Genomic DNA, 56,535 nt, shown 5'->3' with positions numbered 1-56,535 from the left:
ATGTCTTATTTTTTGGAAAGTTGGCTCATTTTAAAGTTCAGTTTGATTACATGGCACCTAGAACTAGTGACTCCATTCTGGTTTGGTTTGCTCTGTTGGGCCTAGTCCAGGAGCTCAGTCGAAAACAATGGCCTCCCACAATTTTTATTTAAGAAGATAATAACAATTGTTAATGCTTACTGGAGGCTATTTCATTTAACTCTCACAGTAGTCTTGAGCGACGTAGTTTCCATAATTAACCCCAGTTTGTACATGGAGAACCTGAGACACCAAGATGTATGTCAATGCACTTTGAAAACTCAAGCCCGAATTAGCTGGGCGTGGTGGCAGGCACCTGTCATCCCAGCTACTTGGGAGGCTGAGGCAGGAGAATCGCTTGAACTTGGGAGGCAGAGGCCGCATTGACCCGAGATCATGCCACTACACTCCAGACTGGGTGACAGAGCAAGATTCCATCTCAAAAAAAAAAAAAAAAAAAAAAGAAAGAAAAAAGAAAAACAAAACTCAAGCCTGGTGGCCAGGCGCAGTGGCTCACGCCTATAATCCCAACACTTTGGGAGGCTGAGGTTGGTGGATCACCTAAGATCAGGAGTTCGAGACCAGCCTGATCTATCTCTACTAAAAATACAAAAATTAGCTGGGCCTGGTGTCATGTGCCTATAGTCTCAGCTACTCAGGAGGCTGAGACAGGAAAATTGCTTGAACCTGGAAGGCAGAGGTTGCAGTGAGCCAAGATCCCACCACTGCACTCCAGCCTGGGTGAAAGAGTGAGACTCTGTCATAAAAAAAAAAAAAGAGAGAGAGAGGGAACTCAAGCCCTATGCAAGTATGGAGATTGATTGGGATGAGGCTGTTGAGGGATAGAAATACAAATGTGACTTTGGGGAAGTCACATCCCCGAACTGGGGTTAATTTTCTCATCTGTGAAATGAAGAAGTTGAACTCTTTGAAAGTACATTCAAAACTCCAAGAGTCTAAATAGAAAAGTTGAATGTGGTTCATTGTCCATACACTATAAATAAGTAATTTCATGAACAAATTCTAATAAATTTACTTGTCAAGCTCTCTACAGCAACTCTATTAAGTTCACATGTTGAAGCCTGCATGGCATTTCACCCATTGCCAAGTTGCCCCTTTCTTTTATGTTTATTTGAAGCGTGAATGCTTCAAAGTGTTCTGAATATTTTCTCCTTACAGTGCAATAAAAGGACCAAGGAACATTCCCAGCAAAGCCTGCTTATAATTTATAATGCCAGATTATAATTTAATAATACATCTGTGGCTCCTTTGGCCTGCTTGACTGAAATTTTTAATGTGCATTTTTTCTGTAAGGCAAACAGAATACATTCGTTTTCCCATGTTTCAGCTGTAAATATATTTTAATACTTTTTAAAATTTTAGAAAGAAGGAAGGAAGGAGGAAAAGAAGGAAGGAAAGGAAGGGAGAAAAGAGAAAAAGGAAAGAAGGAACGAAGGGAGGGAGGGAGAGAGGGGGGGAGGAAGGAAGGAAAAGAGAGTCACATCTCTGCTCTAATCCATTCCCAGTATTTTTCACTCCTAGATGCTTCCTTCTGTCCTTGTTCACCTGCTTTCAAATTTTTCCATAGTTTGTTCATTCCACAGGTATTTATGAAGTCACACCACTTACCAGGCAACAGGCATTTTTCTAAGAACTGGAGATACGGCAATGAGGAAAACAGAGGCCCAACCTTGGTTGTAAGTTCCATGTACACGTACTTTCATTTCCCTTCACCTTTTTTTTTTTTTTTTTTTTTTTTTTGGCTTAACATTATATCTTAAGCATTTTTCCATGTGTTTGCCCTGAAAGAATGTGGACAAAAAGAATAAAATAGGCTTTGTTGTTAGAGGGAATTAGTAAGTTAATAAAACATTTGTTGATTCCACTGAAAGCATTAAAGTAGTAACACAATAATTTTTACAAAAGTAAAGAAGAATGCAACGTTTGTGCAGTCCTGCTGGGAGAGAGATTTGAAGATGATAATAATAATCACTGTTTTTTGGCCAGGTGTGGGGGCTCAGGCTTGTAATCCCAGCACTTTGGGAGACCGAGACAGGAGGATTACCTGAGTCCAGGAGTTCGAGACCAACCTGGCCAAAATAGTGAAACCCTCTCTCTACAAAAAATACAAAAATTAGCCAGGAGTGGTGATGGGCACCTGTAGTCCCAGCTACTTGGGAGGCTGAGGCACGAGAATCACTTGAACCCGAGAGGCGGAGGTTGCAGTGGGCCGAGATCACACCACTGCACTCCAGACTCTGTCTCAAAAAAAAAAAAAAAAAATCACGTTTTTTTGAGTACCTCCTCTGTGATAGGTACCATCTAGATGATATACGAATATGATCTCATTTACGTTAATCTTCACTACAGCTCTATGAGGTTGGAAATAGTATTATCTTATCCCTATTTTGCATGTAAGGAAGCTGAGTCTCCAAGCTTATAAACTGCAAAGCCAGAATTAGAGTCCCAGTCTGAGTTGCTTTAAATGTTTCCCTTTACTCTGGGGATGGAGTGAGGAGCTTTGATTTCATTCCATTTCTTTCTTTTCGGAGAGTAGGGAGTGGGCAATCATTTTGAACCAATTTGCCCAATTTCATCACTACATCCAGGTTTGAAAGGAGCTGAAAATGATATGCAATTTGGAGGAAGTGAAAGAAAATAGAAATTATTCCCTTTTTTCTGTTTCCTCACCTTAAGACCTGCCACTGCATCCTTTTTGTTTGGAGAAACAAATGAGAAAATTGTCTGATCTTTTAGCAACAGCTTAAAACACAAATTTACCAAGATACAGTAACTAGACGGAATAGTCAAGAAACGCCAAAGATGTCTAGTTTTATTGCCTACATGCGCCAGTGGTTTAAGGGAGGTTAGGGTCACCTTAAGTCCTTCAGATATCTCCAAGGTAACAACAGCAACAAAAACAAAATTCTAACAAAAAGAATCCCTGGACAGTCACGCAGCTATTTACGGTTTTCAATGCCCTGTGCAGTAGATTCTCAAATAGCAACAATGGGTGAACACTTTCCATCAGAAAATAATTATTTCAGGTCCTCAGTGTCGATCTTCTATTATAATATTACTTACATATATGATAACATAAAACAGGACATAAACTCCTTATACTCATAGCATTTAAACAACTATAAAACCAGAATGATTTCGCATATTAAATGCAAACAAAACTAAAAAATCAATACAACTCAAATCACTAACACTAGTTTAATATAATGGATGGTGTTGTTTTGCTAAAATGAAATCACTTGCCCCCGCGTGAATATTAGTATGTGCATTATTAAAACAATTCCTCTGAATTAACTTTGATGTTATCTGGCTTCATTTGAAGGAAATACATTACTTATACCTTAGGTCTACTTCTGTTCTTTTCTCTTGGATCCAAAAGAATTAAAGTAGTAATCTTTGGTACTGTTATGATTGTAAACAGAAATGCAAATTTTAGTGCTGAAATTCCATGACAGTATTTGGTTATAAAGTGATCATTCAGGCCGGGCGCGGTGGCTCAAGCCTGTAATCCCAGCACTTTGGGAGGCCGAGACGGGCGGATCACGAGGTCAGGAGATCGAGACCATCCTGGCTAACACGGTGAAACCCCGTCTCTACTAAAAAATACAAAAAACTAGCCGGGCGAGGTGGCGGGCGCCTGTAGTCCCAGCTACTCGGGAGGCTGAGGCAGGAGAATGGCGTGAACCCGGGGGTGGAGCTTGCAGTGAGCTGAGATCTGGCTACTGCACTCCAGCCTGGGCGACAGAGCGAGACTCCATCTCAAAAAAAATAAAAAAAAAAAAAATAAAGTGATCATTCACTTAATACCATTCTGTGGGGCAACTTGAGGACCACAGTGTCAGAAACACTAGTGATTAAGAGCATAAGCTTTGAAATCTGACAGATCTGAGTTTGCCGCTTCCTGGTTGTGTGAGCTTGGACAAGTTATTTAACCTCTCTGTTCCTCAGCTTTCTTCCCCTGTAAAATGGGGATAATAATAGTACTTTAATTTTGCCAGCAGAAACAGGCACCATGACCCACTTTTTAGACATGATGTTTAAGCCTGAAACTGCTGAGAAACTAGAAGTCACTCAGTGTGCCTTCAGAGCGCCTCTGTAACTCCAGAACTACATGAAGGTGGACAGGTTTTAAAAAGCTATTTCTCTGGACTCTCACCCTCCCCTTCCAATATCTGCATTTGCTATCCCGGGTTCATGTTTTAGGGTGGAACTGGAAAATGGGATTGAGCTTTAAACAGGAAACAGCAAAATGGCAATGCCAGTAAATAGACAATAGAGAATCAGTTGAACTCATGCCACAAGACAGCTGTTTCTATATGAAGCCCACCAATGAAAGCCTGCTTTTTTGCTTCCTGACCTGGCACAAATCCCTTGATTCCTGAGGCCCCCAAGGTTGAAAATAGCCCAGCCACCTGCCAAGGGTTGGTATATTTTTAGGACCAACAGGATTGGAAACAGGGCTCTGTATGCCTGGAACTTGAGCCAGGCTGCTGGGTAGGTATCTTACCTTCATTGGGTTGCTGGTTTCTGTGCTGCTGGATCAAATCCAGCAGCCAGTCACAGAAATGGAGAGAGAGCTGTGAGAGAAGCAGATTGGAACAGTGAAAGGAGGTGGGGTTTGTCTGGAGAGGGGGTGAATACAGGGAGAATGGAGTGAGTAGAGGGTCATAACTAGTGGATGTTGGGTTAAAAGATATAGGAAAGGGGCTGGGTGCGGTGGCTCACGCCTGTAATCCCAGCACTTTGGGAGGCAGACGTGGGTGGATCACTTGAGGTTAGGAGTTAGAGACCAGCCTGACCAACATAGTGAAACCCCGTCTCTACTAAAACTACAAAACAAGGCCGGGCGCGGTGGCTCACGCCTGTAATCCCAGCACTTTGGGAGGCCGAGGCAGGTGGATCATGAGGTCAAGAGATCGAGACCATCCTGGCCAACATGGTGAAACCCCGTCTCTACTAAAAATACAAAAAAAAAAAAAAAAATTAGCAGCATGGTGGCGCCTTCCTGTAGTCCCAGCTACTTGGGAGGCTGAGGCAGGAGAATCCCTTGAACCCAGGAGGCGGAGGTTGCAGTGAGCCGAGATCGCGCCACTGCACTCCAGCCTGGCGACAGAGCCAGACTCCGTCTCACATAAATAAATAAATAAATAAATAAATAAATAAAATACAAAAAATATCTGGAAATTGCTTGAACCCGGGAGGCGGAGGTTGCAGTAACCCGAGTTCGTGCCACTGCACTCCAGCCTGGGCAACAGAGCGAGACTCTGTCTCAAAAAAAATACAAAAGATATAAGAAAGTTCCATAAATGATTGGATCCCACAACAAGCAGAAATCACAGCGCTAGACCCTTTCCTTGTTTAGAAAAAAGTGTAGTTAAAATTTATCTCAATATCTTTCATCAGTCTCTTAAACAAACAGCTCAGAAATTGTCCCAATACCAGGTATTTGTCAAATTATAACAGATGAGACTGGGCACCAGTGGGTGCATGGTGGCTCACGCCTGGCTGAGGAGGGCAGATCACTTGAGCCAAGGAGTTTGAGGCCAGCCTAGGCAATGTGCCAAAACCCTGTCTCTACAGAAAATACAAAAATTAGCTGGGTATGGGTAGTCCCAGCTCCTCGGGAAGCTGCGGTGGGAGAATCACTTGAGCCCAAGAGATCGAGGCTGCAGTGAGCCGTGATGGCACCACTGCACTCCAGCCTGGGCGACAGAGCGAGATCCTGTCTCAAAAAAAAAAAAAGTTATAGCAGATGAATCTGAAGCTTTTATTCTCTCCTTCCTTTTATCTGCATCCCACTCAAGAGAAAAATAAATTATTTTCCTTATGTCTCACTGCGGGTCTCACTCCCTCCTCTGAGTAATTTATCAGTCATTCTTCCAAATCAACACAACATTCTTTCTAAGCAATGCACACACAGAGAGGAGATGAATAGATGGGAGAGCAGAACACAAAGGCCTAACTAACCTCATTTGAGAGCCAATTAATCTGCTTGAGAAAATATTTTTTTTGAATTTCATTTGAGACCTGAAGGATAAATTGTGCAAAACTGTGGTGCTGGTGTGGTGGAGGACTGGTGGGATGAGGGGGAGAGCACTCTGTGACAGAGAGCACAGTATGCAAAGTTTCCGAGTCGGGAGAGCAAGTCATGTTTCAGGAGTTCGGAAAAGTCCTGTTTGGATAGAGTTGAGAGATCAAAGGGAAATATTGCGGGGGATGTTGGGAGACGGCAGCAGGGGCCAGATCAAGGAGGGCCTCTGTGGTGTTGTGATGTACATATATATTGGTTTTCGCCCATGGTTCTCGGTTCATAACTCCCATAGCCCTTGTTACACTCTTTTGTTATAATATTGGGTGTGCTAGGCCTCAGAAGCTGGCCTCAGGAAACAGAATCTGTTTCTGTTTCTCCCACCCTCCTTTCACCTGCTGCAAGGCAGAACTCAAATCTTTCCCCCACTTTTCTGATTTTGGGTCTTAAGACCCTCTCCTGACAGAGTCTTGCCACATACCTTAGGGGAAGTAATGCTGACGTAATGACACGTCCATCAAAACCCAAGAAGACTGGGTATGAAGAGCTTCCCGATAGCTGAACACATAAAGGTTCCTAGAGGGTGGTGCACCCAGGGAGATCATAGAAGCTCCATACCCCTTGCCCCATACCTTGCCCTATGCATCTCTTCACCTGTATCTTTTGCAATACGCTTCATAATAAATCAGTAAACATGTTTCCTCAGTTCTCTGAGCTGCTTCAGCAAATTAATGGAAACCAGAGGCGATTGTGGGAATCCCAACTTAAGCCAGTCAGTCAGAAGTTCTGGAGGCTGGGACTTGCACCTATTGTGTATGGCGGGGCAGCCTTGGAGACCGAGCCCTCCCTCTGTGGGATCTGACAGTATCTCCAGGTAGAGAGTGTCGGAATTGAATCGGAGGACTTGGTGTGTGGGGAAAATCCCCCCCCCGTATATTTGGTCATAGAATTCTTCTTCTGTTTTGATGATTGCTGTGGTGGTGTGAGAGCAGAGGAAAAAATCAGTTTGGAAGTTTTCCAAAACAGCCTCACATTTGCCTAGTCTTTTAGCAAATATTTGCTGAGTGCTTACTATGTGCCAGGAGCTGTCCTAGGTGTTTGGGAGTGTATTAGTTTGTCAGGGCTGCCCAGTAACAAGATACCACAGACTAGGTGGCTCAAATAACAGAAATTTATTTTCTCACAGTCCTAGAGTCTGAAGTCTGAGATCAAGGTGTCAGTACAATTGGTTTCTTCTGAGGCCTCTCTCTTTGGCCTGTAGATGGCCACCTTCATCCTGTGTCTTCACATGATCTTCCCTGTATATGTGTCTGTGTCCTCATCTCTCTCTCTCTCTCTCTTTTTTTTTTTTTGAGATGGAGTCTCACTCTGTTGCCCAGGCTGGAGTGCAGTGGCACAATCTCGGCTCACTGCAACCTCTGCCTCCCGGGTTAAAGCAATTCCAGAGTAGCTGGGACTACAAGTGCACACCACCACGCCCGGCTAATTTTTGTATTTTTAGTAGAGACGGGGCTTCACCATATTGGTCAGGCTGGTCTCAAACTCTTGACCTCAGATGATCCACCTGCCTTGGCCTCCCAAAGTGCTGGGATTATAGGCGTGAGCCACCGTCCCCAGCCCTCCTCTCTTCTTATAAGGACACCAGTCAGATTGAATTATGACCTACCCTAATGACTTCATTTTATCTTAATTACCTCCTAAAGACCCTATGTCAAATATAGTCACATTCGGAGATACTGGGCATTAGCACTTAAACATACGAATTTTGGCAGGGGTTGGGGGGGCAGGCTTGAGGGGGCAAATTTGGTGCAAACTAGTGATATAGCTGTGTGCAAAACAAAGATCCATGGACTCACGGAGCTTACATTCTAGAGGAGGGAGACAGATAACAAACAATAGTCTGAATAAAGTATATAGACTGTTAGAAGGTGATTATGGAGGCTGAGTGTGGTGGCTCACACCTGTAATCCCAGCACTTTGGGAGGCGGAAGAGGGCGGATCACTTGAGGCCAAGAGTTCGACAAGATCAGCCTGGACAACATGGCGAAATCGCATCTCTTAAAAAAAAAAAAAAAAAAAAAAAGGAGGAGAAGAAGAAGAAGAAGGTGATTATGGAAAAAAAAAAAGATAACGTAGGGAAGGATGAGGGGTTGGGAATATGAGCCGTGTGACAGAGGGCGGAGGTGCAGACGGAAGGAAAGAGGAAGAGCTACAGATTTTGTTCTTTATCCTAGAGGCAATGAAAAGCTCTTAAAGGGTTTTAAATAGAGGTGTGACATATTTGCTTTTGAAAAAGATCACTCAGACTGCTTATAAGAAAATAAAGGGTGGGAGAGGAAGGTAGGAGGATATAGCAGTAATGCAGATGATGATACCGGTCTGAATTAAAGTGGTAGTAGGGGGAATGAATGATATGGATAGATTTAAGATTTGTGAAGGAAACTGAATTAATAGGACTTGGTAATTGGTTGAATATAGAGGGGGAGGAAAATTGACAAAACAAGGATGACTCCTAGGGTGCTGTCTTGCATAACAGGATGGATGATAGCGTCATTCACTGGCATGAGGAACACTAAGAGAAGACCTGGTTTGGGAGAGAAGATCACGAGTTTGCTTTTGGATGTTGTGAGTGAAATGCTTGTGTGACACCCAAGTGGAGATATCCAATGGTTAGTTAGATGTGAGGTTCTAGAGGTCAGAGTGGGACAGGAATAATATAGGGTGGTCGCAGGAGAATAGAAAATTTCAGGCAGCAGTTTTACATGACTAGCAAAAGGAAACTGTTGAAACAGCTGCATATGTTAAGGGCCCATAAGACCCTGAATAACAGGATGTGGGCCAAGCTGGCTAAGACTGACTGGACCCAACATGGCCCTGGATTTGACCTAGGTTTCACCTAGGATCTCACTATATGCTCATTAACATAATCTCACATCCACTCACATCCCACAGTTCTGGGAACACCCATATTTGGTGTAAAAATGGATGGTGCCACAGTTCTGAGAAATCTTCACCTTTTTCCAGAAGTCTTCATGAACATTTGGTTAAAGAAACCCATAAAAATAGAAGCCCCAAACCCTATTGGGTGCAACTCTCTTGAGTACACCTGCACTCCCCTTCCTTGAGAGTGTGCTTTCACTATTTTCTGACTTGTCCTTGAATTATTTCTCATGACAGTGTCAAGAGCCTGGACAACAGCCAGGGTCAAGGTCCCACCAGTGTTTGGGGATCTCACCCAGCCCACTGGTATCAAGAGGCAGTGAGTGCATGGACTAGAGGTACAGATCTGGAAACCAGCAACTTATAGAGGGAGGGAGAAGCAAGGGGAGAGAATGAGATCAAGATCAACACTGCCTAGCAAGACTACTTTGTTTCTTCAGTCTGTTTGCTCTCCCACTTTCTACAATAAGAATTTACCTTTTCCACCTTTTCTTCAAAACTTCTGCCACCCCTACTCAATCAACACAAAAACACACCATGACCACCACCACTACCATCATCATCAACTGAGCCCCAGATCCCAAACTCTTCTCCTGAATCTTACCCACTATTCCCTCCCTTTTCTGTATCTTTGGTCACTCCCTTTTTATTAGGTTGGTGTAAAAGTTATTGCGATTTTTGCCGTTACTTTTTTTTTTTTTTTATAAGATGGAGTCTCACTCTGTTGCCTGGACTGGAGTACAATGGTGTGATCTCAGCTCACTGCAACCTCCACCTCCCAGGTTCAAGCGATTCTCCCCAGGGTCAAGCGATTCTCCTGCCTCAGCCTCCCGAGTAGTTGGGATTACAGGAGTCCGCCACTATGCCCAACAATTTTTTTTTTTTTTTTTTGAGACGGTGTCTCACTCTGTCACCCAGGCTGAAGTGCAGTGGCGTGATCTTGGCTCACTGCAAGGTCCACCTCCTGGGTTCATGCCATTCTCCTGCCTCAGCCTCCCGAGTAATTGGGACTACAGGCACCCGCCACCACGCCCGGCTATTTTTTTTTTGTATTTTTAGTAGAGACCAGGTTTCACTGTGTTGGCCAGGATGGTCTCGATCTCCTGACCTCATGATCCGCCTGCCTCGGCCTCCCAAAGTGCTGGGATTACAGGCGTGAGCCACCACGTCCAGCCGCCCAGCTAATTTTTTGTATTTTTAGTAGAGACGGGGTTTCACCATGTTGGCCAAGCTGGTCTCGAACTCCTGACCTCGTGATTCGCCTGCCTCGGCCTCCCAAAATGCCGGGATTACAGGCGTGAGCCACAGCGCCCAGCCTGCCATTACTTTTTTTTTTTTTTTTGAGATGGAGTCTCGCTCTGTCACCCAGGCTGGAGTGCAGTGGTGCGATCTCTGCTCACTGCAAGCTCCGCCTCCCGGGTTCATGCCATTCACCTGCCTCAGCCTCCCAAGTAGCTGGGACTATAGGCGCCCACCACCACGCCCAGCTAATTTTTGGTATTTTTAGTAGAAATGGGGTTTCACCATGTTAGCCAGGATGGTCTCGATCTCCTGACCTTGTGATCTGCCCACCTCGGCCTCCCAAAGTGCTGGGATTACAGGCGTGAACCACCGCGCCCTGCTCTGCCATTACTTCTAATTGGAAAAAACCGTAATTACTTTTGCACCAACCTAATACTTTCTCCATCCCATCATCGTTTATACAAGCTCAAGTCTCTCATATCTTTAGGGTATTTTCCTTGATCCCACTCTTCCTTCCAGCTATCATTCTATCCTTTTTCTCTTCATTGTTAAACTTCTTCAAAGAGTTGTGTATTCTTTTTTTCACTTCCCACTCATTTCTCAATCTACCTTACTCTGTATTCCCCCCACACCATTCTACTGAAATCTTTTGAGAAGGTCAGTAGGACCTTCATTTCTTAAATCTAATGGGATTTTTTTTGTTTTTCATCTTCTTTGATAGCTCAGGAGCATTTGTCACAGTTGAAAGCAGTGAAGAACAAAGGTTGTTTTTTTAAAGTGACAAGCTCATTTCATTCGCTTATGAAAAATAATCTGCCAGATACTCAAGTCTGAATAACCATAGTTTGTCAGTTATTCTTTCAAGTAAAAATGGAGTTCCATGACAAAATCAGCTAGTTCAGTTTGCAACTCAACTAACCAGTTGTTTTTATTTTTGAGATAACCATCATACTTTTGTATACAGAGTGCTTTATGCATACTTCCTATTTTGTCACACAGATTATTAACACCTGTACTCAAAAGTTGATATTTAATAAAATTAGTAATTTTCACTGCTTAATCAGGTAAAATTTGATTTTTTTCTTTCTTCAAGCATGTGATGGGGAAAAGTACAATGACCATTAGTAGGCTGATGCCACTGCCTTGATTTGTGTGCCAGTACACCTGCAGTTTTACTTACCATTGCTTTTGCACCATCGGTGAAATTGTCCACAAAGAAAAAACAAAGGCAAATAATGACTATTATTTTGCAAGTTGTTTTGACTTTGTGAAACCTTGGAAAGGGACCAATATGGACCACAATTTGAAAATCGTCATTTTAGATTAATCAGGACTGACCCCAAAACTGATAAACAGAATCACATTCCCTAAAAGATAGATCATAGAAAAAAAAAAGTGGGTTTCTGTTAGCATCGAAGAGGAACAGAATCAGTGTTCATAGCCAGCCAAGTATCTCTTCATCGAAGAAAAAAAACAGGTATAGTGGAGTAGTTGAAAGGAAAATGGTGTAAGGGGAGGTTTGATCAGAAAGTAGAATTTCAAATTAGTGCAGGGGTGTCCAATCTTTTGGCTTCCCTGGGCCACATTGGAAGAAGAATTGTCTTCAGTCACACATAAAATACACTAACACTAAGACAGCAGATGAGCTACAAAAAATCACAAAAAATAATGTTTTAAGAAAGTTTACAAATTTGTGTTGGGCTACATTCAAAACCACCCTGGGCTGCATGCAGCCCATGGACCATGGGTTGGACAAGCTTGAATTAAGGTAAGTTTCTGCTGTTTATAAGGTCAAGAGTGCAACTGCTGAAGTAGGTGGCTGTGTGGAGGAGAAGGTCATTAGAAATTAGGAGGTCAGGCTGGGCGCGTTGGCTCACGCCTGCAATCCCAGCACTTTGGGAGGCCAAGGCAGGTGGATCAGAAGACCAGGAGATCGAGACCATCCTGACTAACACGGTGAAACCCCGTTTCTACTAAAAATACAAAAAATTAGTCCAGCATGGTGGTGGGCACCTGTCGTCCCAGCTACTCGCAGGAGAATGGCATGAACCCGGGAGGCGGAGCTTGTAGTGAGCCAAGATCGCACCACTGCTCTCCAGCCTGGACGACAGAGCGAGACTCCGTCTCAAAAAAAAAAAAAAAGAAAAAAAAAAGAAAAAGAAAAGAAATTAGGAGGTCAAGGGAGAGAATGGCCAGGTTAATGGGTGGATTGACCATGTGGACACTGAAGTCCCCCAGAATGATGGCAGCAGGGCTTACAGTACACAGCAAGACTAAAAGCCACTTGCTAAACTCTCCAGTGAATACAGAGGAGTGGCCAGGAGTTCAGTAGATAACAAGGACCAAGATGGGGAAGCATTATCATAGCCAAACAGCACGTAACTCAAAGGAAGGAGTAACGGTTTGAAAGTGGCATTCCCCAGTGTGGAAGACACCAACCCCACCTCCCAGACTATGGAAGGTAGAGTGCTGAGAGATTAAGTAGCTACCATTGAACGGGGTTACAAAGGAAATGGTGTTCTCAGAGGAAAATCAGATTTCCACTAATGTAAGGAGGTGGAAAAATGCTCATGAAAGGTGTTGAGGATATAAAGGTGTGTGATAGTTATATAGCAGCCATTCCAGAAAAGGCATGATAGAAGTTTTTGGTTGCTGGCAGAAGAGTGGAACTTCAAGTAATAGGAGAAGCAGAGAATTAGGGCAAGAAGCATAATTGGGAGATGGAGTAATATATAACTAGGGGAGCTTAAGCTATCCTAGATTTTGTCCTGACAGCCTCTGGGAGGAGCAGACTCAGGCCTCTAGAATAACAGCTAAGGTTTGAAACAGCAACAACAACAATCATTTCAAAGCTGCAAGTGAAACTGACCCAATAGTCCCATAGATCGTTTTTATTTTTTATTTTATTATTTTATAAACAGAAATTGAGCCTTCTGATCTCAAAGCATAAAACTTATTATTTGTTTTATCCCAGTTACTTCCTCAGGAGATGACCTTCAGGCCTCTCAGGAAAAGTATCAAGAACTGAAACTCATCAGATAAGCACATCCAGATAATGAGATGTGGGCCTCCTCATTCCTCGTGATTGCTTCCTTGCTCCTCCTTAGTTCCTACTTTCTTATACGTTGTTACATTTTTTCCCTGTGATGTAAACCCCTAGTTTTAGTGGGTCCGGGAGATGGGTTTGAGACTGAGCTCCCATGTTCTTGACTGCAGCACCCAAAATTAAAGCCTTCTTCCTTGGCAATAATTGTTATGTCAATGATTGACTTTCTGTGCTATGGAAAACAGGAGCTAGACCAAACCCCTGGTGTTTCAGTAACACAAGCATTTTCTATATCTTTTTTTTTTTTTTCCCCGAGACGGAGTTTCACTCTGTCGCCCAGGCTGGAGTGCAGTGCCGCAATCTTGGCTCACTGCAAGCTTCGCCTCCCAGGTTCACGCCATTCTCCTGCCTCAGCCTCCCGAGTAGCTGGGACTACAGGTGCCTGCCACCACGCCTGGCTAATTTTTTGTATTTGTTAGTAGAGACGGGGTTTCACCATGTCAGCCAGGATGGTCTCTATCTCCTGACCTCGTGATCCGCCTGCCTCGGCCTCCCAAAGTGCTGGGATTACAGGCGTGAGCCACCGCGCCCAGTCAGCATTTTCTATATCTTAAGAAGTATGGAACTGTACACTTCTTTGAGGCAGATGTGCCTTTGTTCTGGAAAAAAAAAAAAAAAAATGCCGGAAGTGTTCTGCACAAGGGGACAGGCAGTCATGGACTATCACTGCTAAGCTTATACAGTTAAGCAAGTTTAAGCATGCCAGCTTAAAAGTACCACTGGTAGACCCAGTACAGTGGCTTACACCTGTAATCCCAAGCAGGAGGCAGGGAGGCCAAGGTGGGTGGATTGCTTGAAGCCAGGAGTTTGAGGCCAGCCTGGGCAACAAAGAGAGAAAAAAATTAAGTCGGGCGCAGTGGCTCATGCCTGTAATCCGAGCACTTTGGGAGGCCGAGGCAGGTGGATCACAAGGTCAGGAGTTCGATACCAGCCTGACCAACATGATGAAACCCCATCTCTACTAAAAATACAAAAATTAGCTGGGCATGGTGGCGCATGCCTGTAATCCCTTCTACTCAGGAGACTGAGGCAAGAAAATCGCTTTCCTGCGAGGTAGAGGTTGCAGTGAGCTGAGATCGCGCCACTACACTCCAGCCTGGGCGACAGAATGAGACTCTGTCTCAAAATAAAAAGGAAAAAGAAATAAAAAAATAAAAAATTAGCCAGATGTCATGGTATGTGCTTTAGTCCCAGCTACTTGGAAGACTGAGGTGGGTTGGAAGGCTGAGGCAGGTCGGAAGGTTGAGGTAGGAGGATCCCTTGAATCTAGGAGTTCAAGGCAGCAGTGAGCTATGATCATGCCACTCCACTCCAGCCTGGGAGACAGAATAAGATCCTGTCTCTAAAAGAAAAAATAATAATAATAAAGTACCACTGGTGAAAGTGTATTCTGGTGACATAATCTTGTGTAACTTAGTTTTTTACTGGTTTTTTATTTGGGGGTTTTACTTCAAAGACTGGGAACTTGTTTGGGTGTGCGTAACCAGCTTAAACTAGAATTGGTTTTTTAAAATGTAGTTTAGGTATTTCAAATGCTGAATTTCATGTATTTAGGAAAGTTACTGATTCTAAATATGTATCTAGATGCTGGTGTTACTCCAAATGCTAACGTTAAAAATGTGTTTTGAAGAGTTATACAGAGAACATCAACATTTATATAATCACCCCTATTTTTCAAATAAGGAAACTGAAGCTACAAGAGACAAACTGGCCCAAGGTCACATACAGCTAGTAAGTGTCAAAATGAAGTTTTAACCCAGGTCTGAATGCCTCTTATCCATGCTCTTAACCACTGCACTGCAGTAGAGTATACCTACCTCTTGCAGTGGACATTTGGGAAAATACTTACAACTGGATTATAGAGCTGGTCACTTTTGAAGTACAAAATCACATGGTCTGAAGTGGAGTGTAATTACATACAAGCTACATCTTAAGTATATGTTATTGCAGAATCTTCCCTTGCTGTGGCTTGCTCACCCCAATCATTGAAATCATCTGTGCCTCTGTGAGGACATATTCCCAGAAGTGCTGTGACGCACATGCTTACCTTAAAAACTGTGGTTTGGCCAGGCGCAGGGGCTCATGCCTGTAATCCTAGCACTTTGGGAGGCTGAGGTGGGCGGATCACCTGAGGTCAGGAGTTCAAGACTAATCCTGGCCAACATAGTGAAGCCCCATCTCTACTAAAATACAGCATGGTGGCGGGTGCCTGTAATTCCAGCTACTTGGGAGGCTGAGGCAGGAGAATTGCTCGAACCCAGGAGGCGGAGATTGCAGTGAGCAGAAATGGCGCCATTGCACTCCAGCCTGGTCAAAAAAAGCAAAAGTCCGTCTCAAAAACAAAACAAAACCAAACAAAAAACAAACTTGTGGGTTTTTTTCTAGGTATATTATTAGTTCAGTCTGCCTTCCAAGTTTGGCTATGAAGAAAGTAGGTAAGTAGGTGAGTGTAATAAGTTATACATCTTGGATGCTTAATGAAATTTCAGTGTTGCCCTTTGGCATATTCCCTCAACAGGGTGTTTCAAAAGTCTCAGTCCAGTTTTTTTTTTTTTTTTTTTTTTTTTTTTTTTTTTGAGACAGACTCTCGCTCTGTCACCCAGGCTGGAGTACAGTGGTGCGATCTCGGCTCACTGCAAGCTCCGTCTCCTGGGTTCACGCCATTCTCCTGCCTCAGCCTCCCGAGTAGCTGGGACTACAGGTGCCCGCCACCACGCCCAGCTAATTTTTTCTGTGTTTTTAGCAGAGATGGGATTTCACTATGTTAGCCAGGATGGTCTCGATCTCCTGACCTTGTAATCCGCCTGCCTCTGCCTCCCAAAGTGCTGGGATCACAGACATGAGCCACGGCGCCCGGCCTCAGTCCAGTTTTAAGTTTTAAATATGTTTCATTGAGCACCTACCAGATTACTAGATAGAAAATTCCAGATGAACCTGGTGGGCCTGCCATTTATGAGAGAAGCCAAAGAGCCAAGTATGAAGGATAGGGCCACAGGAAGTACAGACTTTGGAAAGGAACAGAGTGGAAGAGTGGAGACAGTGGGATAGTACAAAGCTACTCAGGGCACGATGTGGGATCTCCTCCACAATCCTTAAGAATTGCAGTAAAATTGCCAAATTTAGAAAATGCTGATTGTATCTGGATTTCTTGTGGAAAATAGCAAAACTTATCAGGGTTTGGTACAGGACAGGGTGAAAATAGCATGCACAAATGTCCAAGAGCGTGGAGACACCTAGTATGAAGTACAGCTTGGAAATCCCTGGAGGATGCTGAGATATAAGCGGCAATTGAGGGTGACCTAAGACAGTATCTGGGCTACAACATCATTAGATAAGATGGACTGCCTTGATTTTTTGTTTTGTTTTGTTTTTGTTTCCCCTTGATAGTTTTTCTTTTCTTTTTTTTTTTTTTTTTTTTTTTTTTTTTTTTTTTGAGACGGAGTCTCACTCTGTCACCCAGGCTGGAGTGCAGTGGTGCGATCTTGGCTCACTGCAACCTCCCCCTCCTGGGTTCAAGCAATTCTCCTGCCTCAGCCTCCCGAGTAGCTGGGACTACAGGCACACACCACCATGCCTGGCTAATTTTTGTATTTTTAGTAGAGACAGGGTTTCACCATGTTGGCCAGGCTCGTCTCAATCTCCTGACCTCGTGATCTGCCCACCTCAGCCTCCCAAAGTGCTGGGATTACAGGCGTGAGCCACTGCCTGGCCTCCCCTTGATAGTTTTTCTTAAAGACGTTATTGTTTTAGAGCAGTTTTAGGTTCATAGCAAAACTGAGAGGAAGGTACAAAGATATCCCATTTAGCCCCTGCCCCCACACATGCACAGCCTCCCCGATTATCAACAGCCTCTTGAATTTTTACAACAAAGTTGACTAATCTCAGTGGCCATGGCCTTTATTTCATTCTTCATCAGGTCCCAGCTTCTTCATAATATAAACATATATATGAGTGCCTTCTGTGTTCTAGTCACTTTAAAGACATGCATTATTTCCTCTACTCAGGCTACCTTATGAAGGAAAGTTTCACAGATGAAGGATCTGAGCTCAGAGAATTTTTTTTCTTCCTAGATGGAGTCTCGCTCTGTCCCCCTGGCTGGAGTACAGTGCCATGATCTTGGCTCACTGCAACCTCCACCTCGTGGCTCAAGCAATTTTCTTGCCTCAGCCTCCCATGTAGCTGGGATCACAGGTGTGTGCCACCACACCTGGCTAATTTTTTGTATTTTTAGTAGACAAGAGGTTTGCCATGTTGCCTAGGCTTGAGCTCAGAGAATTTAAGCAACTTACGCCAGTTTCCGCAGCTCATGACTCTCTGTTTCTTCCAGTGAACCACACTGCCTCACATGCCTCATTCCATGGTTATTTTCTATATTCACAAGGAATTCCTGACTTTTATTTCTTTCCCCTTAATACTATGCCCAAGACTGTCTCCTTGTCTTGGTCAACTTTCTCTAGCATGGTGAATAGATAGCCTTGTGTAACAGTGTTGTAACCTGACAGGTGCAGAGTACAGGTGCCCTGGTTGCTACTACAGAAGGTGAAAAACTATCCTTAGCTCTGCCCACAGGCTCAGTAAGTCACAGGGCTCTTGGCATCCCTGAGGCCACTCCAAGCTCTGGAGCATGGAAAATGCTCCCACTATTTAAAGAATAAAACAAAGTCATTCATACATAGTGTTGACATCTAGCAGGCAATTCAAGGGTTCTTGATTAACTGGTAATTTAGTCATTTTTATTTAACTTATATGGGTCATGGGGTAGGAGTGATGACAAATACAGAACAGTTTCTCTGTGGTTTGATTCTATAAACTTGCACAAGGAATCAAGACAGAAGAAAGGCTAGTTCCAGGACCTTGAACAGAAATTTTTGGCCAGGCCTGTCACAAACTCATTCTAGCCCAGCAACTTCACTGTATGAAGTGAATTTCAAGGTCCAGGAAGAAGAAAGGTACAGCTAGTTAGTGCAACAGTGGAAATCAGTTCCTACTTTTGCAAAAAGTGCTCTAGGGAATTAAAACGGGTCTCTATTGTCTGCTTTGCCACTGAATGACTGCAATTATTATTCCTGTTCCTTAATTTTTTTCCAAAATGAGCTATGGCAAGAAAGAACAGGAGAGGAACTCTGGGCAAAGGCTACCAAAATGGACTGGCAATGCAACATGTCTGAACATCCAGAATTAAAGGTGTGGTTTTTAATACCTTTTTATGGCTGGATTGACCATGCGTCTGGATTGTCAGCTAATGAGAATGCAGCCGAAGCCTTGTTGGCGTTCCCTGTTTTAGCCACATCTTTTGGTCTCCAGCCCTTGCCTCAACGTAATGGGAGAACTAGGCAATATTCCCCACTCCTCTCATAAGGCCCCTCTCAAACTCACCTCAGCTAAAAATAGCATACCTATATAAAGGCTATGAACAGTAGGCTCTCACTGAGTCCTAATCCCAAGACTGCCAGTGCCAATGCCTAGCGGACTCTGCATCTTTCCTGAAGTAACTAACATAGGCTTTACCAAAGGGGAGACCATTCACCCTTTTTGTTTGTTTGTTTGTTTGTTTTGAGACAAAGTCTTGCTCTGTTGCCCAGGCTGGAGGGCAGTGGTGTGATCTTGGCTCACTGCAACCTCCCCGTCCTGGGTTCAAGCAATTCTTCTGCCTCAGCCTCCTGAGTAGCTGGGACTACAGGGTGCTCACCACCACGCCTGCCTAATTTTTTTTTTTTTTTTTTGTATTTTTAGTCGAGACGGGGTTTCACCACGTTGGCCAGGCTGGTCTCAAACTCCTGACCTCAACTGATCCACCCACCTCGGCCTCCCAAAGTGCTGGGATTACAGGTGTGAGCTACCTGCCCCGCCCCATTCACTCTTTAACAAATATTTCCTGATGGATGACTCTGTGCGTGGCACGAGACTAGCACATAAGGATGGATACAGAGTTGAACAATGACTGCCCTCAATAAGTTTCCAGTCAACTAGGTGAGGCACGGAGTAAACAGACAATTTCACCTTTGCATCCCCTGGGCCTCACATTGTGCTTGCTATATTGTAGGTGCTTATGTTGGTGGATAAGACCAACTCCAGCTCTTACTACTTAAGAGGCAAACAGGAAAACAATGACAGTTGGCCGGGCACCATGGCTCACGCCTGTAATCCCAGCACTTTGGGAGGCTGAGGTGGGCGGATCATGAGCTCAAGAGTTCAAGACCAGTCTGACCAATATGGTGAAACCCCGTCTCTACTAAAAACACAAAATTTAGCCAGGTGCAGTGGCGCACACCTGTAGTCTCAGCTACTTGGGAGGCTGAGGCAGGAGAATCACTTGAACCTGGGAGATAGAGGTTGCAGTGAGCCGAGATTGCACCACTGCACTCCAGCCTGGGCGACAGAGCGAGACTCCATCAAAAGGAAAGAAAGAGAGAAAGAGAGAAAGAAGGAAGGAAGGAAGGAGGGAAGGAAGGAAGGAAGGAGAAAGAAAGGAGGGAAGGAGGGAAGGGAGGAAGGAAGAAAGGAAGGAAGAAAGGAAAGAAGGAAAGAAAGAAAACAATGACAGCACAGTGTTTAAGTGCTATGAAAGAGGTCTGCCCAGGGAGCTGGGAGAACTCTGGAGAGAGGGATCTAGTGGCAGCACTGGTTGAATAAAGCCACTGTGGCACTAAGAAATTTCTGAAACATCACCAATTAGTTGAGACAGTAAAGGTCCCTGTTTTAACACTTTGACTTCAGATGGTAAATGATATTATCTTCAAGTCACCTAGTTCCTGCAACCAGTTCTAAGAGCTTGGGGCGAAGACAAGGAAATTCCAGGGGAAGGTTTTGCATATACTAGCTGCAGGCACAATTGTAAGGGAAGTTTGGCCCTGCTGGAGCCTCCTTCCAAGCTCTGTTCCACAGTTTTGATTTCTCCTTATCTGAAAGGCCTCTCCCAGAAAGAATCCTAAACTAATCCATTCTGATACGTGAATGACTGGTAATGTCATTGACATTATCTCCCAGATGACAGTGTTTCCCAGATTTGCTTGAGGATAAGAATCACCTGGTCTCATTCCTAACTGTACTTTTAATCTTGTCTTTCTCCTGGAAATTGGTATTCAGTATGTCTGGGATAGGTCTTGGAATCTGTTTTTAACAAGGTCTCCAGGTAATTTTTTTTTTTTTTTTTTTTGAGACAGAGTTTTTTGCTTTTGTCACCCAGGCTGGAGTGCAGTGGCACAACCTCAGCTCACTGCAACCTCCGCCTCCCGGGTTCAAGTGATTCTCATGCCTCAGCCTCCCGAGTAGCTGGGATTAGAGGCACCTGCCACCATGCCTGGCTAATTTTTGTATTCTTAGTAGAGATGGGGTTTCGCCATGCTGGTCAGGCTGGTCTCGAACTCCTGACCCCAAGTGATCGGCCTGCCTCAGCCTCCCAAATTGTTGGGATTACAGGCGTGAACCACCGTGCCCAGGCAGGCTCCAGGTAATTCTTAACCTCGGGCAAATTTGGGAAACCATGATCTAAAGCATTATCCATAGTCATTTGCAATAAAGCCTTTGATTCCCACAAGTGGCATTTCAAACACACATATCTAAGTAATACAGTGTCAAGATTATTAAAAACATAATAATAAAACAGAACTTATGTTTGAAGAACATCTTGTGGTTTACATTATTACTGGTCCCTGGCCTGTTAAGAACTAGACTGAACAGCAGGAGTTGAGCCATGGATGGGCAAGCATTATAGCTGAGCTCTGCCTCCTGTCAGATCAATGGGGGCATTAGATTCTCATAGGAATGCGAACTGTATTGTGAACTGCGCATGGGATGGATCTAGGTTGCACGTTCCTTATGAGAATCTAATGCCTGATGATCTGAGGTGGAGCAGTTCCATCCCAAAACCATCCCCCACCCCCATCCATGGAAAAATTTGCTTCCACAAAACCAGTCACTGGTGCCAAAAAAGGTTGGGGACCACTGACCTATTCCATATACATTACCGCATTAGAACCTCCTAAGAGCCTGGTAAACTGTGTAGGCCAAAGATTCTTGTCTCCATTTTAGGAATGAGGAAACCCTGCCAGAGTGTAACTTGTGATATAACTGGAAAGAAAGCAAATGTATCATAAATGACGCAAGAACAACACAAAACAAGATGCCCACTTTTGCAAAAGAAGAAATCTTCCAATTTATAAGATCTGAAGAGATATCAAGTCCAAGGGTAGTCTAAAGCAAATAGGAGTCAAAAGCCTCCCAGAGGTGGGAGATGTGTCTCCTTTTGGAAATTCAGTTGTTTTTCATGGCACCATACAATTTTTCTATACTGGATTCTTTTTTGTTGTTGTTTTGTTTTGTTTTTTTGAGACGGAGTCTCACTCTGTCGCCCGGGCTGGAGTGCAATGGCAGGATATCGGCTCACTGCAACCTCTGCCTCCCAGGTTCAAGCAATTATCCTGCCTCAGCCTCCCGAGTAGCTGGGATTATAGGCACCCGCCACCAGGCCTGGCTAATTTTTGTATTTTTAGTAGAGACAGGGTTTCACCATGTTGGCCAGCTGGTCTTGAACTCCTGACCTTAGGTGATCTGCTCACCTGGGCCTCCCAAAGTGCTGGGATTACAGGCGTCAGCCACTGTGCCTGGCCTTCTATACTGGATTCTTATGTGAGCTGTACCAGTTACATTTTCCACAACCACATATTATACCACAAACCAGTCTGACCTGCAAGGCAAGTACAAGCATTGGTCCTTTTGTAATGCCCTGCTGCCTAACCAGTTTGTATTTGCAAAAGCGACACGTGGCCAGGTTAAGTTGGAGATGTCCTAGGGAAGGGTGGATGGTGGTTGTATGAGGCCTTGCCTAGGGTCCTTTCTGGGCCTACTTAGGGCTTCAGATGCAATGGAGATTTTATTTCATCAAATGGTATTAACGTCATTTCTGGATCAGGCCTTGTGCTGGCAGCCTGAAGAATTCATAGTCTAGGTAGGAGAGAAAGGAAGATATACATGTGGCTCGTGATTACCTAAGTTAAGATGAATTGTAAAGCAGAATAAGCAACATTCTATGGTGATGGAGCAGGAGTTAATAGTTCTCATGGAAGATCCTGGAAGGTTAGTGGAGGAAGGAGCATTTCCACTGGGCCTTGAAAGATAAGTAGGTATTCCAAAGACAGAGAAGGGCATTATAAATTGAGGAAATCTGTGAACAACGTTATCAGAGGCATGAGCTTAAGGAAGATCTACTGGCAGCCTAGGTGGGGCAACTGGGGAAAATTCTTTGGGCCTTTTTCTTATGGAGAGGGGATCGGTCAACATTTCACCTTACTCTTCCTCTAAACATCAATACAATTTAATTTTGAAAACTGTATCTTTAATTATACTCCAAGGGGCCTATGGAAGTTACTGATAGTGTGGCCTCCTTTCAAGGGAGAGTATTTGAGGTAGCCAGTGCTGGTTGAGTTGTCCCAGACCCTGCTGTCTTCCACGGATAGCCAAATGTATTGGGCTAGAGTATAGGGTACATCAGAAGAGGATTGCAGTACTTTCTTTGGCAGCACATATACTAAAAAAAGGAACAACACAGAGAAGATTAGCATGGGCCCCTGCACAAGGATGACAAACAGATTCATGAAGCATTCCACATTTTTTTAAAAAAAGAAGAGGTTGCAGAGATCCTGAGCAAAAAGAACAAAGCTGGAGGCATCACACTGCCTTACTTCAAAATACACTTTGGTTACAAAGCCATAGTAACCAAAACAGTATGCTGCCAGCATAAATACAGACCTGTAGACCAATGGAACAGAATAGAGAACCCTGGAAAAAGTCCATGCATTTACAGCCAATTCATTTTTGAAAAAAGGTCCCAAGAACATACCTTGGGGAAAGAACAGCCTCTTCAATAAATGGTGCTGGGAAAACTGGATATCCACATGCAGAAGAATGAAACTAGACCCCTATCTCTCACCACACACAAAAATCAAATCAAAATAAAGACTTAAATCTAAGACCGGAAACTATGAAACCACTAGAAAAACATATTGGAGGCTGGGCGTGGTGGCTCACGCCTGTAATCCCTGCACTTTGGGAGGCTGAGGCGGGTGGATCCCTTGAGGTCAGGAGTTCAAGACCAGCCTGATCAACATGGTGAAACCCCATCTCTATTTAAAAAAAAATACAAAAATTAGCCGGGTGTGGTGATGGGCGCCTGTAATCCCAGCTACTTGGGAGACTGAGGCGGGAGAATTGCTTCAACCTGGGAGGTGGAAGTTGCAGTGAGCTGAGATCGCGCCATTGCACTCCAGCCTGGGCAACAGAGCAAGACTCTGTCTCAAAAAAACAAAACAAAACAAAACAACAAAAAAAACCATATTGGAGAAATGCTTCAAGGCAAAGATTTTTTTGAGTAAGATTGCAAAAGCACAGGCAACAAAAGCAAAAATAGATAAATGGATTACATCAAGCTTAAGAGCTTCTGTACAGCAAAGGAAACATTCAACAAAGTGAAGAGACAATCTACAGAATGGGAGAAAATATTTCTACCCATTCATCAACCTCTCTTCAATGCCCCCCTTCTCCCCTCCCCTTCCCAGCCTCTAATAACTACCAATCTACTCTCTATCTTTATGAGATCCACATTTTACACCCACAATGAGAGCATTGAATATTTGTCTTTCTGTCCTTGGCTGATTTCACTTAAGATAATGACCTCCAGGCCAGGAGTGGTACCTCACGCCTGTAATCTCAGCACTTTGGGAGGTCAAGGCGGGTGGATCACATGAGGCCAGGAGTTCAAGATCAGCCTGGCCAACATGGTGGAACCCCGTCCCTACTGAAAATGCAAAAATTAGTGCCTATAGTCCCAGCTACTCGGGAGGCTGAAGTGGGAAGACGGTTTGAGCCCAGAAGGTTGAGGTTGCAGTGAGCCAAGATCCCAAATATCTTTTCTCATTCTGTAGATTGTCTCTTCTCTTTGTTGAATGTTTCCTTTGCTGTACAGAAGCTTTCTAGCTTGATGTAATCCCATTTGTCTATTTCTGCTTTTGTTGCCCGTGCTTTTGCAGTCTTACCCAAAAAATCTTTGCCCTGTCCTGAAGCATTTCCCCAATATGTTTTTCTAGTAGTTTCATAGTTTCAGAAGGAATGAGAGCTAGTATTTGATACTTCAGTATGGTAATTATAGTTTATAGTAATTTATTGTATATTTCAAAATATGTAGAATAGAAAAATTTGAATGTTCTCAGTATAAAGAAAAGAAGAAAAGACAAACTTTTTTTTTTTTTTTTTTTTTTTTGAGACAGAGTTTCACTCTGTGGCCCAGGCTGGAATGCAGTGGCGCGATCTCGGCTCACTGCAAGCTCCACCTCCCGGGTTCACACCATTCTCTTGCCTCAGCCTCCCGAGTAGCTAGGACTACAGGCACCTGCCACCACGCCTAGCTAATTTTTTTGTATTTTTTAGTAGAGACGGGGTTTCACTGTGTTAGCCAGGATGGTCTCAATCTCCTGACCTTGTGATCCGCCCGCCTCAGCTCCCAGAGTGTTGGGATTACAGGCTTGAGCCACCGTGCCCAGCCAGAAAAGACAAACTTCTGAGGTGATGGGTATCCCAATTACTCTGATTTGATTTTTACACATTATATGAAGATATCAAAGTATCACCTGAACTCCAAAAATATGTACAACCTCTATGTTTTTTTGTTTTATTGAGAGAGCATCTGACTCTGTCACCCAGGCTGGAGTGCAGTGGCACAATGATATTGACTCACTGCAGCCTCGGACCTCCCAGATTCAAGCGATTCTCGTGCCTCAGCCTCCAGAGTAGCTGGGACTACAGGCATGCACCATCACACCTGGCTAATTTTTGTTTATTTAGTAGAGATGGGTTTTGCCATGTTGGCCACGCTGGTCTCGAACTCCTGGCTTCAAGTGACCTGCCCACCTCGGCCTCCCAAAGTGCTGGAATTACAGGCGTGAGCCATGGTGCCTGGCTAATTTTTGTGGTTAGTAGAGATGAAGTTTCAGCATGTTGCCCAGGCTGGTCTCGAACTCCTGACCTCAAGGGACCCGCCTGCCTTGGCCCACTTTATATACCATGCTAAGGTGTTGTTGGTACTGTTGAGACTGAAAGGTTTCAAGGAGAAAAGTAACGTGGTCATGTGTACATCTTAGATCGATCCCTCTGGCTGCTTTCTGGGAGATGGTTTAGACTGAGGTAAGAGTGGAAGCAGAGTCCAAACAGGAGGCTACTGAAGGAGTCCAAGCAAAAAGTCATGGGGCCTAAACAGGTTCTGAGGATAGGGTGGAGCCAGAGGCAGTCAACAAGACATGTCTCAGAAGTATGAATAGAAGCCACTAGCCTTGAGTACTCACTGGGTGCGTGTGTGCAGGAGAATGAGACAGGACAGCAGGCAAGAGGGACTGCCTAACGAGCGCAGAGAGAGGTGGCCCTCTGTGAGAGCCTCCAGTCTGTCTCTTCAGGGGAAGGCGGGAGAGGAGGGACAGATCCGAGGACAGAGAAGGAAGAAGTTTAGAGCATGAAGAAAGAAACCCCAAGAGGCCAGGTGGCAAGGCCAGAGCCCCGCCCCAGGCTCCGGCCCCGCCCCCAGCTCCACCTCTTCTTCCTCCCACCTCCCACCCCCAAGTCGCGGCTCATCCTCGAGGGCGGAGAGAGGTGGCATTTGAGTCCTCCGGTATCCCAGCAGGCAGTGCAGCCTAGAGACGCTGACAAAGGAGCGGAGGAGCAGTCGCAGCTGCTTTCCGAGGAAGCCGGTGTTGCCGAGGTGAGAGTCCCCCACCGTCCCGTCACCCACTTCCTCTCACTTCGGGAAAATGTGGAAGTTACGTGGCTGAGAGCCCCCCGCCAAAGAATGACCCATCCCCACAGCCGGAGGTTGGCTCTGTGATTGACAGCGGGGCTCCGCTGCGCCGAGATGCGGGTGGGCGGCGGGGAGGAGACAGAGGGGATCCTTTCCTGTCCGGTGTGTGACTGGCAGTGGCTCCGCCGCCCTCGGCGCCGGACCCCGGGGTCTGGCCAGCTGATGTGTGGCTCGCTCCTGCCCGGGCAAAGGCAGGCTCGGGAGCCTCTCGGTGCCTGCCCGGCGGAGTTCAGTTGCCCAGGGGATGCGGCTCTAGGGACAACTCTTCGGTGGACGCAGCGAGGAGGGCTGGGGGAGGGAAGTTGACTCCCCGTTTGGGGTGACACCGTCCTCGCCCTTCCTCCAGCTCAGCCGGTCGCCCCAGTGAGCAACTGGAAGGAAATCGGCAGGGCTGGAGCGAGGCGTCCCGGGATAGCCTCAGCTGTGCCGTCTTTGCCTGGAGGGAGATGAAAGTAGGGTGGAGAGGCGGGGAGGGAGAGCGAACGCCTTCTTGGAATAATGGGGTAGGGTGTAGGGGGTGCGTGGCCTGTTTCCTTCGACTTCCCTGGACCTCTGCACGGATCCTGATGGTTGCACCAGCTGCTCTGCTGTAAACAGGCTCACATGACCGGTTTCACATGGAGCGGCCGGTGTGGGGACGAGGGCTGGGAAGGCTGGGCCCCAATCAGGTGGAGCTGAAGTCCTAGGACAGTCCATTTTGTACTCCCTCTCCAGCCCTCCTGCCCTTAATCAATGTTCTGCAGTTTCCCGCTTTGAAGGAAAGTAATTGACATCTGCCCTCTCTGGCTGAAGTAGCAGATCTGCCCCAGTAGAATCTGAGAGATCTCACGTCGGGGAACGAGAGGACAAATACTAAGTGAAAATTGACCTTTGAGGGAGATAAGAAGAGGACTCAAACGTGAAAAATTGGGTCCTTTGGATCTTGCCTAAAAAGCAGTCCTGTTCTTAATGTGAATTCCAGACAGAAAGGGGAAAGTCTACTTTTTCAGGCAAGGCACACGTGGGATTTAATATTCTTGGTGAATATCTTGTCCACACTTCCTCTGAATACTGGAAAATCTCTTTGCTTAGAAAAGACTATATACAGGATATTGAATACGGAGTGGATACCAACTTTTAGATTATACTTATAGTTGGTAGTGGGAAGTTTGGAAAACAGGAAACAGGGCCAAATGTGTCTTTCAAGTTGTTCACGTCTACATACCCAATCAGGATGCGAGATTAAACTAGTTTCTGAAGCGTTTCTTGAACTCTTAAAACAACAGGTATACCTAAATACTAGGAGAGTTGAAATTTTGGAAGTTTTCAACTTAGTAAGGGATAGCTGTGATAGATTCTCCACACATGTATTAATAATATATAATTAAATGTAATGGACAATATTCAGTATAAAGTTACTCCTTTATAGGCAAAAATAGACAATAAAACAAATACCCTGTAAAACAATGCATGCTTCTTCCTTCAATTGTTTATGTACATTTGCTTCCCAAGTGTTTTATTTTTTTTTTCTTAGAGAGCTTTTACATTTAACTCCATTTTCTGAAAACTAACAGTTAGGAAATGATCAGAGAAGCGATTCCATTCCCTAATAGGCCAATAAAGTAATTGGCTACTATTCTTTTTCTATTTTTAAAGAAGTTTAAAATGGAATATGTAGACATTTTACATGTCTACAAAAACATATATATTTTTTGAGACAGGGTCTTGCTCTGTCGCCCAGGCTATAGTGCAGTGGTGCAATCTCAGCTCACTGCAACCCTTGCCTCGTGGGCTCAAGCGATCTCCCACCTCAGCCTCCCGAGTAGCTGGGATTACAGGAGTGCACTACCATGCCCAGCTAAGTTTTTTATTTTTTTTTATTTTTATTTTTTTTGGAGATGGAGTCTCACTCTGTTGCCAGGCTGGAGTGCAGTGGCACAATCTCGGCTCACTGCAACCTCCGCCTCCCGGGTTCAAGTGATTCTCCTGCCTCAGCCTCCCGAGTAACTGGGACTACAGGCGCCCGCCACCACGTCCGGCTAATTTTTTCTATTTTTAGTAGAGACAAGGTTTCACCATGTTGGCCAGGATGGTCTCGATCTCTTGACCTCGTGATCCACCTGCCTTGGCCTCCCAAGGTGCTGGGATTACAGGCGTGAGCCACTGTGCCTGGCCACCCAGCTGATTTTTGTGTGTTTAGTGGAGACAGGGTTTCACCATGTCGACCAGGCTGGTCTCAAACTCCTGACCTCAAGTGATCCGCCCACCTTGGCCTCCCAAAGTGCTATGATTACAGGTGTGAGCCACCATGCCCAGCCAACTTTATTGTGTATTTTTAGTGGAGACATGGTTTCCCAATGTTGGCCAGGCTGGTCTTGAACTCCTGACCTCAGGTGATCTGCCCACCTCGGCCTCCCAAAGTGCTGGGATTACAGGCATGAGCCACCGTGCCTGGCCAAAACCCAGGCTGGAGTGTGCAGTGGCACGATCTTAGCTCACTGCAAACTCTGCCTCCTGGGTTCACGCCATTCTCCTGCCTCAGCCTCCCGAGTAGCTGGGATTACAGGCGCCTGCCACCACGCCTGGCTAATTTTTTGTATTTTTAGTAGAGACGGGGTTTCACCGTGTTAGCCAGGATGGTCTCAATCTCCTGACCTCATGATCCACCCGCCTCGGCCTCCCAAAGTGCTGGGATTACAGGCGTGAGCCATTGCACCTGGCCAATTTTTTTTTTAATTAGCTGGGCATAGTGGCTTGGCACCTGTGGTCCCAGCTACTCGAGAGGTTGAGGTGCGAAGATCACTTGAACCCAGGAGGGGTTAAGCTGAGGCCATGCCACTGCACTCCAGCCTGGGTGACAGAGGGAGACCCTGTCTCAAAAAGGAAAAAAAGGCTGGGAGTGGTGGCTCACACCTGTAATCCCAGCACTCTGGGAGGCTGAGGCAGGTGGATCATCTGAGGGAGTTCAAGACCTCGTCTCTACTAAAAATAGAAAAATTAGCTGGGCATGATGGCAGGCGCCTGTAATCCCAGAACTTTGGGAGGCCGAGGTGGGCGGATCACCTGAGGTTGGGAGTTCGAGACCAGCCTGACCAACATGGAGAAACCCTGTCTCTACTAAAAATACAAAATTAGCCAGGCATGGTGGCGTGTACCTGTAGTCCCAGCTACTCAGGAGATGGAGGCAGGCAAATCACTCGAATCCGGGAGGCAGAGGTTGTGGTGAGCCGAGATGGTACCACTGCACTCCAGTCTGGGCAACAAGAGTGAAACTCTGTCTCGAAAAGAAAAGAAAAATAGGAATTGCACCCTGCAAAATTCTCATTAGGTATATTAACCATATAGGTTGACCTATACCTCTTCATTGAGAAATTGAAGATGGCCTCAGCTAAATCCTGCCTCCAAAATTAGAAATAACAGCTTCAGTTGACTTTCTTGACCTTCAGGGCAGAGAACAAAGTCTGATTCTTTTACTCATTCCAGCTTCTTCCTGAATTAGGCAGACTATGTTATTAATGGTGAAGTTAGAATTTTTTAAAAAAGGAAGGCTCTAGCAGTGTCTTAATTTAGCAGTATCTTGGTTAGATCACCAGAACCAATGTCTGGTTTTCAGCTTTTCCAGGTTCAAAATTTCATTGGCATATCCAGAAATTGTCAGTCTCGCTGATTGATTCACACCAACCAAACTCAAAAGATTTCTATGAGCATGAATGGCAATTTGCTAACTCAGTGAGAACTGCCAAACAGACCAGAAGACTCATGTACAAGCCAAGGCAAGCTTTGCTGTTGACTATATGGAAACACAAAGAAGTTGCTCTTGACCTCCCGTTTTTCCAGGTTCTATGAGGACCACATTTTCAAGCCTAGCAGTCAATATATTCCACATCATTACAGGTTTCTTTTATATAAAAACCATTTCAGTCATACCTTTGTATGGATATATCCTAGTCACCTGGTTGAATTGGGTCACATGTAAAACATCTCTAAAATCTGTTTCTTCTGCATTCCTGCAGCCTTAGCCTAGGCCCTCATCATTTCTTCCTGCCACATTCATTCAACAGTTTTTTTTTTTTTTTTTTTTTTTTATGGTAACTACTCAGGAGTCAGGTGTTGTGCTTGAATGGTCAATGGCAACCCCTCTCCAACTTCAAATCTTAATTGGTCAGTTCCGTGCTTAAAATCCTTAAGGCCAGGGACAATTGTAGGTTACACTTGTAACCCCAGTGCTTTGGGAGGCCAAGGCAGGAAGGTTGCTTGAGGCCAGGAGTTCAAGACCAGCCTGGGCAACATAGGGAGACCTCGTCCCTATATTTAAAAAAGAAAAACCCTTAAGTGGTTTCCTATTGCCTGCAGCAGTGGTTCTCAAAGTTTAGTGTGGATCAGAATCACCTGGAAGACTTGTTAAAACAGATGGCTGGGCCCCAATCCCAGAATTTCTGATTCAGTAGGTCTAGGGTGAGAACCAAGAATTTGTGTTTCTGACAAGCCAAAACCACTGGCATAGGGAATCAAGTTTAAACCCCCAAACGTTCACAAAATCTTTCACAATCTGCCTCTAACTTACCTTTCTAGCCGAATCTCTTGCCACTCTCCCCGTATCTGCTATTTTTAACCATATGCAGTGCCAAAGCTCATTTTAAGCATCCCTTTCATGCTTCTACACACATTCTTCCTGGAATTCATCTGGCCCTCCACTTCTGCAGACTAGCCTTAAGGCAGATGATCACTTTCTTTATGCTCCCAGAGCACTTTATATCTATCAGCAGTTTTAACATTGCTCACATCATATCCTAATTACTGCTGTATATCTGTTTTTCCGCTAGTCTGAGTTTTTGGAAGGCTGACAAAATATTTTCATCTTGTCTCCATATTCCCTAGCACAGTGCCTTGTATATAATAAGTGCTCAGGGAATGTTTGTTGAGTGAATCTGTGATTTTTTTTTTTTTTTTTTCTTTTTTGAGACAGAGTCTTGCTCTGTCACCCAGGCTGGAGTGCAGTGGTGCGATCTTGGCTTACTGCAACCTCCGCCTCCTGGGCTCAAGTGATTCTCTTGCCTCAGCCTACCAAGTAGCTGGGATTACAGGCGCCCGCCACCATACCATGCCCGGCTCATTTTTGTATTTTTGGTAGAGATGGGGATTTACCATGTTGGCCAGGTTGGTCTTTAACTCCTAACCTCAGGTGATCCTGCCCACCTCGGCCTTCCAAAGTGCTGGGATTATAGGCGTGAGTCACTGTGCCCGGCCACGAATTTGTGATTCTAAAACTTCTGAGTGTTACATGTAGCAACATATATAGAATCATATAATATGGATTTTGCTTTGAGAATTGCACATCTTAAAATGAGGACATACGGAGATATTGTAAAACATGGAAACAACACATTAATTATAACCGGGTTGTAAATAACACATTTGAGAATATGAAGTGTTTTCAAAAAGACATTAGGGTATTCTTTTTTTTTTAATCTTAAAATGTATACGACTCAACTTTTAAATCTTGAATATAGAATAGCCAATCACTACATATTAATTATAGCAGTCAATCCCATTAGTTAAAATAGCAAAGCATACCAAAAATCTACACAATACATAAAAACAAAAGTGCCAAATATTCAGCAATGAACATTGAAGTAGAAAGTAAACATTAGAACGTCACTTGTTATGACTTTAGGAAAATGCCAGCAATTAAAAACCCTAATAAATAATACTGGGAATTCAGAGGAGGACAACTGAGTTTATGAAGTGGGAGGGAAGGAGGTTTTAATACTAATGAGACTAAAGGAAAATAACATATCGCTCTTAACGATTTAGTATTTAGTTGGTCATTGGCAAGGAATGCACAGAGTATGGAAGAAGGAGATAGCCCCTATGCCCAGATAAAAGGGAGCTGACCTGAAGGTGGAGCTGGGAACCTTAATCAGAGTAAACAGCAAGAACCAGGAAGAGAGAGTTAAGTAGCTGGTACACTGTGACCAAGCAGATGGGTCACCAGTTTCTGGGTGAAGGCTGTACTTTGAATCATCCTTAACTGTTTTCAAACTTCGAACCACTTATTTCAAATGAGAAAATGCTATGAAAGTGGTTTCAGTGCTCTTTAATGGTCTCTAAGTTTTGTATCTATGGTGGTAAAATGGATTCCTGTTGATCTCAAAGTCTTACCTTTTCCTTCCTCTGGTCAATGCAAAGTGAGGAAAATGGAAAGAAACCATCATACTTTGGGGTACTGGTCTCCCCGGATTGATGGTAGTAGCAGGCATGCGTGAATATCTCAGAGTGTTTATGCTTCTTTTTGTGGCAAAGTAGTTTGCAAACTGGTCACAAGGTGGTGTGCACACATCAGGTTTTCTTTATAATTTCATTCAGGATGGATGTTCTGTGCCTTTGGTACAGGGGAGGAAGACAAGACAGTTTCCTGTATCACCAGATCTCAGCTGCACTCTCTGCCTGTGAGGTCAGAAGTGTGGTGGAGCCTCAGATTTCTAAATGCTTGCTGGCACAGTTAGGCACTGAAGAGCCAGGGAAAATCAGAGGGAAACAGAAAGAGGGGAGGGGAGAAAAGGGGAAGAGAGGCAACTGGGAGTGCTGATTCTCTCTGCTCTCCTCTTACCCCAACCCATGGTGAGCAGCTACCTAAGATTTACTGCTCCTCTAATTAGGATCCCTTGCTTGTCTTGTATAGACAAAGTGTGTTCAGCTATGATGGGCGAGTGGTGGGGGGAATGTTTCCCAGTGGAGGAGACAGTTATTAGTAGACATCTGTAGGATAGCTGATAAGCTCTTAGCTATCTGCTAAGTGCCCAGCACTGACCTTGGGCCTATGAAGGGTACAAAAAACAAAAGCATCCCACAAAAAAACAATATGGCATTATACCTAAAATCTGACTGAGGAGTCAAAATTAATGCACACAAAACAAATGTCAAAATATTCCATTCTGACTGGGTTCAGTGGTTCATGCCTGTAATCTCAGCACTGTGGGAGGATTGCTTCAGTTCAGGAGTTCAAGACCAGCCTGGACAACACAGGGAGACCCTGTCTCTACATAAATTAAAAAAAAAAAATTAGCCGGGAGTGGTGGCACATACCTGTGGTCCCACCTACTTGGGAGGCTGAGGTGGAAGAATCACTTGAGCCCAGGAGTTTGAGGCTGCAGTGAGCTGAGATCATGCCAGTGCACTCCAGCCTGGGTGACAGAGTAAAACCACGTCTCAAAAAAGAATTCAACTCATACAGTAAGTACATTCAAAATAACATCATAAAATTGGTGAGATCCGTGGAGATGGAGATCATGGTAGTAGAGGAATGCCACAGGGAGAGGGAATTTTTTTTTCTTTTTTTTGAGTCAGAGTCTCGCTCTGTCACCCAGGCTGGAGTGCAGTGACGCCATCTTGGCTCACTGCAACCTCCGCCTCCCTGGTTCAAGCAGTTCTCCCGCCTCAGCCTCCCGAGTAGCTGGGATTACACGTGTGCACCACCACGCCCAGCTAATTTTTTTTGTATTTTTAGTTTCGCCACGTTGGCCAGGCTGGTCTCAAATTCCTGGCCTCAAGTGATCCGCCCGCCTCAGCCTCCCAAAGTGCTGAGATAACAGGCGTGAGCCACTGTGCCCAGCCAGGGAAGGGGAATTTGTATTAGGTTTTGAAAAATGAGTAAAATTTTGCTGTCCAGAGAGGAAGAATGCGGCAAGCCTTCATTATTAATGTCCTGATGAATAGTTCCTGACAACTATAGCTGTTTCATCATCAGGAAAATAGTGTGTGCAACTCAATAAGTGAAATTGTCTCTTGATTTTTCTTTATAAAACTGAAAAGGCAACACAAATGAAGATAATGCAGACTTAGTTGTGACTTGAATTTTGGATCATCCTTTGAGAACTCTGATCTTCTTGATAAGCAGGGACAGTTGCTACAGATTAGGGCATGTGTGGTAGTCAGCATCAGGGAGGCAGGAATTTTTTTTTTTTTTTTTTTCGAGATGGAGTTTCGCTCTGTTGCCCAGGCTGGAGTGTAGTAGTGCGATCTCGGCTCAATGCAACCTCCATCTCCTGGATTCAAGCAATTATCCTGCCTCAGCCTCCTGAGTAGCTGGGATTACAGGCGTGCACCACCATGCCCAGCTAATGATGGCCAGGCTGGTCTCAAACTCTTGACCTCAAGTGATCCACCTGCCTCAGCCTCCCAAAGTGCTGGGATTACAGGTGTGAGCCATCGCGCCTGGCCGAGGCAGGACTTTTGAAATTGAGACACAGAAGGGATGACTGTATAAGGAAGTGTAAACCTGGAGACCAGAGTTCTGCCACTAATACCCTGTGCAACCTTGGATAAGTCTCTTAACCATCCTGGGCCTGTTTCCCACATCTGTCAAATGAGAAAAGTGGGAACCAACTAACTCTGACTTGGTGTGCACTTGACTTTTGGAAAGCAACCTCCTAAACCGATTTGCAATAAGTTTTTACCAGTTTAGTATATAATCTCTCCCCAGGATTTTTGCATTTTATCGTTTTGTAATATGGACTGCAGCAAAGAGAAAGTGTTAGTCTCCAGAAAACTATCAATTCAAGGCAAGTGTTACACCTTATTATGTTCATTGGCACAGTTGCTAATATTGCTCTATTGACTTGGTGCTAATTCTTCCCTAATTTCCACTGGTTGGAGTTTAGGAGGCAACTTATATCTTAGCCAAGGTAAGTGATAAGCTGGGCGTGGTGGCTCACGCCTGTAATCCCACCACTTTGGGAGGCCAAGGTGGGCGGATCACGAGGTCAGGAGTTCAAGACCAGCCTGGCCAACATGGTGAAACCCTGTCTCTACAAAAATACAAAAAAAAAAAAAAATTAGCCAGGCGTGGTGGCATGCACCTCAAATCCAAGCTACTCAGGAGGCTGAGGCAGGAGAATCACTTGAACCCGGGAGGCAGAGGTTGCTGTGAGCCGAGATCATGACATTGCACTCCAGCCTGGGTAACAAGCGAAATTCCGTCTCCCCCGCCCCCCCAAAAAAAAAAGTGATAAATGGGAACAGAGATAGGAAAAGAAATAATAGTAAATTGCTCAAATATTATTAAACACTTAAACACTTCTCTCATAGTAACAAGGAGATAGCCTATTTGTGATTCATGGGGAAATGTGTACATGTTCAACTCACAAAGAGAAAGCTTTGAAATTAAAAGAAAAAGAATTCCTACTATGCCATTATTCAAAGATAGTAAAATTTCTACTTTGACCTCTGTTGACTAACTTCTTAAAGTTAGAACCAAGAGTTTAGCATTTGTCTGTGTGGTTAATTTTGACTTCCCAGTCAGATTTATGAACCATTTCATACTCTTTTAAAACAAATAGTTTCACATTAGAGTTATACATGTTCTTAAGTTTGCAAGTTATCTTAAATCTTTTTCTCACTATGAGTTTCTGTTACATGTAAATTATTTTAAATAATCGAAATTATTCTATTTAGCCCATAGTTTAAGGTTTTCAGTATGTTTTTGGGAGAATTATAAACTAGAAAATACAGTTAACAGAGATTTTTCACATTGCTTCTAAATTCCCTCTTGTGTTTCAAAACAGGCACCTTTTTCAAAGTAAGCCCTAGTAGAGTTGTTACTTAATTTTTTTTTTTAATAAGTATTTAAAGACTTCAGAATTCAAAAGATACAAAAGGGTATCCAGAGAAAAATTCCTCCCACCCCTGTTTCTTTCTCCAGGGACAAATGTGGATATCCTTCCAAAGAATTTCACCTGTATCCAAGACAATAGGTTTTCATATTCTTTTATCTGCCCCCCCCCCCTTTTTTTTCTTTTTGAGACAGAGTCTCTCTCTGTTGCCCAGGCTAGAGTGGAGTGATGCAATCTCGGCTCACTGCAAGCTCTGCCTCCCGGGTTCACGCCTTTCTCCTGCCTCAGCCTCTCAAGTAGCTGGGACTACAGGCACCCGCCACCATGCCCGGCTAATTTTTTTGTATTTTTAGTAGAGATGGAGTTTCACCGTGTTAGCCAGGATGATCTTGATCTCCTGACCTCATGATCCACCCACCTCGGCCTCCCAAAGTGTTGGGATTACAGGCGTGAGCCACTGTGCCGAGCCTTATCTCCCTTTTTATACAAATGGCAGCATGCGTTGCACACTGCACTGCTCCTTGCGTTTCTCACTTAACACTACCTCTTGAAGATCAGTCCATCTCTAACTACACAGAGTCTCCTCTTGATACCTGGTATCCCAATGAATGGATAGACTATACTTTATTTAATGAATCCTCTTTTAATGGACAGTTGAGCTGTTTGAAATCTTCTTTTTTTTTTTCAGATGGAGTCTCACTCTGTCTCCCAGGCTGGAGTGCAGTGGCATGATCTCGGCTCACTGCAACCTCCACCTCCCGGATTCAAGTGATTCTCCTACCTCAGCCTCCTGAGTAGCTGGGATTACAGGTGTGTGCCACCACGCCCGGCTAATTTTAGTATGTTTAGTAGAAATGGAGTTTCACCATGTTGGTCAGGCTGGTCTCGAACTCCTGACCTCAGGTGATCTGCCCGCCTCGGCCTCCCAAAGCGCTAGGATTACAGGTGTGAGCCACCTCGTGTGGCTTGTTTCCAGTCTTTTGCTATTAACAACAAAAAACTAGCTCTTCCTGGGTGCCAAGTTCTGTTCCATATTGTTTCACATAAATCATTTTATTTAACCCTCAGCACTGCAGAGAAACCTTTCACCTACATGACTTCACACAAGGGTAATATAATCCCTAGACGTACAATCTCTGGAACTGAGGCTGTGTGCATTTGATTTTGGCACATATAGTGGTTATGCCAATTCACCTCCCCACAAGGAATGTAAGCACATGCTTGATTGCTCCCATCATATGCTGTCAAAATTTGAGTTTTACTAATGGGATAGGTAAAAAATTGTGGTATTATAGTATGGCTTTATTTTGGATTTCCTTTGCTGTGAGTGAGGTTAAACATCCTTTTGTAAGTTCAAGGACAATTTTTATGTCCCTTTTCTATGAAATATTATAGTTTACTAATTTTTTGTTTTAGTTTTAATTGACAAACAATAATTTAATATACTTTTATATTGAGTTGTCTTTTTCTCAGTAATATGTAGGCCCTCCATATAGTAGGGAAACTTGCCTGTGATATGAATTGCAAATGTTCCTTTGGCTTTGCTTATAAAGTTTTTTTGCCATGCAGAGTTTAAAAAGTTATACAGACGAATTTATCATTTTCTGTTTATTTCTGTCTTCAGGAACAGTTTTTCGTTTGTTTGTTTGTTTTTTTCCCAAGACAGAGTCTTGCTCTGTTGCCCAGGCGGGCGTGCAGTGGCACAATCTCCGCTCACTGCAACCTCCACCTCCCGGGTTCAAGCAGTTCTCTGCCTCAGCCTTCCGAGTAGCTGGGATTACAGGCGCACGCCACTATGCCTAGCTAATGTTTCTATTTTTAGTAGAGACAGGGTTTCACCATGTTGACCAGGCTGGTCTCAAACTCCTGACCTCGTGATCCGCCTGCCTTGGCCTCCCAAAGTGTTGGGATTACAGGCGTGAGCCACCGAGCAAGCCCGGCCTTCAGGAACAGTTTCTTTTCTTTCTTTTTTTTTGTTGTTTGTTTTTTGTTTTTTTTTTGAGATGGAGTCTCACTCTGTCACCCAGGCTGGAGTGCAGTGGTATGATCTCAGCTCACTGCAGCCTCTGCCTGCTGGGTTCCAGTGATTCTCCTGCCTCAGCCTCCCAAGTAGCTGGGACTACAGTCACACACCACCATGCCCGGCTAATTTTTGTATTTTTTAGTAGAGACAGGGTTTCACCATATTGGCCTCGAACTCCTGACCTCATGATCCTCCCACCTCAGCGTCCCAAAGTGCTAGGATTACAGGCATGAGTCACTGCACCAGGCCAGGGACAATTTCTAAGTTTAAAAAAACAATTTGGTTTCTGTTTTTACGTCATTATTAGAAAGCCTGAGGTTTTTTGTTTTTTTTCCTCATTGTTTCTTCTAGAATATTTATGACTTTATTTTTTTTTTAATTTTACTTTTTTTTAAAAAAACTTGTATCTGTTTAGAATTTTCCCTGATTAAGGAGTGAAGGATAAATTTTTTTTTTCTAGATAGATACCTGATTCAGCTAACATTTATTGATTAATCTATCCTTCACAAATCAGAGATACCACTTTTTATCCTAAATTAAATTCTCATCTCGACAGAATTTTAGAATGAGATGGTGCATATAATTTTGTGATGCCAAATTTGGATGTTCTCTTCCTAATGCTTCCTAAGATAGTAATTATACAGCTTATTTATCATTTTTTATTGAAAAAAAAAGAGAGAACACATCAAACTTCTGAGAGCATATTATCCCAATAGAAATGTGTATGCTTTTGAGTAGAAGAAATAAAAATGGAAAATTATAATTCTTTAATCGGATGGCTTTTAGAATAATCTTAGTTTTGTATTTTTTTTCTATAAACCCAGGAACTTGATAATCTTAGTTCTGTTTTATTTTATTTTCTTTTTTTTAAGACAGAATCTCAGTCTGTTACCCTGGCTGGAGTGCAGTGGCGTTGTCATGGCTCACTGTAGCCTCAACATCCCTGGACTCAGATGATCCTCCCACCTCAGGCTCCTGAGTAGCTGGGACTACAGGCATGTTCCACCACCCCCAGCTAATTTTTGTATCCTTTGTAGAGACAGGATTTTGCCGTATTGCCCAGGATGATTTTAAATTCCTGGGCTCAATAAATCCTCCCACCTTGGATTCCCAAAGTGCTTGGATTACAGGCATGAGCCACCGCATCTAGCCTTAGTTTTATTTTATTGAAGTGCACAGACAGTATAGTGGAAAGAATACTGGACTAGGAGGCAGGAGGTCTGTCAGCTCTTTGGTTTTTTGTTTTATTTATTTATTTATTTATTTTATTATTATTATTATTGAGACGGAATTTCGCTCTCGTTGCCTAGGCTGGAGTGCAGTGGCGTGATCTTGACTCACTGCAACCTCTGCCTCCCGGGTTCAAGTGATTCTCCTGCCTCAGCCTCCCAAGTAGCTGGGATTACAGGCACCTGCCACCATGCCTGGCTAATTTTTGTATTTTTAGTAGAGACAGGGCTTCACCATGTTGGCCAGGCTGGTCTCAAACTCCTGACCTCAAGTAATCCACCCGCCTCGGCCTCCCAAAGTGCTGGGATTACAGGCGTGAGCCACTGCGCTCAGCCAACTCCTGGCCTTTCTTACAGGTAGAATTATTTATGTAGTCCTCTGATTCTCTAGCACCATATATACCATGATAGGCTTATAAGCATCTATTATAATAGAGGTAGCTTCAATATTTTTGCTTGTCAATTAGACTTGAACTTTTGAGAGTACAGCCTGTGTATTATTCATCTTTGTATCTCTGCTCAGCTTCTGACATAGTTCCTGGTATATAATAGATGCCCAGCTGAAAGAAAAGAATAAACATTTGCATACATGACTATATAGCTCCTATTTGATAGAAGTTGGAAAGGCCTCTATCAGAATCAGAGCATGTGAGCCTCCGCAGCTGTTAAAACCAAATAATTCATTCATTTGTTTTGTTTCTCTTTGAATGCATGAGAACCTGAACTTGAAATTGTTAAATGGCTTATAGTCTATTTTAAAGGTGTGATCTACAGGGTAAAAATCAGATATTTTCTCTGATTGTACATTTTAGCTTTTGCATTTTATTTTTAAAAGTTATGTTTCAATTGTGGGGGCACGCCTGTAGTCCCAGCTACTCTGGAGGCTGAGGCAGGAGGATTGCTTGAGGCCAGGAGTTCAAATCCAACCAGGTAACATAGGGAGACCCTGTCTCTTAAAAAAAAAAAGGCACACTTGGTGTGCTTGGTAAATAAGAATATTGATTAAAGTGAGATTAGGAAATAAATACAGAAACATCACACTTAACAAGCATTCAGACTTCTGTCAGTTACAGCTATCTGGAACATATTCAAGAACCCAGAGGGAATCTAAAAAAGCCTCTGAAGTTGGAGGAGAATAGCTCTCACAAAGCATGTGTACTTGATGTAGGAGGGAGAGGCACAGTGCCACTCACATGCCAAAGCCCTACTTACTGACTACACATTTTCATAAAAAAATTCCAAGGACTGCTTAGCATGTGTGGTCATTCGGCCTCCTTTCAAGACATTTTAGCTTGTTTCTGGTTTCAGCAGAAAAAAGATTAAAAGAACTCTCCCACCCATGCTGCCAAGAAGGCACTAAATAAAGTATTGTTGACACGAGCGTAAAAGTGATTCTCATGGTTTTCTTCAGAAATCATGGAAACTTACTTTGTGTTTATTTTTTAGTCTTTAAGAATTCTGCTGGACTCATGCAAAATCAGTTGTGACGATACTTAATTTATTCTACTTTTTAAAAAATCTGAGGTTTAAGAAGAGCGATATCCCTTTGATCTCACCTCTTTGAAAGGAGGTCATTAATTTGAGAAAGATTTCTTTATTCCTTTGAGTATTTAGATTATTAATCATAGGTTGAAATCCTCAATATGAAAGGAGCATGTATAAACTTCTTTGCATAATTTGGTAAAAGCTATATAAGTAAGTCAAGGTAAAAAGTCAAAAGGCATGTTTAAATGATTTGGGGACTTTTTTTTTTTTTTTTGAGTCGGAGTCTCCCTCTGTAGCCCAGGCTGGAGTGCTGCAGTGTTATCTCGGCTCACTGCACCCTTTACCTCCCAGGTTCAAGCGATTCTGCTGCCTCAGCTTCCTGAGTAGCTGAGACTGCAGGTGTGTCACCACACACCTGGCTAATTTTTGTATTTTCTTTCTTTTTTTTTTTTTTGAGACGGAGTCTCGCTCTGTCGCCCAGGCTGGAGTGCAGTGGCGCGATCTCGGCTCACTGCAAGCTCCGCCTCCCGGGTTCACGCCATTCTCCTGCCTCAGCCTCCCGAGTAGCTGGGACTACAGGCGCTGCCACCTCGCCCGGCTCATTTTTGTATTTTTAGTAGAGATGGGGTTTCACCGTGTTGGCCAGGATGGTCTCGATCTCCTGAGCTTGTGATCCGCCCGCCTATAATTTTTGTATTTTCGATTTTGTATTTTTGTATTTTGTATTTTTAGTAGAGACAGTGTTTCACCACGTTAGCCAGGCTGGTCTGGAACTCCTGACCTCAAGTGATCTGCCTGCCTTGACCTCCCAAAGTGCTGGGATTACAGGCAAGAGCTACTGCACCCGGCCGATTTGGGGGCCTATTTTAATGCATGCTAAATATGCTTTTTGTGTAGGGGCTATAGATTAATGAAAATTGGGATCATTCACTTCTCGCTTTCTTCTTCTATTTCTAGATTGCCAAAATGCTTTGGAGTTTTTAACTGAATCTAAGAAAAGTCCAAAATAGATTTGAGACTGTAAAAACAGAAACTGCAGCAAGGGGGATTCAGTGCCAATGCATCAACAAAAAAGACAGCCAGAGTTAGTGGAAGGAAATCTTCCTGTTTTCGTGTTCCCCACGGAGCTCATATTTTATGCAGATGATCAGTCAACACATAAGCAAGTGTTGACACTGTACAATCCCTATGAGTTTGCCTTAAAGTTCAAAGGTGAGTATCCTAGCTCTATTTTCTGGGTTTTTAACTGCTCCCTACTAATTTTTTACTTGTAGAAACTAATTAAAAAAAAAAAAAAAAAAACCACTAATGGCCATTGTGACTTTTTCTTTCAGTTTTGTGTACTACTCCAAATAAGTATGTTGTCGTTGATGCTGCAGGTGCAGTAAAGCCTCAGTGTTGTGTGGATATGTAAGTCAAGATCACTTCTTGGTAACACGTTTTAAGTGTGTTAATATTTATGTTTTTAACTTGAGAAAAAAAGATATTTTCTTGAAGCTGTTCTCACATAGGCATTTATTATATCTTGAATTTTTGCTGAAAATTTGTCTATTAAAATTGTTTCGAAGAGATTCGGCCAAATACTTAATAATATTTCATATTGTTGGAGCTCATGTATGTGTTAGTATCTCCGTGAACATTTTCTCATTGTTGTGGTTTTAGTCATACCAGGGATGTATAAAGGTAAAGTTCTGACTTATTCCTTTAAATTTCTCCAGCTATGATAGGGGATTTAGCTTTCTTTGGAACAGGCTGCTATTTGGAAAACTATAATACTACTGTCTAAGAACAATGGTAATATAAGTTCATCTGAAGTGATTCAACTAAAAGCCTGGAAGTTAATCTATATAAACAGGAAGCAGTTGTGTAACCACTCATCTGTAAAGTATTATTTGAGCTCTTCCAGATAATTTCATCTTAGAGTGTCAGATAAATGATTGTTCAAGCTGTTCATATTTAATTTTTATTTTAGAACTAGTGGTGACCAGATGGATCCATTGACCAGCCCTTAATTTTAAGCTACCAAGTACACTGTATTTGTTTAAATCTTCTGTGAGAATGAGAAGCAGAATTCTTTTCTTTTGAATACTTTTTCACCAGCTCAAAGCCATAAAATGATGTATCTTTGAGAATGTTTCTGCACATTGTAAAAAATTTTCATTCAGTACACAATAAGCAAGAGCTATTACAAAGAAATGTAGTCTCTTGCCAAATAAATGTGTTATCTTTGACCTAATTGTTTTGTGTTCCCTGATAAGAACAAAATAAATGGAATTGCAGAAAACTTATAAGAATTACAGTGCTTGGCTAGGTGCAGTGGCTCACGCCTGTAATCTCAGCACTTTGGGAGGCTGAGGTGGGAGGATCACCTGAGGTCAGGAGTTCAAGAGCAGCCTGGCCAATATGGTGAAACCCCATCTCTACTAAAAATACAAAATAAAAATAAAAATAAAAATAGCTGAGCATGGTGGCAGGTGCCTGTAATCCCAGCTCCTGGGGAGGCTGAGGCAGGAGAATCTCTTGAACCCAGGAGGCAGAGGTTGCAGTGAGCAGAGACCACACCATTGCACTCCAGCCTGGGCAACAAAAGTGAAACTCTGTCTCAAAAAATGAAATAAAATTACAGTGCTGTATACTCTTTTCTCTTCAGAGAAGCAGAGGTGTATTATTGGCCTTCTGTTGCACTGGTAATAGTGGATTACTTACTTATTCAATTGCTTGTTTCTACCTGCATGCATGGGATTCAATTTTAAGTGTAGGGTGAGGTTTGTTGCCTAAACAATAAGTAAGTAGAAATGGAAATTTATGAGATGTTTGTGGGGAATAAACAATTGCATATATTTCTATTTAGTAAATGTTGCTGCACTGAGATATCCAGAAAAAAAAAGTCATTGCTAAAGATAATTTTCTTTCTTTTTTTTTTTTTTCAAATGAGACAGTCTTGCTCTCTTGCTGTGGCAGCGATCATAGCTTAGTGCAGCCTCAAGCTCTTGGGCTTGGGCTTAAGGGATCTTCCTACCTCAGCCTCCCAAGTAGCTAGGACTACACGCACACCACCAAGCCAGTTAATTTTTAAATTTTTTTGTAGAGACGGGGTCTCTGTGTTGCTTAGGCTGGTCTCAAACTCCTGGCTTCAAGTGATCCTGGCCTCAACCTCCCAAAGTGCTGGTATTACAGGTGTGAGCCACTGTACCTGACCAAAAAGGAATTTTCTTTACCTGTTATTTTTTTGCTTAAGACTTTTATTCTGTGTTTCAGATTATGTGCTTTCATCTAATATTTCTGAATTACTCATTTCCGAATTACTCATTTTTTTAACATCTTAGCAAATTTCTGTTTTTGAGTATTTGGTTGTAGTCAGTATATTAAAATATCTCACTGCATTCTGTTTGGCTGGCCCCCAGAAATCTAAACAGCATTTGTTATTTTTGCTGTTTTCAGTGTGATTCGTCATAGAGATGTTCGATCCTGTCACTATGGTGTAATAGACAAATTCCGTCTTCAAGTTTCTGAGCAAAGCCAGAGGAAGGCTTTGGGAAGAAAAGAGGTTGTTGCTACTCTTCTCCCATCAGCAAAAGAACAACAAAAGGAAGAAGAGGAAAAAAGAATAAAGGAACATTTAACTGAAAGTTTATTTTTTGAGCAGTCGTTTCAACCAGGTAGTTTTGGGGTTGTTTTTAAAGCCCTTTTGATGTCTTACACATTATTAACTTTAAAATAATCAGGCAGCTAAGAATAATTACTAGAAAAATCATCTACCATTTCAAACATGGTCAACTACTTTAAAACTGAACCTAGAGAATCAGGGACCTGAAGTAGAACAAGAAGCCTGGAGGTGGATTTTGAGAGGAGGGAATACCCCTCACTGGACTAGGCTGTAAGGAGAGGGTAGATGTTGCTGTAGCCTTTTAAATATATCTGTATTTAAACATAAACATAAACATATCTAAGACTGCAGGCACCATACTTTATGAAGCTAGTAAATTTGGCAGTTCTATACTTCTGTTTCCATGACTTTCCTATATCCTTTCTCATTTAATTAGTTCCAAGGAAGAGAGAGATTGTGTTTGGCAATAGGCCAAGCTTAGTGCACTGTTCATATTATTTTGAAAAAAAAAAAAATCTCATTAAAGTTGAAGTTAATTAAACTAAGTAGATTATAATATCCCCTGTGGGCTATTAATTGAATCCTTCTCCAGCCCTCATTTCCTTCCAGCTTAGATATTCAGAAGTGTTATGATATATTCTTTCAACATTGACACTACCCTCATATTCAACTGTTTGGATGTCATTACCCCATCTTCTTAACTTCTCATTATCTCCTCCTAAACCTGTTGTAGTAGAAGGAAGATAAAATTTTCCATAGAAAAACAGGGAAACTGGAAACTTTTTGATGGTGATACCGATACATGAATATGATAGCAGCTGTCCTTGAAATTGCAACATTTTATGAAGGATTAAAAAAATCTAATTGCTGTTACACTCAGTCATATCAGTTTGTTCATCTTAGAATGTTTATTTCCGCCGGGCATAGTGGCTCACGCCTGTAATCCCAGCACTTTGGGAGGCCAAGGTGGGTGGATCATGAGGTCAGGAGATCGAGACCATCCCGGCTAACACAGTGAAACCCTGTCTCTACTAAAAATACAAAAAATTAGCCGGGCATGGTGGTGGGCACCTGTAGTCCCAGCTACTCGGGAGGCTGAGGCATGAGAATGGTGTGAACCCGGGAGATGGAGCTTGCAGTGAGCCAGTGCCACTGTGCTCCAGCCTGGGTGACAGAGCGAGACTCTGTCTCAAAAGAAAAAAAAAAAAAAAAAAGAATGTTTATTTCAATAACAGGAAGTAGTAGTGCCTCTTTGATTTAATGTAGCTAAGAGTCTCTTCCTAGTCCATTAGGGACCATCTAGATTTTCTGGTAATACCAGGACTAGTGACTAGGTAGTAGCTATTAGGTTGGTGCAAAAGCAATTGCGATTTTTGCCATTACTTTTAATCGCAAAAACCGCAATTACTTTTGCACCAACCTATAGTGGATTGTTTTATTCTGACCAATTAGTATCAACTGACAGGACCAGCTTTTCATCTTTTGAAGCTGAAAGAGAACCTTTGTCCAGTGTCACTCTGTCAGATCAATATTGTAAAGTTAACGTAGTTGTGAAATGCAAGATTCCCTTTTTAAAATGCTTCCTCTGGTATAAGAAAGCCCATTTAATTTGTATTTGTTTTTTGAAGTTACACTTGTAATTTAAAATAGTCTTTGAAGTTCAGTTTTGTATTTAACAGAAAAAACCAATCTGGAGTAAGGAATAATAAGGAGTAAGGTTTAGGGTATATGTGTATGTAAATATATGTAAGGAGAACTTTATTCCTCTTATTGTGAAATTTATTAAAATTCAGGTGAAGATCATGCTAAGAGGCTAAATAATTATAGTATGTATTGTCTTATTTGGTTTATTTTTTATTTTTTGAGAAAGGGTTTGTCTCTGTCGCCCAGGCTAGAGTGCAGTGGTGCCATCATAGTTCACTGCAGCCTCCAACTCCTGGATTCAAGTAATCCTCCTGCATCAGCCTCCCGAGTAGCTGGGACTACAGGTGCTCGTCACCACACCCAGGGTCTCACTATGTTGCTCAGGCTTGTCTTGAACTCCTAGCCTCAAGCAATCCTCCTGCCTCAGCCTCCTAAAGTACTGGGATTACAGGCCTGAGCTCCCGCACCCGGCCTTATTTCATTTTTCTAACAAACCTTGGTGTCTAAAGTGTATTAGAGAGTTTTTCTAATTATAAAATTGGAGTAGGCAGATGAATGAGGATAGGTGATGCTAGCATAACACATGGTGATCTCTGTTTTGGGGGAAAAAATTCTCTAATCCATTCCTGTAAGGAAGCTCAATGAAGGCAGGCACTTTTCCTAGTACTATTATATCCTCAGTACCTAGCACAGGGCCTGGCACAGAGAAGCTACATAATGAATTTGTAAATGAGCTGAGCTAGGAAGGCTGGACTTCAGGTCTGCTAAGGGTCTGTGGGAATGGTGAGTTTTTTTCTTTTGTTTTGGCTTACAAGGTTTCATGGCTATGACAGCTGTTTAGAGGAAGGGTGATACCACAGTATAGCCCCATTCACAGTCCTGGCCAACATGTCCCATTTATGGGTAGTTACCCCAATGTGCCTAATAACCTGGAAGTAAGTTGAGTAAAGTTTTCTTCTTTAACAGAATATCATGATGACTGATTTCGTCTTCTGTCTATTAAATTTACAGGAATTTATATGTAGTTTCCAACATGTGGAAAACTCAGGTTTTTAAGTTTTTCTGAACTAAAATGTTGAAAATTAATTGAGATTGTTTTGGGAGGCTTTGAAATGTCATTACTTTTACAAGTCCTTAGCTTAGAGAATATTTCAACAAATGCATATTATTAAAGTATTAGAGGTACAACAGTGTTGTGAGACTCACTTTTAGCAGGAAAATGGTTGATGGCTACATTATGAAAAATTTGGATTTTGAAATATATTGAAAGTCAGTAAAAATGAGAAAAATTTAAGTTTATTGTATAAAACACATATAGCAATAACATAAGAAAATGTACCTGTAATCTCACACACTTAACACATCTGCTTATATAAGTGTTCCATGTTACTTTCCAGACCTTGCCTATGTGCATAAGTATATCTTGTGAGTTCTTTTATTCAACAGAAATTTAAGTATACTTTCATAAAATACTAGAGCTCAGGTTATTAAAAAGCCATTTTAAAAGATACATCTGAATCTTAGTGGGTTTGTCTTAATTACATTATTAACGAACTGCTATGTCTATGCTATAATGTTTGAGTCAGTACCCTCTGGCTTAAGAAAAGTATAGTCTTAATTATTGTTTATAATAATAAAAAAATTGAAAATAACTGAAAAGTCCATCAATTGGGAATTGATTAAATTATAAATATTCATAAGGTAGTGTGCCAGGCAGACATTTACGAGGATCTGATAGAATGATGAATGCTTATACATTGTCATATAAAGAGCTTCAAATATATTTCTAAGTAAGGAAAAAAAACCAGTTATATAACAGTATGTATAATATGGCCTTATTTATGTAAAAGATTCTCCTACATGTTTATACGGGCATTTGTAAAATCTAAAAGGATACATACCAAGCTGCTAACAGTGTTAGCTCTAGGAGGGTGGAATTACGGAGGAACATTCACGTTTTCTACATCTTTATAACATATTTTACAACGATCCTGTAGTACTAGGGGGAAAAAAGCTTTTTCCATTTTGAAAAATTTCAAGCATTTATGTAAATGTTTTTGGAATACTAAAAATTCCAATTTCTCTAAATACTACATGTTCTCTAAATACTAAAAATTGTTTGAAATTACCTTTATTGTGGGTTTGCAGTGAATGGTGTACTTGTCATAAATAACTGTTTTCCTTGAGAATTCATCCTTGCAACAAAGATAACTATAAAGGTATTCTATTAACTGAAACAAGACTTGGGGTTTTTCTTTTAGGTATTTCTGCTATTGTTTCATTCCAAGCAATAATTACTATAAAATTTGAATTTGTTTTCACCTCTCTGGCTCTGATGAAGTTCAGTTAACGCCACACAACAGCTAAGGTATTAATAATTTAGAAAAGTTCCATTTAATAATAGAATGAACAGCATTATTTCATTAATGAAACACAAAGATTGTGTTGCTGTTGGCTATTCCTTTTAATGAAAGGAAAGGTAGTGGGAAAAGCTGTATGAAAGAAAATGCTGTTACTGGGTTTCTTAAAAATATGGGTATGTATACTATACAAATAGAGTCAGAACTGTAGAATAGCAGGTGTGATAACATTTTTAATTTTTTTTTTTTTTTTTTTTTTTTTTTTTTGAGAAGGAGTCTTGCTCTGTCACCCAGGCTGAAGTGCAATGGTGCAGTTTAGGCTCACTGCAACCTCCACCTCCCGAGTTCAAGCGATTCTCCTGCCTCAGCCTCCTGAGTAGCTGGGACTACAGGTGCGTGCCACCACACCCGGCTAATTTTTGTATTTTTAGTAGAGATGGGGTTTCACCATGTTGGCCAGGCTGTTCTCAAACCCCTGACCTCATGATCCACCTACCTTGGCCTTCCAAAGTGCTGGGATTACAGGCGTGAGCCACCATGCCCGGCCTTTTTAAAAAATCTTTTAGAATTTTATTTTAGGAACATTTAACGTGAGATCTAGTCTCTTAATGAATGTTTGTGTACAATAAAATATTGGTTAAATGGAGGGATAACGTCGAGTAGATTTCTAGGACTCACTCAGTTTACATAATTGAGACCTATGCCCATTGATTAGCAATTTGCATTATCCTCCTCCCCCAGCCCCTGGCAACTACCATTTTGCTCTCTGCTTCTATGAGTTTGACTATTTTAGATTTCCTGTATAAGTGGAATCATGCAGTATTTGTCCTTCTGTGACTGGCTTATTTCACTTAGCGTATTTGCCAGATACTGTTTCTGCTGTTTTCTTCTTTGCTATAAATGGGTTAGAGCAGAGGGAAACACTTTTGGTTCCTTAACATTTTCAAAATTGATAGCAGGATGTACAGTTATTAGGATCAAACCTATCTGGGGAGCTCCTTAAAATATTCCCAAAAGGTAGTGGAGGTCTAGTGTGGCAGGCTCAAATTGAATATACACAGGCAAGCCACTGGGGTACTGGAAGAAAATATCAGAACTTCAATTTATATTTATTTTTAGCACATTCTTCCAAAAATCTATTTGTATGTTTTATATTAAGCCTAACAGTACAGAACTTGTGCATATAATTTTAAAATGTGCATACATTGATGATACATGCTTAAATACTTTCTACTGACTAGGGTGGGATGGTCGGGGGAGTTGGTGACCACCTTTCAGTAAGAGCTCACTACCTCACAATGCCACGTCAGCATTCCATCCTGCAATGATTCAGACCAGTTAAGACATGGGCTTCCACATCAGCCCAGCAGTTAACTCTCTGACGGATGAAAACGATGGGGAAACAATCGGAGAAGTTAGACAAAATCAGAATTCTGGTGAGTGGCGGCCAGTGTATGTGAAGGAACTTTTGTCTTAAAGTTTTTAGAAGGAAGCTTAGGGATTTTTGTCTTTTTACAGAAAACAGAGCTGTCTCCTCAGGACCTAGTTTACTAACTGTCTTCCTGGGAGTGGTGTGCATTGCAGCCCTGATGCTGCCTACAATGGGGGATGTGGAATCGCTGGTGCCTCTCTACCTCCACTTAAGTGTGAATCAAAAATTAGTGGCTGCTTATATCTTAGGTAAGGGTTTTAAAGATGCATTTGGGACATATGTGTAGGATTTTATGTGTTTATGGGTGGTGGTGGTTTGATTTTTTTTTTTTTTTTTTTTCCTGAAGAACAGGTAAAGAAATGTTTCAAGAGCATGTTGAGGTCAGGTGCCTTTGAAGACTTTTTCAGCTCACATTTAGTTCTTTTTAGCTTATTTATCTAGTACCTGATACTGTATTCAATTATTTTCCTTTTGCCGACTTACAATGTCATAAAACATGTATAAAATGTAAACCGCATGCATTCCATGATACAGCATTTCTACTTTTAGGAATTGCTCCTAGGGAAACAAAGTACATGTGGTGATAAAGATGAATAATGCAGCCTTGTTTAATATTGTGAACCTTTCTCTTTTATTATTATTTTTTCTTTACTTTTGAAGGCACCATGTTCAGAACTTTTTAAGCCAATTCCCTTATTTCCTGTTGATTCACTATTTCAGTCATCCTGGCTTGAAATCTTAAGAGTTAATTATTTCAATGGAACAAATATTTATTCTGTACCTTCCGTGTGTTGAGGATTAGTGTTCTGGTGATGAATGACTTTCCTCATGTTCTCCTCTCACCTTTGCTTAGATGCCAACTCTTTTCGGTATTCCCTGGCATATGTGCTTTCTCTTATTTATTTATTTATTTATTTAGAGACGAAATTTCGCTCTTGTTGCCCAGGCTGGAATTCCCTGGCATATGTGCTTTCTCTTATTTATTTATTTATTTAGAGACGAAATTTCCCTCTTGTTGCCCAGGCTGCAGTGCAATGGCGCATTCTCAGCTCACTGCAAGCCTCGCCTTCCAGGTTCAAGCGATTCTCCTGCCTCAGCCTCCCGAGTAGCTGGGATTACAGGCATGCACCACCACACCCAGCTAATTTTGTATTTTTAGTAGAGACGGGGTTTCTCCATGTTGGTCAGGGTGAACTCGAACTCCCAACCTCAGGTGATCTGCCCAACTCGACCTCCCAAAGTGCTGGGGTTACAGGCGTGAGCCACCAGGCCTGGCTGCTCTCTCTCTTTTATTTTGAGAATCATCTTCTTGATGATTCTTGATCTCTCTACCTTCTGTCTGTGTTCCTTCTCTCTTTTTCTTCCCCCATTCATTCCCACCCCCAACCATCCATCATATTGTCATATTTATTTCTCTTTTGCTCTCACGACCACCCCCTAGTCAAAAATATTCAGTGGTTCCCCATAATCCATACGATGAAGTATATAACCTTCAGTGCCATAGTTTGGCATTTAAGACTCTCCACAATCTGAGACCTCTCTGAGCCAAATTTGTCTAGCTGCTTCCTCCTGTAAATCATTGCCTAAAGTCTTTTAGATTATTCACTCATTCTGGAAAAGCTCCTCTAGAGGCCTGGTTCTCCAGGCCCTTACTCATGCCATTCCCTCACCTGAAATGCCTGCCCATCTCCTCGTTCTCTCTTTCCTGTCCATGTCTTTTTTTTTTTTTTTTTTGCGATAAAGTCTTGCTCTGTCACCCAGGCTGAAGGGCAGTGGGTGGCCGGATCTCAGCTCACTGCAACCTCCGCCTCCCCAGTTCACTGGATTCTCCTGCCTCAGCTTCCCAAGTAGCTGGGATTACAGGTGCTCGCCACCACACCCGGCTAATTTTTGTATTTTCAGTAGAGACAGGGTTTTGCCACGTTGGCCAGGCTTGTCTTGAACTCCTGACATCAGGTAATCCACCTGCCTTGGCCTCCCAAAGTGCTGGCATTACAGGCGTGAGCCACCATGCCTGGCCCCTGTCCATCTTGTAAAGCAGCTTTTTATCATTGGGGGCAACTTTTCTGACTGCCCCAGTCTCATGTGATTATCCTCTGTCTCTGTACTTTTTTTTTTTTTTTAAATCACACTTTCATCATCCTTCATTTAGGACTGAGCATATTCTTATTCTTATTTTATATTTTATATATTCTCTCTTCAAAAGAAAGAAGCAAAGCAGGAATGCCATGCTTCTGTCTCTTTGTGGCCCTAGGGCCCTGGGATACAGGTAGACTCTTGATGCTTCTGTTAACAAAGTCGACTGGCTTTACCCATGCTTTAAAATGGCACATCTGCTGTTATGGCTGATGTGACTGAATAAAGTAGGAGGTATATTTGATAGTTTGCTGTGGCCAGACATTAGTGATTTAATTAAATCTCTCCAGTGACTGCCCATTGCTATAAATTGGATTTCTTCTTTATAATATCAACAAAATTCAAATTGACTTTGAGTTCTTGGTAGAGTGCCTGCCTATGTGCTATGTTTTATTTGTTCACTGAGGTCCAAACAATTGCTTATTGAATGAAATATTCTATTAGATGCATATCTTTAACTGTTCTCCATTTTTTTTCTTTCAGGTCTTATCACAATGGCCATACTTAGAACATGAGCAAGGATTTCAGTTGACTTCTGAAGTAAATCTATCTTGAAAATATGAATGTGGACTGCCTTTTATCTCTATTTCACTCCATTAACATGCTACAAACTATTGAATGATTTCAAGTAATTGCAAATGTATAATATATATTTTAAATTATAATTTAATTTGAAGGACCGCAGAACATTATTTTACAGACAGTAAGGATGCTTCTGAGTGACACCTAGGAAATTATTTGAAGAAATTCTTTTTATACCTATACCTGTTGTGCAAGAGACTTTAAAACATTTGTTATTTGCTCACCCTTTTTTTCCAGTTCACTTTGATTGCTAGGGGTCATGTCTGCTTCGAAGTTACAGGACTAAAAGAACAAACTGACCGGCCTAAAACTAAAATGACATTTATTCCCTAGCTACAAACGTCAGCGTTATTATGTTAATCATATCTTACCCTCTATCATTATAAGCGGTTGCCATGGTGTTTCTAAAAGTGTTTTACCATTAATGTGTAGAGGGGAACAAAGCATAAAGTACTAAGGGATCATGCTTATCCTAGGGTCTCACAGAAGACAGGACATATTAATCTTGTGAATTACAGAACGGGTTGTGGTCCAGACACCAAGAATCATAGCGGTTTTTTAAAAAAACCTAATGGAAGTAGGGTGACCTCTCTCTTTGGTCTAAGAGTTCTAAAGGAAGGTAGGCATCTGTTTAATTAGTTGGTTCACCCTGGCTTTACCTCTGGTTAATGCTTTGTGTTAACAGGAAGGAAAAATCACTTTATCTTTTCTTCCAAGCCCCTTCCCCACCTGACTTGCCCAGACTGGGCTTACCAGATACCAGGTGATTTATGTGGAGATGATTTTTCACCTTTAAACTCTAAGCCAAGTGTAGGAAACTCTTCATAGCTGTGTCGATTTTATATCAGTCACTGAGACTTTTTTTTAAGTTTTTATTTATTATTAAGACAACTTTGCCAAAAAAAATCCCCTAAGCACAACTATTTACATTTCTTTATAGCCTCTTCTGATCTCTAACACATATATGCAGTTTTAACTGTTACTGTCATAGTAACTGATCTTTTGTCTAAGGATTTTTACCTGAAAGCACAATGCATTAAGAGTCTCTTGAAAATCATCTTTCAGATCTTTTTACAGAATGAATTTATGCACTGCAACAAACACAAATGTATGCCTGAGGTTGGTTTTTGCAGAAAATAGTCTCCGCTTCTAAAAACTTCTATGTCTAGTCTTCCATAGGAAATCCTCACTGTTTAACCATGTGAGGAGCCTAAGTCATTAAACGGATCATGTCTGTACATTGTGTAATGAATGAAAAGCACATAAATGTAATCTACTTTGAACTTTGTAGAAATTATGTGTGGAGGCTATTCTTACTTATCCATCTCAAGTCCTGTGTGTGCACGTGTGCGCAAGTGCACATACGTGTATGTATGTGTGTATAATAACACATTGTAAAGAACAGAAATTACTTTAAAAAATAAACAGAAATGGAGACCTGAGCTTCACATTGATTTAAACATTTTATTTAACTTACCTTCGAGGAACTTAAGGTTTTAGCTCTCTTATTTCCTAAAGTTGTCTCATATTTCTGTGACTGACATAGGAAAAGTAGAAACAGTGAAATAATAGCAGCTTTATTTACCAAGGGATTTAAGTCACTTTGTAATTTAACTTCTTGAATAGGTAACAATCATATGCTTCAAAAATGAAAATAGAGTGAAAAATCACTCCTCACCCTCTCGGTGCACCCAGCGCCTTACAAATGACCCCTTTTATTAGTTTAAATATATGTGTGTGTGTGTGTGTATGTTTGAGTGTTGGAGACGGGGTCTCTCTCTGTCACCCAGGCTGGAGTTCAGTGGCGCAATCTCGGCTCACTGCAGCCTCAGCCTCCTGAGTAGCTGGGATTACAGATTTGCACCACTATGCCTGGCTAATTTTTGTATTTTTAGTAGAGACAGGGTTTTGCCATGTTGGCCAGGCTACTTTGTTTCTTTATGCAAAACATATGCAAGTTGAGTATCCCTTATCCAAAATGTATCCCTCATCCAAAATGCTTGGGACCAGAGGTGTTTCAGATTTGGGAAGTTTTTCAGATTTGGGGATATTTGCATATACATAATGAGCTATCTTGGGGATAGGACCCCATCTGTAAACATGAAATTTGTTTCATACATACCTTATACACATAGCCAGCAGGTAATTTTATTTTTCCCTTGGGGACATTGAATAAACTGTTACGTACCTGCCTTTTGACTGTGACCCATCACATGAGGTCAGGTGTGGAATTTTCCACTTGGGGCATCATGTCAGCACTCCAGAAGTTTTAGTTTGGAGCATTTCAGACTTTGGAGTTTTGGATTAGGGGTGCTCAACCTGTATATTCTTACTTTTTTTCTGTAGAAACAATAATAGTTTCATTAGTAGTCAGAGACCTGGGGCTTGAGCTGGCTCTGGAAGGGTAAGTTTAATTCACATACAGAGAGGAGCTGGATTCACAAGAAGAGGCAAGGATGTGCCACGAGGTGAGATTTGTTTTGAAATAATGTCTAGGGAGATGAGACTGTTGTGTGTTCCATTATTTCCTGTCTGCTGTGAAGAAAACTTTACTGCTGTGACTCATAGGGATGAACACAGGCTCATGAGGAAAGAACTAAGCTAGCCAAGGGGCCACGGGTATCACAAAATTTAATCAGAGAAGAGGTAAAGAAGTAATTGTCATCATGAAAACAAATATGATTCATCCTGAAGGTAGCTAGCAAACAGGAAACACAGCAAGAGACATGGCAATAGTTGCAATTATCCGTCACTGCAGGTGTTTCTGCCACCACGAAATCGTTAGGCCAGCACAGTTCTGCCACCCGAGTTCATTTCGAAAGGAGCTGTACAAAGTCGGCCTGTGAAGCTTTAGGTTTCTAGAAAAGATTCTGGAAACGAGTGTCTCCCAGGTATTTTCGTTCACTGAACGAATAAGTTGAAGGACTATAGCAGCTGCAGAGGTGATATCTACAGGGTTTCCACACGCACACGGAAGTAGATGCTAAGGTTTCAAAACTTGACTATTATGAAAGAGATTGAAGATTTCAAGTGGTACCTAAAACCCTGCCATTTAGAGAAAGCATGCCTAAAAGGAACAATTTAGACCTAAAGGAAGTTGGGGGGTGGGAGGAACTGGGACCACAGAGTTATCTTAGAAGATTCAAATGGAGGGGCCCAGCCAGCCTAGCTGCATTATCCTAGAAGTGGAATGTCAAGTTAGTGATTATTTCATTAGGAAAGTATTTGCTACACCTATAATCTGGAAGTGATAAACAACATACCAGAGCAGAACATTAGTCTCCGGGATTAAATACCAAACAGAATAACAAAGAGTTGACCCAGCTACAGGATGTTAAGACAGTCCTGTCCAGTTACCACATCAAAGACCCTGTAAGCAAGCCATGGGCAGATAAAGGAGGAATAAATTGACACTGGTTTGGAGAGGCTTTATATGACCGAGAGAACAAAAATGCAAATGGACTAAACTCAAGCTGGCTGTTTAGTTTGTTCATTTAGTTTTTCTGTGATTTGCCCGTCACTTAGTTAATCAGAAGATAGTCAACAAATTAAAGTGACACTTACCATGGGCTATGTTAGCTTCAGCGCCTAATAGAAACTGGGTCAGTTCAAGGAAGATGATGGTGAGGAATGTCCAGCTTACTAAGTACGTTTGCCAATTAGCTGGGTGATTGCTTTGTGAATCACTGACTTAACAAACACACAAGCTAGACAGTTCAGAATGTGATCCAGGTAGGTGGTGGAAAGGCTTGATTCGATAAAGAGAAAAGAATAAATGAAATGATTTCATAAGAATGCAGACAGATTTTTTAGTCCACCAGGGTAGAGAAAAACAATGTGAAATCTCTCTTGACGAAACGAAGTGTGAGGTGTGATTATGTTAAGAAAACTGCCAACCTCTGGGATAGAAAGCAGAATGCAGATGTGGCACAGGCGCACGTGCATACACACAGATGAAATCCCACATTAAATTACTTTTGCACAATCATAAGTCACAGGAGGTACAGTTAGGAATGGATTTTTTTTCTTTTCTTTCTTTTTTTCTTCTTTCCTTCTCTTTTTTCTTTTCTTTCTTTCTTCTTTCTTTTTTTCTTCTTTCCTTCTCTCTCTCTCTCCTTCTTTCTTTCTTTTTTTTTTTCATCTGAGACAGGGCCTTGCTCTGTTGCCTAGGCTGCAGTGCAGTATTGTGATCATGGCTCACTTCAGCCTCAACCTCCCAGGCTCAAGTGATCATCCCATCTCAGCCTCCCAAGT

General features: G+C 42.4%; 1 protein-coding gene and 1 non-coding gene across 4 annotated transcripts; both read left to right on the top strand.

Moving 5' to 3' along the window:
• Positions 1-22,857: 22,857 nt before the first annotated feature.
• On the top strand, positions 22,858-22,966 carry LOC126946962 (U6 spliceosomal RNA). The gene has a single exon (XR_007722824.1). It is a non-coding gene; the product is annotated as a U6 spliceosomal RNA (small nuclear RNA).
• Positions 22,967-25,934: 2,968 nt separating this feature from the next.
• MOSPD1 (motile sperm domain containing 1) lies at positions 25,935-53,729 on the top strand. Of its 3 annotated transcripts, none has more exons than XM_050776729.1 (6): positions 25,935-26,097; positions 41,478-41,732; positions 41,855-41,930; positions 43,962-44,179; positions 49,650-49,811; positions 52,183-53,729. In XM_050776729.1, the coding sequence occupies exons 2-6, from the start codon at positions 41,579-41,581 to the stop codon at positions 52,212-52,214; spliced, it is 642 nt and encodes a 213-aa protein (XP_050632686.1). In that variant the 5' UTR covers positions 25,935-26,097; positions 41,478-41,578; the 3' UTR covers positions 52,215-53,729. The 3 variants fall into 3 exon arrangements, with proteins under 3 accessions (XP_050632686.1, XP_050632687.1, XP_050632688.1); XM_050776730.1 differs by lacking the exon at positions 52,183-53,729 and adding an exon at positions 48,033-48,139 and having other exon boundaries at positions 25,977-26,097; positions 49,650-49,713; XM_050776731.1 differs by lacking the exon at positions 49,650-49,811 and having other exon boundaries at positions 25,979-26,097.
• The last annotated feature ends 2,806 nt before the right edge of the window (positions 53,730-56,535 follow it).

The sequence above is a fragment of the Macaca thibetana genome, chromosome X (assembly GCF_024542745.1).
Source record: "Macaca thibetana thibetana isolate TM-01 chromosome X, ASM2454274v1, whole genome shotgun sequence".
Lineage (NCBI taxonomy): Eukaryota > Metazoa > Chordata > Mammalia > Primates > Cercopithecidae > Macaca > Macaca thibetana.
The sequence above is the reverse complement of the archived record's forward strand: the minus strand, read 5'-3'. Positions and strand labels throughout refer to the sequence as shown.

Coding starts and splice junctions, on each gene's coding strand:
- MOSPD1 (XM_050776729.1), top strand. CDS start 41,579: ATGCATCAACAAAAAAGACAGCCAGAGTTAGTGGAAGGAAATCTTCCT. Junction 41,733..41,854: donor GTTTGCCTTAAAGTTCAAAG/GTGAGTATCCTA, acceptor TTTTTCTTTCAG/TTTTGTGTACTACTCCAAAT. Junction 44,180..49,649: donor TGAGCAGTCGTTTCAACCAG/GTAGTTTTGGGG, acceptor GTCTTTTTACAG/AAAACAGAGCTGTCTCCTCA.